The sequence below is a fragment of the Cajanus cajan genome, chromosome 8 (assembly GCF_000230855.2).
Source record: "Cajanus cajan strain Asha chromosome 8, NIPB_CcT2T_4, whole genome shotgun sequence".
Taxonomy (NCBI): Eukaryota; Viridiplantae; Streptophyta; class Magnoliopsida; order Fabales; family Fabaceae; genus Cajanus; species Cajanus cajan.
The window spans coordinates 15,224,314-15,296,402 of record NC_138524.1 but is presented as its reverse complement, the minus strand read 5'-3'; the positions used below and the strand labels follow the sequence as shown (position 1 = coordinate 15,296,402).

Below are 72,089 nucleotides of genomic sequence, written 5' to 3'. Positions count from 1 at the left end.
CTAGTGTTTTCATGGACTACATGAATAGGATCTTTCACCCTTACTTGGATAGATTTGTAGTGGTCTTCATAGATGATATCCTAGTGTATTCTAAGAATAGGGAGGAGCATGCTGAGCACCTTAGGATCGTTCTTCAAACCCTTAAGGAGAAACAGTTGTATGCTAAATTGGCAAAATGTGAATTTTGGTTGGAGAGTGTAAATTTTCTAGGGCATGTGATATCCAAGGATGGGATAGCTGTAGATCCTTCTAAGGTAGAGGCGGTTCTTGAATGGAAAGCACCTAAGTCAGTTTTTGAGATTAGGAGTTTTCTAGGACTAGCTGGGTATTATAGGAGATTTATAGAGGGTTTTTCTAAATTAGCTTTACCTTTGACCAAATTGACTAGGAAAAACCAACCTTTTGTGTGGGACTCTAAGTGTGAAGAGAGTTTTCAAGAACTTAAGAGAAGACTAACTAGTGCCCCTGTGTTAGTATTACCTGACCCTAGCAAGACTTTTGAGGTATTTTGTGATGCTTCCAAATCAGGTTTAGGTGGAGTACTTATGCAGGAGAGAAGGGTAGTAGCCTATGCGTCTAGACAACTTAAAACCCATGAGCAAAACTATCCTACCCATGATCTCGAGTTAGCTGCAATAGTATTTGTGCTTAAGTTGTGGAGACACTACTTGTTTGGATCTAGATTTGAGGTGTTTAGTGATCATAAAAGCCTTAAGTACTTGTTTGACCAAAAAGAATTAAATATGAGACAGAGAAGATGGTTAGAGTTTCTTAAGGATTATGACTTTCAGTTGAACTATCACCCAGGCAAAGCTAATGTGGTAGCTGACGCTTTGAGTAGGAAATCCTTGAGAATTTCTTCTTTAATGATGAGGGAATTGCACATGATTGAGGAATTTAGGGATATGAGTTTAGGGTGTGAACTAACCTCTAAGAGTATTAGGTTGGGAACCTTGAAGGTGACTAATAACTTGATAGATGAAATTAGAAAAGGTCAGAAGGTAGATCCTTTCTTATTGAGTCAAGTTGAGAAGTTAAATCAAGGCGTGGAAAGTGAATTTAAAATTGGAATAGATGGAGTATTGAGGTTTAGAGATAGGTTGTGTATTCCTAGTGTGCCTGAACTTAAGAAAGCAATACTTGAAGAAGGACATAGGAGTAGCCTTAGTATTCATCCAGGAGCCACTAAGATGTACCAAGACCTTAAGAAGATGTTCTGGTGGCCTAAGATGAAAAAGGAAGTGGAGGAATTTGTGTATGCCTGCCTGGTATGTCAGAAAGCTAAGGTAGAACACCAAAAACCTTCAGGTTTCCTGCAACCTTTGGATGTGCCTGTGTGGAAATGGGATAGTATCTCTATGGATTTCGTAGTGGGGTTACCTAAAGCTGCGAAAAACTTAGATGCTATATGGGTCATTGTAGATAGATTGACTAAGTCTGCCCATTTTATTCCCATTAACATTAGATACTCTTTGGAGAGACTAACCAAGTTGTACATAAGTGAAATTGTGAGATTACATGGAGTTCCTACTAGTATAGTTTCTGACAGAGATCCTAGGTTTACTTCTAGATTTTGGGACAGTTTACATGAGGCTCTAGGCACTAAGCTTAGATTGAGTTCAGCCTACCATCCCCAAACAGATGGCCAAACCGAAAGAACTATTCAATCTTTGGAAGACTTGTTGAGAGCTTGCATCTTAGAACATGGGGGTAGTTGGGATAGTTTCCTACCTTTGATAGAGTTTACCTACAACAATAGCTGCCATTCCAGTATTGGGATGGCACCTTATGAAGCTCTATATGGTAGGAGATGTAGAACACCTTTGTGTTGGGTAGAACCTGGAGAGAATGCTATCTTAGGACCTGAGATAGTTCAACAAACTACTGAACAAGTTAAGATGATCCAGGAGAGAATGAGAGCAGCTCAGAGTAGGCAGAAGAGTTACAGTGATAAGAGGAGAAGGGACCTTGAGTTTAATGAAGGTGATCATGTATTCCTTAAAGTTACTCCTTGGACAGGAGTGGGCAGAGCACTGAAGTCCCGTAAACTTACTCCACGTTTTATTGGTCCTTATCAAATCCTTAAAAGAATTGGTGAAGTAGCCTATCAAATTGCCTTACCCCCATCTCTTTCAAATCTTCATAATGTCTTTCATGTTTCCCAACTCAGAAAGTATGTCCATGATCCTTCCCATATCATTGAGTCTGACAACATTCAGTTGAAAGATAATCTTACCTATGAAACAGTTCCTTTAAGAATTGATGATACGAGGGTGAAACAACTAAGAGGAAAGGAAATTCCTTTGGTTAAGGTAGTTTGGGGAGGACATTTTGAAGAAAGTGCTACTTGGGAGTTAGAAAGCAAGATGCGTGAAGATTATCCTTTTCTATTTCAGGAAAATTTCGGGGACGAAATTTCTTAAAGGAGGGGAGAAATGTAATATCCCAAAATTTTATTCAAATGAAAAGAGTTATTTAATATGTGAATAAGTATTTTATTCCCGTATTTTACTATTTACGTATACGTATTTTACTATTTACGTATACGTATTTTACTATTTATGTATACGTATTTTTACTATTTACATATACGTATTTTACTATTCACGTATACGTATATGTGAACAGTAAATGGCTGCTAAGGAAACCACGAGGGAAGCAAGTTTCAATTTTTTTTAATTAATTTTAATATTTTAATGAATAGTGCATAGTAACTTATAATATTATTTTAATGAATAGTGCATAGTGCATAGTAACTTCAAAATTTCTATAAATAGGGGCCTAAGGTTTTGAAAATTTAGAATTCTAGAGAGAAGGAAATTCTGGAGAAATAGAGAGAGAAAGTAAGAGAGAGAAGGAGAAAGAAAAGGAGGTTCTGCTCCAGTGCCGTGTTTAAAGAGAAAGAGGAAGAGATTCTGCCCTAATTCCGATTCCTTTTTAAGGAAAGAGAAGAGGAGATTCTGCCCAAGTTTTTAGAGAGTTATTGCGCTAGTTCCAACTCCTACTTATCCAGGTAAGGGGGGGAGTGGGAAACCTTGCTTGGGGGTGTGGGAATAATTGTTAAATAGTTTGTTTGTTGGATTGGCTCCCAATCTCTTGCTTGCTATTTATTTCTTTGAATATGTATTATTGATGTGATTTGTTTTATATCCTATTTATTTACATATTAGAATCTATTAATCTATTATTTGAATGGAAGGCTAAGCCTCCTAAGTATTTATAAATTTGTAATCTGTTATTTAAATGGAAGGCTGAGCCTCCTTATTATCTTATATTACCTTTTAAGCTTCCTACTTTACTTAAAAGATCTTAATATATTATTATTAATAAATATGTAATTGATGTTAAAAAAAGAATAAGTTTTAGAATAAAAATACCTATGCGAACTTATGAAGATCTTATTATGACTTGAGTATATGAAGTATATATGAGACCTATGCGGACCTATGAGGATATGACTGTATGAAATATGTACTCATGACTTGTGACCTACGATCCATGAATGGACCGTTGAACTGTTGAACTATTGGACCGTTGGACTATTGGACCGTTGGACTATTGGACTGTTGGACTATTGGACTATTAAAGTTGGATTAATAAAATAAATCATAATTATGAAATATGAATCTTATATGTGTAATATGCTAAATGTTGAGTCTATGAATGTATGACATGCATCATATGCATATATTATTCCAGGTGTGCCGCTGAGGCCGCATACCAGTGATGCTAACAAGGTGTATGATCACCAGTGATAGGTGTGCCTTCGGGACACCAGTGATGTAACATGCTAACGAGGTGTATGAACACCAGTGATAGGTGTACCTTTGGGTCACCAGTGATAAATTCTGAAACTTCCGTATGGCGCCACATGCATACATTAGTGAGTCAAGTTAAGAAAATCATTATACATAAGCATATATGTGAGATTGATTATATATGTGAATTATATTGCGTGTGTGTGTGCTATTTAACTTTTATTTCTATACCTGCAACTAAGTGAGAAGTTTCTCACTCCTCTTGTTATTCTTGTATATGTTTATATTTATGTTGCAGGTAATCTTAATCATGAGGATGTTGGTAATGAAGTCTAGAGGCTTAAGTGGGCATGCTCTGATAGGATGTGACATCGGGCTTAGCTAGGCTTCTTTCTGGGATAATAATGTTTTATTTTCTTTCTTTTGAAATTTAAATATATTTGTATGATACAAAAAATTATAAATTGATTCCTAACTAGGAGGCACTGCCACCTTTACTGGGATTAATTTATAATCTTTGTTTTATTATGACTTCTTGAGTTTGGTATAAATGTTAATTATGAATGTGCATCTTCTACCTTATGATATTTATTATTTTATATCACTCTAATATACTTTTTAAATTAGTTAATGCTTATTAAGTAATTGTGTTGGGGTAGAGGGTGTCACATTTAGTGGTATCAGAGCAGGTCGATTCTATCGGCCGTGAGTTATGTGTCTACTATGTTTATTGATTGTAAATATATTATGTTATAGTTGTCTGTGTTTATTAAAAGTTCTACTTATCCAGATTATGGCTGGTAGAAATGATCGTGCGATTGCTGATGCTCTCCAAGCATTAGCCCAAGCAATGAACAACAACAATATGGCTGAAGTTGTTCCTAACTGGTTGGAGCAATTTCAGAAGAATAACCCGCCGACCTTTAAAGGAGGATATGACCCAGATGTTGCAATAAATTGGCTAATGGAGATCGAAAAGATCTTCAATGCTATGGATTGTCCTTTTCCTCAGAAAGTGAGGTTGGCTACCTTTATGTTTACTGCTGATGCCCATTTTTGGTGGGAAGGAGCACTTCAAAGGATAATAGATGGAGGAATGCAATTAAATTGGGAAAACTTCAAAAGAGTTTTTCTTGAGAAATATTTCCCGGATGATGTGAGAAGCCAGAAGGAAGCTGAATTTCTCGAGTTAAAGCAAGGAAATGATACGGTGGCACACTATGCTGAAAAATTTGATGCCTTGGTCCGTTATTGTACCCATTATCATGGTGAGGGTGGCGAACGGGCTAAATGTATTAAATTTGTGAATGGCCTTCGTCCTGAGATAAAAACTGCAATTAATTATCAAGAGATTTATCACTACCCAACGCTTGTCAACAAGAGTAGAATCTATGACCGTGATAATCGTGCACGTTCTGTCTTTTACAAGGGAGTTGGAGGTCCTATTCGTGCAGTGAATTCAAATACTTCTGGTAAGAGTAAGCCTTATTCTGCTTCTACCAGATCTCAGGGAAATATGGCTGCTGCCAATAGAACTAAATCGTCCACTGTGAACACTACTGGTAGTGTTGGAGGGTCTGTGTCTATTTCTTCAGGAAGATGTGGAAAGTGTGGACGGATCGGTCATATTAAATCAGAGTGTCGTGACAAGGAGGTTACTTGCTTCAACTGCAATGGTAAAGGACACATCAGTACTCAATGTCCTGAACCACCAAGAACACGTGTCATTGGATCAGGATCGCAAACCGAACGACCAAAGACTATAGGGAGAGTATTTGCTCTTAGTGGTGTTGAAGCTGCTCGGTCAGAAAATTTGATACAAGGTACTTGTTTCATAGCTGAGACTCCTTTTGTTGTACTATTCGATTCTGGTGCAACTCATTCCTTTATTTCCATCTCTTGTGTCCAAAAACTGAAATTGCCTGTGTCTTTGTTAAATTTTGATTTAGTTGTTGAAACCCCTACTAATGGTCCTGTAACTACATCCCTAGTGTGTTTAAAATGCCCTTTGACAATTTCTGAAAAACAGTTTCTAATTGACTTAATCTGTCTGCCTCTTAGTCAATTAGATGTAATCCTTGGTATGGATTGGCTATCTTCTCACCATGTTCTTTTAAATTGCTTTGATAAATCCATTTCATTTGGTGAATGTAAGAGTACGGAATTTCTTAGTGCTTCTAACATTAAAACTTGTTTAAAGGAAAATGAAAGGGTATACATGATCTTATCTTCATTAACAGTTGAGACTGAGAGTAAGCTAGATGAGATTCCCTTAGTGAGAGAATTTCCTGAAGTATTTCCTAAGGATGTGTCTAGTTTACCACCCGAGAGAGAGATTGAGTTCAGTATAGACTTAGTGCCAGGTACCGCACCCATATCTATAGCACCCTATAGGATGTCTCCTAAAGAGTTAGATGAGCTTAAGAAACAAATAGAGGAACTACAAGAGAAACAATTCATTAGGCCTAGTGTTTCACCTTGGGGAGCGCCTGTTTTATTGGTCAAAAAGAAAGATGGAAGTATGAGATTGTGTGTAGATTATAGACAATTGAATAAGGTGACCATTAAGAATAAGTATCCCTTGCCTAGAATAGATGATCTTATGGATCAACTAGTTGGAGCTTATGTGTTTAGTAAGATAGATTTGAGATCAGGTTACCATCAAATCCGAGTGAAATCCGAGGATATCCCAAAGACTGCTTTTAGGACTCGTTATGGGCACTATGAGTATTTAGTGATGCCTTTTGGTGTGACTAATGCACCTAGTGTTTTCATGGACTACATGAATAGGATCTTTCACCCTTACTTGGATAGATTTGTAGTGGTCTTCATAGATGATATCCTAGTGTATTCTAAGAATAGGGAGGAGCATGCTGAGCACCTTAGGATCGTTCTTCAAACCCTTAAGGAGAAACAGTTGTATGCTAAATTGGCAAAATGTGAATTTTGGTTGGAGAGTGTAAATTTTCTAGGGCATGTGATATCCAAGGATGGGATAGCTGTAGATCCTTCTAAGGTAGAGGCGGTTCTTGAATGGAAAGCACCTAAGTCAGTTTTTGAGATTAGGAGTTTTCTAGGACTAGCTGGGTATTATAGGAGATTTATAGAGGGTTTTTCTAAATTAGCTTTACCTTTGACCAAATTGACTAGGAAAAACCAACCTTTTGTGTGGGACTCTAAGTGTGAAGAGAGTTTTCAAGAACTTAAGAGAAGACTAACTAGTGCCCCTGTGTTAGTATTACCTGACCCTAGCAAGACTTTTGAGGTATTTTGTGATGCTTCCAAATCAGGTTTAGGTGGAGTACTTATGCAGGAGAGAAGGGTAGTAGCCTATGCGTCTAGACAACTTAAAACCCATGAGCAAAACTATCCTACCCATGATCTCGAGTTAGCTGCAATAGTATTTGTGCTTAAGTTGTGGAGACACTACTTGTTTGGATCTAGATTTGAGGTGTTTAGTGATCATAAAAGCCTTAAGTACTTGTTTGACCAAAAAGAATTAAATATGAGACAGAGAAGATGGTTAGAGTTTCTTAAGGATTATGACTTTCAGTTGAACTATCACCCAGGCAAAGCTAATGTGGTAGCTGACGCTTTGAGTAGGAAATCCTTGAGAATTTCTTCTTTAATGATGAGGGAATTGCACATGATTGAGGAATTTAGGGATATGAGTTTAGGGTGTGAACTAACCTCTAAGAGTATTAGGTTGGGAACCTTGAAGGTGACTAATAACTTGATAGATGAAATTAGAAAAGGTCAGAAGGTAGATCCTTTCTTATTGAGTCAAGTTGAGAAGTTAAATCAAGGCGTGGAAAGTGAATTTAAAATTGGAATAGATGGAGTATTGAGGTTTAGAGATAGGTTGTGTATTCCTAGTGTGCCTGAACTTAAGAAAGCAATACTTGAAGAAGGACATAGGAGTAGCCTTAGTATTCATCCAGGAGCCACTAAGATGTACCAAGACCTTAAGAAGATGTTCTGGTGGCCTAAGATGAAAAAGGAAGTGGAGGAATTTGTGTATGCCTGCCTGGTATGTCAGAAAGCTAAGGTAGAACACCAAAAACCTTCAGGTTTCCTGCAACCTTTGGATGTGCCTGTGTGGAAATGGGATAGTATCTCTATGGATTTCGTAGTGGGGTTACCTAAAGCTGCGAGAAACTTAGATGCTATATGGGTCATTGTAGATAGATTGACTAAGTCTGCCCATTTTATTCCCATTAACATTAGATACTCTTTGGAGAGACTAACCAAGTTGTACATAAGTGAAATTGTGAGATTACATGGAGTTCCTACTAGTATAGTTTCTGACAGAGATCCTAGGTTTACTTCTAGATTTTGGGACAGTTTACATGAGGCTCTAGGCACTAAGCTTAGATTGAGTTCAGCCTACCATCCCCAAACAGATGGCCAAACCGAAAGAACTATTCAATCTTTGGAAGACTTGTTGAGAGCTTGCATCTTAGAACATGGGGGTAGTTGGGATAGTTTCCTACCTTTGATAGAGTTTACCTACAACAATAGCTGCCATTCCAGTATTGGGATGGCACCTTATGAAGCTCTATATGGTAGGAGATGTAGAACACCTTTGTGTTGGGTAGAACCTGGAGAGAATGCTATCTTAGGACCTGAGATAGTTCAACAAACTACTGAACAAGTTAAGATGATCCAGGAGAGAATGAGAGCAGCTCAGAGTAGGCAGAAGAGTTACAGTGATAAGAGGAGAAGGGACCTTGAGTTTAATGAAGGTGATCATGTATTCCTTAAAGTTACTCCTTGGACAGGAGTGGGCAGAGCACTGAAGTCCCGTAAACTTACTCCACGTTTTATTGGTCCTTATCAAATCCTTAAAAGAATTGGTGAAGTAGCCTATCAAATTGCCTTACCCCCATCTCTTTCAAATCTTCATAATGTCTTTCATGTTTCCCAACTCAGAAAGTATGTCCATGATCCTTCCCATATCATTGAGTCTGACAACATTCAGTTGAAAGATAATCTTACCTATGAAACAGTTCCTTTAAGAATTGATGATACGAGGGTGAAACAACTAAGAGGAAAGGAAATTCCTTTGGTTAAGGTAGTTTGGGGAGGACATTTTGAAGAAAGTGCTACTTGGGAGTTAGAAAGCAAGATGCGTGAAGATTATCCTTTTCTATTTCAGGAAAATTTCGGGGACGAAATTTCTTAAAGGAGGGGAGAAATGTAATATCCCAAAATTTTATTCAAATGAAAAGAGTTATTTAATATGTGAATAAGTATTTTATTCCCGTATTTTACTATTTACGTATACGTATTTTACTATTTACGTATACGTATTTTACTATTTATGTATACGTATTTTTACTATTTACATATACGTATTTTACTATTCACGTATACGTATATGTGAACAGTAAATGGCTGCTAAGGAAACCACGAGGGAAGCAAGTTTCAATTTTTTTTAATTAATTTTAATATTTTAATGAATAGTGCATAGTAACTTATAATATTATTTTAATGAATAGTGCATAGTGCATAGTAACTTCAAAATTTCTATAAATAGGGGCCTAAGGTTTTGAAAATTTAGAATTCTAGAGAGAAGGAAATTCTGGAGAAATAGAGAGAGAAAGTAAGAGAGAGAAGGAGAAAGAAAAGGAGGTTCTGCTCCAGTGCCGTGTTTAAAGAGAAAGAGGAAGAGATTCTGCCCTAATTCCGATTCTTTTTTAAGGAAAGAGAAGAGGAGATTCTGCCCAAGTTTTTAGAGAGTTATTGCGCTAGTTCCAACTCCTACTTATCCAGGTAAGGGGGGGAGTGGGAAACCTTGCTTGGGGGTGTGGGAATAATTGTTAAATAGTTTGTTTGTTGGATTGGCTCCCAATCTCTTGCTTGCTATTTATTTCTTTGAATATGTATTATTGATGTGATTTGTTTTATATCCTATTTATTTACATATTAGAATCTATTAATCTATTATTTGAATGGAAGGCTAAGCCTCCTAAGTATTTATAAATTTGTAATCTGTTATTTAAATGGAAGGCTGAGCCTCCTTATTATCTTATATTACCTTTTAAGCTTCCTACTTTACTTAAAAGATCTTAATATATTATTATTAATAAATATGTAATTGATGTTAAAAAAAGAATAAGTTTTAGAATAAAAATACCTATGCGAACTTATGAAGATCTTATTATGACTTGAGTATATGAAGTATATATGAGACCTATGCGGACCTATGAGGATATGACTGTATGAAATATGTACTCATGACTTGTGACCTACGATCCATGAATGGACCGTTGAACTGTTGAACTATTGGACCGTTGGACTATTGGACCGTTGGACTATTGGACTGTTGGACTATTGGACTATTAAAGTTGGATTAATAAAATAAATCATAATTATGAAATATGAATCTTATATGTGTAATATGCTAAATGTTGAGTCTATGAATGTATGACATGCATCATATGCATATATTATTCCAGGTGTGCCGCTGAGGCCGCATACCAGTGATGCTAACAAGGTGTATGATCACCAGTGATAGGTGTGCCTTCGGGACACCAGTGATGTAACATGCTAACGAGGTGTATGAACACCAGTGATAGGTGTACCTTTGGGTCACCAGTGATAAATTCTGAAACTTCCGTATGGCGCCACATGCATACATTAGTGAGTCAAGTTAAGAAAATCATTATACATAAGCATATATGTGAGATTGATTATATATGTGAATTATATTGCGTGTGTGTGTGCTATTTAACTTTTATTTCTATACCTGCAACTAAGTGAGAAGTTTCTCACTCCTCTTGTTATTCTTGTATATGTTTATATTTATGTTGCAGGTAATCTTAATCATGAGGATGTTGGTAATGAAGTCTAGAGGCTTAAGTGGGCATGCTCTGATAGGATGTGACATCGGGCTTAGCTAGGCTTCTTTCTGGGATAATAATGTTTTATTTTCTTTCTTTTGAAATTTAAATATATTTGTATGATACAAAAAATTATAAATTGATTCCTAACTAGGAGGCACTGCCACCTTTACTGGGATTAATTTATAATCTTTGTTTTATTATGACTTCTTGAGTTTGGTATAAATGTTAATTACGAATGTGCATCTTCTACCTTATGATATTTATTATTTTATATCACTCTAATATACTTTTTAAATTAGTTAATGCTTATTAAGTAATTGTGTTGGGGTAGAGGGTGTCACAATGGTCACCAGCATAGTCAGCATCGCAATATCCTGTAACTTCACATGGTGCTCCTTTCTTGTAGAAGATTCCATAGTCAATGGTATTCTTGACATACTTTAATATTCGTCGTGCAGCTTCCAATTGTGGCTTCTTTGGGTTCTGCATGAATCGACTTACTACTCCTACCACATAAGCTATGTCAGGTCGTGTCAATGTCAAGTAGATCAAACTTCCTACTACTTGCCTGTACATTGTATCATCCTTCAAATCTTGTCCTTCTGCTGAGCAAAGCTTAGCATTAACTTCTGTTGGTGTCGAGGTTGGCTTGCAATCGAGCATACCATATCTCTTCAACAAATCTTGGGCATATTTTTGTTGACATAGAAATATTCCGTCTTTTGTCCTTTCAACTTCAAGTCCTAAAAAATGCTTTAATTCCCCAAGCTCTTTCATCTGGAAGCGTACTGATAAATTACTCTTTATTTGATGAACCTCTTTTTCATCATCTCCAGTGATAATGAGATTATCCACATACACTAGCATTATGGCCAGCTTACTCTTTTGTTCTTTCACAAATAAACTTGAATCTGCTGTTGCGACGACATATCCATTTTGTATCAAGAATTCGACAATCTTCCCATACCATGCTCTAGGGGCTTGCTTTAAACCATACAAAGCTTTCTTCAATTTGCATACATAAGTTGGATGACTTGTGCTCTCAAATCCCCTTGGTTGCTCCATGTATATCTCTCAATCTAGTTCTCCGTGCAAAAATGCATTTTTGACATCCATTTGCCAGAGGTTCCATGATTTTCTTGTTGCTATAGCTAACAATACACGTACCGTAGTTATCTTGGCAACTGGGCTGAAAGTCTCATCATAATCTAGTTCATACTTTTGTGAAAAACCTCGAGCCACCAGTCGAGCCTTGTATCTCTCTATCGTCCCATCTGGACGGGTCTTCACCTTGTATACCCACTTACATGAAATGGGTTGTACACTGGATGGTTTTGGCACTAACTCCCATGTTTCATTTTGTTTCAATGCCTTGATCTCTTCTTCCATCGCATATCTCCACTCTTTAAGTTGAGATGCTTCCTCATAGTTGTTTGGTTCCTTAATTTCATTGTCTTCTACTAATGCTGCATTCGCATATTTTGGATTTGGCTTTCGTGTCCTTGTTAATCTCCTTCGCTGAGGTTGAGGAACCTCCTCCTCTAATTCCTCTATCTGACTAGGTCTCTCGTCCTCTGTAAACCTAGTGTAAATACCTGTCTTCCAAGGGATTTTCTCTTTCTCTGGAGATCTTGCTCTAATTTGTCTAGGAAAAGATTCGACATCATCTACTATTTCTTTATCTTCGTGTTGCACCTCCTTTTGCTTTTGCACTTGCTCTTCAATTTCCTTTGTATCTGGTAGCGATATTGCTTGTGAAGACCACCACGATGATGCTTCATCAAACACCACATTCCTGGATACATAGCACCTTCCGGTCGTCGGATTGCAACACCTCCATCCCTTTCGTTGGCTGTCATATCCAATAAATATGCACCGTATTGCTTTCTTCTCGAACTTGCTACGTTCTTGTCCTGCACGAAAGCGTAGCACACACATCCAAACACTCGGAAGTAACTTACCGAAGGTTTTGTGTTCCATAACTTCTCATATGGTGAAACGAAGCCTAGCTCTTGCCTGGGGTAATCTGTTGATGACGTAAGCAGCGGTCTTCATGCACTCTGCCCAGAATCTTGGTGGTACATTTTTACTGTGTAACATGTCTCGGCCAGGTGCCTATTCTTTCTCTCCGCAATTCCGTTTTGTTGTGGGGTGTTCGGGCATGTCAACTGCCTCCTTATGCCACATTTTTGTAAGTACTGGTTGAACTCCTTTGATGTATATTCTCCCCCATTGTCCGTACGCAAGCACCGTATCATACTTCCAACCTCTTTTTCAATCTTTTCTTTGAACTCTATAAACTTCTTTAGTGCTTCAGATTTTTCCTTCATAAAGTCTACCCACACGTACCTGGAATAGTCATCGATAATTGTGATCATATATTTATTCTTGCTGATCGATAGCTGTTTCACCGGTCCAAACACATCCGAGTGCACCAATTCCAATGGTGCCTTAGCCTTATATTTTGACTCTTCATATGGAAGCTCGTGAGCTTTCCCATATTGACATCCAACGCAAACGACATTCTCTCGCATCTCCAAGTTTGGTAAGCCTCTTAGCATGGACTGTTTCATCATTGCTTTTAATCGATTATAGCTTACGTGTCCAAGTCTCGCGTGCCATAGATCTGCTGTCTCATTCTTCCTTGCCTTGTTCACGTATGCCTCTTGTGCTGACATTACATAGACAGACTCTAATCGCCTTCCTTTCATAATTGTAGGACATATAGGCTTGAACCTTCGATACACTCCTACATCTTTTGGCCCAAATACCACATAATTGCCAGAAGCTGTCAATTGTGAAACTGATAATAAATTCTTCTTTATCCCGGGTACATGGTAGACATTGTTGACCTCTATTCTTCTTCGTTCTCATCTTGCTTAAGTGTGACTGCGTTGCCTTCTTCTTTCCTGGCCCAGCAATCTCGTGCATAGTGGCCCTTTTTACCACAGTTGTAACATAGTCCGTCCTTGCGCCGATATCTCTTTTGTTCTTCGTAGTCTCTGAATCGGGATTGCGTACCTCCCCTTTGCTCTGGACCCTTCTTATGTTGACCTTTTTGCCAACCTTGTCTTCTTTGTGGGCCTTTACTTTCGCTATCTGAATTTGCAGCTGCCTGAACCTCCTTTCGGCCTCCCTTTTTACTAAAAAGAGCCTTGTCTTCCTCATTAATTGATACTTTAGACATTTGATTGTCTAAAGCTTCTTGATTTGCCAAAATACTTTCTAACTCTATCAAGGTGGGTTTTGTGGCCCAACCTCTAATGGCGGTAATAATCCCATTATATTTTGGATTTAATCCAAAAATTATTATTCTCCTCATCCTCGTCTCAGAAATTGCATTCTGAGGATCTAATTTTGCAATCTCATTGCAAATTGATTTAACCTTAGTAAAATACTGACTTACTGCCATGTCACCTTGTCTTAGTGACATCAACTCGTTTTCTAGCAGCTGCAACTTAGCATCATTCTTCTTTGTGAAGAGTGTTTCTAATGTATCCCATGCCTCCTTCGGTGTCGTTAGATCCTTGATCCGCTGCAAGAACTCATCCTCCACGGAGATCGACAACACGTACAAAGCTTTTCCACATTGAACCTTCCATTTCTTTAGATTTTCTTCATCAGTTGGTGGGGTCGTCTCCGCACCACGAACAATGCTCCAGAGATCTTGCCCAAGAAAATAATATTTCATCCGAACGCTCCACGTGTCATAATTGTTGTTGTTGAGCCTCTCTAGTGAGCTAGTTGAGGATGCGAGATCTGCCATGATGATTGGTTAGCGCCCAGCACTTAACCAATTTACTGTGATCCTGATGATCAACAACTATTACAGTCCCAGACTGTATTCCTGCAGAATCTCCTTCACACAGTCCTTAATCACAACTTCTGCCAACGTACTAGCTCGAGCAAATTGGTTCCTGGTCCCGGCCGAACCAGCTCTGATGCCAAATGTTGAAAAATAGGAGACTAATTTTTAATAATATACAAGAGCAAATACAAAAATATTGGTGCCCAACACCTCTAGTGATTTTATACTAATACAACACACTCACTTTCTTACACACTCTTCACAATACTATATTTTATTTTGGTGACACACACACACTCAATATATATTCCTCACTTCTCACAAATACACTCACTCTCACTCACTACTTATTGTGTTTCTTGTCCACTACACTCATAAGCATGATCTCCATCCTATATATAGTCTCCCAATGGAAGCTTGCTAGAAGCTCTAGATATTTCTTCACAATTAATGTCTCTAGATATTTCTAAAGCTTACTATAGCTTTTTAGTTGTTTCCATTTGTAGGTGATGATGAAGGAATAATCTAGAATAATAATTGATATTTTAACAAACTTATGGTCATAAGCAATGCTAGAACACAAAATGTTGAATGAGTGGTCATTGTGTGTACATTTGCTTCAACGATTTTTAAGTCGGTTGAATTAGGTGTGGTTGTTGCACGTTTAGAATAAAGGTGCAACCATTGATTTTCACTTCAACAAAGAATGATGACTATGGAATATGTGATGGAAGTGCGACCATTGCACATTCACAAAGATGAAGCTGACTGTCATGGTTTTCACTTCAATAGAGAAGCTGATTGAATTGGGTGCAATTGTCACAAGTATGCGACAAAGGTGCGACCATTGATTTTCTCTTCAATGGAGAATAATGGCTATGGAACAATAAAAGAGGTGGGTCATTTCAAGTGGTGGAGCTATGAAGCTCCTTGATGGGGGACCTTATTAAAAAAAGTTAATTTAAATATTTAGGACTTGTAACTATAAAGATATAAGATTTGTAATTATAAAGATATATATTAAAATAAGAGAGATACTATAAAATGAAATGTAAGCATTTTTCTTGACATGTTTAAACTCTAAACCCTAAACCCTAAAACATGTCAATATTTTAGATATATTTTAGGATGAGGTATTATCGTAATATAAAATAATTATATTATAAATAATGATTTTTTCCTCAACGGAGCATATGGCTATAATGACAAAAGGGGTGAACCAGTGTAAGTGAAGGAGCTACGAAACTCCTTGATGGAAGACTTTATTGAAAAAATTAATTTAAATATTTAGAATTTGTAATTATGAAGATATAAAATTTGTAGTTATAGAAATACATTAAAATAAGAGAGATAATATAAAATAACATATAAACATTTCTGTTGAATGACATCATTTTAAATATATTTTAGCATAATATGTTGATGTAATACATAGTAGTTCAATTTTTATATTATAAAAATAGTGATTTTCTCGTCAAATTCTAGACAGAAGGAGTGAGTCATTGCAGGTGGAAGAGTTATAAAACTCCTTAATGGGAGACCTTAATGAAAAAATTAATTTAAATATTTAAGATTTGTAGCTATAAAAATATAAAATTATAGTTATAGAAATATATTAATAAAATATGAAAGACATTATAAAATGATATACAAACATAAAGTGACATACCTAATTTTTGATACTTTTATTAACATAATTATGAACATCTTAGCCTTTTCTTGATAGTAGAATACTTATGGGAATGGAGATTACTTGTGCTAACAGTTTTTAAAGCATGAAACAAACTTGTGGGAATGGAGATTACTTGTGCTAACAGTTTTTAAAGCATGAAACAAACTTGACTCTGAACTGGTTAAAGGCTGAACTAGTTCTTAAAATAGTTTTTGAACTTCATTTTTAACTAGCTTTTGTAATGGTCACACAGGAAAACCGAAACAGTTCTGAACCAATTCAAAACCAGTTAACTGGTTCAGTAAATCGGAGAATTGGTTCGAACTTTGATTTTATAAAAGGAAAGATTTGATTGGGTTCAAAACTGCATTTCCATTATGGTCTGATTTGGCTCGACTTCTCACGTGAACCTAACTTTTCCTAGTCCTATCTAAGAAGTTGTTGCTAGTCAACACTCTTATGAATGTCTCTTAAAAAATTGGAATTGTACTTTTGCAGAAGTGGCACCCGAGCAGCTTATGACTCAAAAACCACACTCCACATTAATGAAATAGGGCATTATTTTTGAGTCTTGTAGATGAAAAAAAAATAATTAAAAAAATCTAGTCAAATTTTCTTTCGTAACTTAAAAGTTTGAAAGTGTAGTAAACGAGACGAGTACTAATATTAATTATAAAAAGAACATTGAAATTTAATTTTATGATGCATATACTATTTTCTTATTTATATGATATAAATGTACTGTTGTGAGAATAATGCTTTTATGTGAAAATGTGAACAATAAATTTAGGCTATATAACTATATATCCATGGTCAACATTTAAAATTACATGTTTACTTAAAGAATCAAGTAATCTTAACCATCCATAACAAGTTCTTATGATCGATATATATTCTTCATTGTCCTGCATATAATACAAATTCCAAACCAGTGATACAACTATATTCCCTTCTAAATTTTCCACCTCTCATTTTATTCCTTTTCTAGGAGCCCTTTCGGAAAGCATCACCAAACTTCCAATAAACATCATTTTAATAAAGCATCTACAAATCCACGAGAATACGATTCTTTCTTGATTTCTTTTCCTCAATTTATGAGCCTCAGCTACTAGAGCATCTTCAACATGGAGTGAGAATCAGGCTTTGAATCAAAATAAAAAATGAAGAAACTCAAAGTAAGAGTAGAAGTGACACCATTACTAATAAAGATATATTCTTGCTTACACACCCAAATGAACAAAACAATTAATTCCCATTTCCCAAAGTTGACATATGAAGCAATATTTGCACCCCAGAAAACCAAAGTATTTTGCTTGATCAATTGAGGAGGAAGGCGAAATCATGAGCCGCAACATGAACAATTTCACACCTTTGCCAGGGCCTTGGCAAAGAGGTTTTAGAGCCTATGATGGGCACACTTTCAATCATCGTGAATCCAATGAGGTGCCCGTGTTTTACAGATCACATTCTACTCATGCCACCGTAAGTTCATTCAATTATTGTTTTAGTACCAAGATTTTTAAGACATTACAGAAAAGAAAGCCAAATTAAATTTATGTTCGTATGGAAGCACAGAATGGAACTATCATTGTTTGAGGATCATAGCTTGTACATAATCTTGGTTCATAATGTTAGCAGGATGACAGAAGTTCAGGTGGATTAGCTCAACAAAGGTTTTGGGACTACAGAACTCCTTTAGGATTCCACAGTATACCAAAGTAAGGCCAAATTGCAAACTAATTTGCTTATGTGTTTTAGACTTCCCAACATGGTACGTAATCAATGTGAGAAGATGTATTCAAGGAATAATCAAAATGCTGAGATGATTGACATATGGATGCATGTTTCAATGGCTATAAATTTCTTAGAACTTAAAAGTATTACATTTGATGTGACCCTTGAGGAGAAAGAAATCTAGTCAAAAGTATTTCCAACAAATTCAGATTTCATAATTTGTTTTCAACCGGTAAATGAATTAACAATCATGTACTTCCTAAATTTTTGGTAGTAGTGAAATTGATTTTTCTAGCAGGGCAAACAATGAATACCGTGTATATGTTTGGATTAGAATTAGAAAGTTAAGTTGAATTTAACTTAACTTTTCAAAACAACATTAAAAGAAAAGTAACAACTTCTTTACTTTTGATTCAACTGAGACTTTCTTGTAATTTACACAACAGAATGAGAGAAAAAATTGTTAAACATGTGAGTACTGTGTTCGCGAGATCAATTAATTGAAGCTTGAAGATGCAAATATGTAACCACACATGACCATATGATTTGAATTCCATATTAAAGCAACCTTTCCCTAACCCCACCCCACCCTACCCCTTGATATGCTATTTAGTTGCATAAATTTGTAAGCTTTAGGCTAAAAGGGTGAAGAAGTCTAGCTGATGCTGATTAACCAATTTTTGAGCAATTTGCAGTTTTCCAGCACCACCATCTAGGAGACAACAAATTAATGTTCACAATGAGAATATGGGAAGGCTCAGAGAGATTCTCCTTCAGACACCTCAAAGATCCACATTCCAACCAAGCACACAAGCTCCCCCAGTGGCAGAAATTCCCAAATCAACAGCTTTGAGCAAGCTTAAGAAAGTAGTCTATGACCCTCCCCCAAAGAGGTATGCTAGGAGGGTGAGCTTATACTATAGAAACAATGGTGCAAAACCTTTGAAAGAAAAGGAGAGAGAAAAGGATGAAGATGGTAAGAGGTGTGCTATTTGCTTGGAAGATTTTGAGCCCAATGAAGAGGTGATGCTCACTCGATGCAACCACATGTTTCATGAGGATTGCATAGTACCATGGCTAACAAGCAAAGGGCAGTGCCCAGTTTGTAGGTTTGTGGTTTGTGAGAGAGAGAGGGGGAACCCTGCATCCTTCAACAACAATGACATTGCCAATTTGGAACCTAGCAACCTGATTAATGGAGAGCTTTTGTCAATTTTGAGGGCCATGGAAGAAGCTTTTCAATTGGAAAGTATGACTTACTAATGTACACATAAGAATTTGCTACAGTTGGGAAGGAAGATTTATTACTAATGTACACATATGAAATATGATAGGCAGAACGCAGAACTCGAGTTGTGAGTGATAATGGAAATGAGACAGATTGGAAACCAATTTGTTACATATCCAATAATTTTTCAGTGTAGTACAAGTTCACCACACACACCTGACCATACCAGCATGCAAACATTGATTAGAAATACAAGTTTAGTCAAGTCATGCATAAGATGCGCTCTAAACTTATAAATATGGATTATGTACATTTACCAAAAAAAAGTTTAAAACTTAATTACGTAGAAAAAGCGTAATACTATCAAAGCTGTCATAAAAACAGAGTAATACTATCAAAATGAGATGAGTGAGATAGAGTCACCCAAATAACCTAATAATATGACGTCATATTATTTACTTTTTTCTTAAGAAGTATTGAGTATCATTTTAGGCAACTTTCCTCTTTGAAATAAGCACCATCACTCGTCAAACAAAATTTTTTCTTATGAATATTAGTGAGAAAAAGATAGTTTGTGCTTATATATATTTTATTTAAATAAAAAATAATGAGAAGGAAAAGGAAAGTTAAGAAAATAAAGTTGGTTAATTAATAAAAAAGAATAAAAATGGTCCAATCCATACACAAAAAGAAGAATCCCTTTATTAATAATTAGTAAAAAAAAATTCATGTCTATATGAAATCTTCCTTTTTATTTTGGTAGAATAAGGAATTACAAAATAGTAGAAAACAAAAACATAAAGAATAACAACTAGTTCATGCCAGCGAGTCGTGCAAGAAGGCCTCCATAACAAATGGTGGTGACACAATAAATTCATGTGTCACATTGTGACTTCCAAAAGTTGCCAAATGGTTTGCATGTAATAGTGCAGCCGAATTTGCTACGTCCTAGAAAGAAGAAGGCAAATATCTATCAAGAGATCTCGCATGGAAGGGGAAGCCATGGAGGCCAAAGTAAAATGAGTGATTGCATCCACAACTTCTAGACAATTAGATTTACACACCACTTTACAATAATCTAAGTTCCAAGCTAATTCAATACCATGCTTAATGGTCGAGAGTGCTTAATGGTCGAGAGTTCAGCTATATATACATTACCTTGACTAAAAGCCTTGAAATCTTCCTTTGAATACACACGAATATTGGTGGAGGTAGTGTGCAATTAATAGTTTCAAGAATAAAAATTATACAAATTTTTTTTTATCCTTTATTAATTATTATTATGAGTTTCATGCAAGTTTTATAAAGAATTAAAATTGTCAAAATAATGCCTACACCAAGATGAAAAAATCTTCTTTATATATACATATAAATAAGTAATATAAATTAATTGTAAAAAATTTGTATTTAGAACTTAAATCCATGACCACATTTAGTTTTAAGATTTTAAGTTGATTTTTAGGTTAAATTTTATGTTTGGTAATTTATCTTATTTTTTTATATTTATTTTAATCTTTTATCTTTTAAAATGTTTATTTTGGTTCTTTATCTCTTAAATTTAAGTTAGTTTAGCTATTTTGAATTCTTTTTTGATTGATTAAACTCATTTCATTATATTTACTTTATGTGAAAATTATTGAATGCAATTAAAGTTTAATCCAAAAGTGTTATATACATGATAAAAATAAAAAATTTCTAAAAAGTTAATTTCATACTATTATTTAGTTATTCATAATATATATTTTTGCATAATTTTCAATATGTTTATAACCTTCAAATTCTAACGATAATTGTATTTCATGATTTTCAAATGAATGGATATAATATTATATGTTTTATAGCTTGAATTAGTTAAAAATTGATTTAAAATTATTTCACAAAATTAAAAATAATCATTATTTTAAAAAATATCAAATTAATTCAAATATAAAAAAATAAAGGGTCAAAATAAATTTAAAAATTAGAATAAAAAATAAAAAAATAATAATTTAACCTAATTTTTATTTGCGACGTAAGTGTTGATATTGTAAAAATTTACATCGACATATATAATTCAGCTCACACCAAAATTTTGCTAGAGCATCTTTTTTCCTTCTAGTTAAATGACTTGTCCGTCTAAACTCGTCGATTAACATTTTACTTTTTTATTTTACTATCATTATCCTTTTTTTAATCAATTTATTATATTAAGTTAAAACATTAATTTAAAAGGTAATATACCACTCTACAAAAAAAATAAATAATAATAACTCTACAAAAGAAAAGGTAATATACCACACAATATCTAATGATAGAAAACATTTTTGAGAATTTTATCGACTTATAAACATTAAATTTGAACTATGTAATAATATTAATATCACATATGCTAGCCATAAAATATTGATAATATATTTATACTGATATATAATATGCTAAAATATTATGAAGTTAATATTTTATATAAAAACTATATTTAAACCAATTACTATATATTTATATAAACCTGTGTGAGTTAAAGGTAACAAATTGGTTGGGCCATTCCAGCGGGTCCAAACTGACCCAAAACGAGCGTGTAGAACTAGAAAAAAGCGCAGGGTGAAACGTCGTCGTTTCGGTCTCCTTTATAGTCACCAGCTTCTCTAGCTTCTTTCTTTGGGGTTTTTATATCATAAAGTATTAACTCTTTCGCTTCACTTCGCCGCCGCAACGCTGCAACCTAACAGTGACACGCTCCAAATCCAATGGTAAGCGATTTTCCTCTTTCCAAATCAAATTCACTCTTGCACGAACTCGAGTAATCTTCGCATTTTGATTTATTTAATTTTGGGTTATGTTGTGAATTTGAACTTGAGGCTTCGGAGAAGAAACTGTCGAACCCAATGAGGGAGATAAAGGTGCAGAAGCTCGTCCTCAATATCTCCGTTGGTGAGAGTGGAGATCGTCTCACCAGAGCCGCCAAGGTTTCCTTCACTCCTCATTGCTTCCACTTTTTTTTTAAAAAAAAATCATTTTTTTAAAATTTTTGAATTTTTTTTTTTGCGGTTTTGCAGGTGTTGGAACAACTTAGTGGCCAAACCCCAGTCTTTTCCAAAGGTTAGTTCTCAAGTAATGCCGGGAATGGGCACGGATCTCAAATGTGTTTGTTTTTTTAATTAATTTTTTTTTTTATTTATCATTTTTGGGGTTGTATCGTGTTTTTAATATAGATTGCTATTGAAGAGGTTTTTGGAAAAAGACAAAAAAAAATCATGTGTAGGGTAGTCTATGTTTGTTAGGGTTTGTAATGGGATTTTTTTTTTTAAAAATAGGGTGATAATGGTAGTTTGAGTTTTGGAATTTTTGTTGATAATACTAGTTAAGTTTGAACCTGTTTTGTGGTTAAAACCACAGTAGTGGGCATAATGAAAGTGTTAAATTAACAATTTTTCTTCAGAAACTTGGGTAGGAGGTCTAGGGAAAACTGGAGATGATGATTGGATATCCTTTGAGTATATGGCTTTGTTCTGCTCAATTTAATTTAAACCTTGTTTTCAAGTCCAAAAGACAGAAAGAATAGCCTCTTGCTTTATTTAAGCTATTTTAAATAGTATTTGCTTTTTTATTTGTGTATAATAATGGCTATTGTGATATTTGTGGCTGTTTTTCATTGTTGATTTGTACAAAATGTTTTTTTCTCCACTTGGTTTTGACAGCAAGGTACACTGTTCGTTCCTTTGGGATTAGAAGAAATGAGAAGATTGCGTGCTATGTGACTGTCAGAGGTGACAAGGCAATGCAACTTTTGGAGAGTGGTTTGAAGGTGAAGGAATATGAACTTCTGAGAAGGAACTTCAGTGATACTGGCTGTTTTGGCTTTGGTATTCAGGAGCATATTGATTTGGGAATCAAGTAAGTTGAAGAACAACTATTGGAATTTCTTGCTGTTGTTTTTGCTTTTGCCAGATATGAACTTTGTAGGCCTGGAGGGAACACAATGCATATTAAAATTTTTGGACATTGCAGCATTTCTCTTTCCCTTTATGGTGCTTTCCACTTCTGACTTGAACCAAATGTTAACTGACTTAAAAATATGGGAGTTGCAGAAGTTTCTTTTTTTTCTGTTTTGGTGCTTATATTAAAGCTGTTTTATATGGCTTGAAACTGAGGAACCAGGACTTGCTTTAGTTGGTTTGATTTGTTATTTAGTTTTGAGAAATCATATTTGTACAACATACCAAACCACTGAATGTTTTATAAGGCTTGAAGCTTAAAGCTGTTTTGATTCAATTTCCCCTCATATATTTCATTATGATTTCAATTTCTTTCACTATGAAGATTACATTCCACAGACTTATTAATAGTCCTTGACCCTTGACTCTGTTTCAGGTATGATCCTTCAACTGGTATTTATGGAATGGATTTCTTTGTTGTTCTGGAGCGTCCTGGATACCGTGTGGGACGTCGCCGAAGATGCAAGTCCCGTGTTGGAATTCAGCACCGTGTTACAAAGGAGGATGCTATGAAGTGGTTCCAGGTGAAATATGAGGGAGTGATCCTCAACAAGTCTCAGGCAATTGTTGGTTAGACCAGTTAACTTTAGGAGTGTGTTATCAGTTTTGTCAACAGTATTTTAATCTTTGTGGGATAGTATCTTAATTTGGAGGCAGATTTTGAATCAATGTCATTTCAGTTTTGTGAAGAAGCACATGGATTAACAATAGCCCTGTTAAACGACTTTTTTATTGCAAAGAATTTGTGAACCTTCGTTATTCAATTGTGCTTGTCAACAATTTAGCTTGTTTTCTTTGCAACCAATTGAGAAGCTTGTGCAGTACATTTTACTTGCGAGGGCCCTAATTAACGAAATAGACCCTCTCAATAGCATCGTTTTCTAACGTATCAAACCAATGAAGGGAAGTCACACTATCGCATTTAATAATCAATACAGTGGTTCTGCTTCTAATGCATATCAGAGGTGCAGTGACATGTAGATAGTCAATTTCTACCTCGTAATTCTAGACACCCTCTACTACCGTAAAATATCTACTAAATTGTGACAAAACTATGTTGTTGCATTGCTTATGGCAATAAAACTATTTTTTAATATATTTTTGTTTGAAATTACCTCGTAATTCTCACGTTATTGTGCTAAATATGAGAAAACTAGGGCAAAAGTTTAATTAAAACGAAGTTTGTGAGCATTACGTGATTTTGATAGCACTTCTAAAATGCTTTGCTCACCTACGTGGCTATTAATCTATATATTTGATGTGCTGCAAATGATTAATAGTGTATAGAGTTTGAGATGTCAATTTAGTTGAAATTTTCATCCTTACTATGATGTTTTTGCATGCCTTTTCCAAAAAAAAAATTACGTGGCTAATTGATTCAATCTCGTTTTTGTTTTTTATTCATAATTTTGAGATAACTTATTAAAAATTAAATGGTTTCAATACTTACTGTCTTTAAAACTTCAACCAATTTGTTTTTGTTTTTATTTTTTTACTACAACTAGCAGATTCGGTGCAAAGAATGCCTATATATCTAGGAACTTTGTCTCTGCAGCCAACCATTATACCTGAACTTCGTCAACATAAAGTATTGGTTTGAATATATTTTGTCACTCAAATTTATAGTTATTATTTTTAGTCTTTGTAATTTTTAATAATTTTATTTTAATTACTTAAATTACTAATAACATATTTGAAAGTGACTAATTAAGAAGGTTATATAATATCAACCAGATTTAACGTGATGTTTTCACTAATAGAGACAATAATAGATAAATTTTAGACAATAGTTCTTGATAAATTTCTTAATAAAATTTGAATATAAAGAATAAAATAAGATTTTTTAAAATTACATATACTAAAAATAATAATTTTAAATTTGAGGGACAAAAAATAAATTTATCCTAAATTTAAAAATATATTTAAGCCTAAATAAAATATTTGACACGGAAAAACTGAATAAAAGTAAAATAAAGGATCATCTGTAATTTAAAATAATGCCCCTTTATATGTTTATTATGATGTTTGGTCGTTATTTTGTTTTTTAACAAAGCGGACGAAACTCTAGTCATGCTTAATGAATTTTCACCATGTAGCAAAGCAACGCATCTTAGATGGATCAGAAACTACTCTCTTCATCAAATAATAATAATAATAATAATTAATAACAACACAAAATACCCGTCTAAAAGACTACATCGGATACATTAATTTGCCGGGCCACGAATCTTCAATCAGAAAGCAACCAACCATGCAAAGATATTCAGATTAATAATTCCATAACATAAAGTCTATGTTCCCTATATAAACCACCAGAGTCTTTCCCTTCAATGCACACCAACCTACATTTCTCACTATAACACAATCTCACCAAGGCTTCTCTTCCAAAACTCAAACCATACTGCCGATACGAAATGGCTTCCTCCCAAAAACAGTATATGTTAGCTCTTTTCCTCGTCCTTGCAGTTGGGATTTCCAATGTGATGTCCCGCAAGCTGCATGAGACATCCATGCGAGAAAGACACGAGCAATGGATGGCAGAATATGGCAAAGTGTACAAGGATGCTGCAGAGAAGGAAAAACGTTTCCTGATATTCAAGGACAACGTGGAGTTCATTGAATCATTCAATGCTGTTGGTGACAAACTTTACACGGTTGGCGTTAATCACCTTGCTGACCTTACAGTTGAGGAATTCAAGGCTTCCCGTAATGGACTCAAGAGGCCCCGTGAGCTTAGCACAACAACATCATTTAAGTATGAAAATGTTACTGCTATTCCTGCAGCTATAGATTGGAGGCAAAAAGGAGCTGTTACTCCAATCAAAAACCAGGGTCAATGTGGTAAGATAAACAAGTACTTTATTATGTTCCATGATCATCATAATTTCCTTTATTGGTCTCATTGTTTTGATGAAATGAAAAACTAGGGAGTTGTTGGGCATTTTCAACAGTGGCAGCAACTGAGGGGATCCACCAAATAAGCACAGGGAAACTAGTATCCCTCTCAGAGCAAGAGCTAGTGGATTGTGACACAAAAGGAGTGGACCAAGGGTGTGAAGGGGGTTACATGGAAGATGGGTTTGAATTCATCATAAAGAATGGTGGAATCAGCAGTGAGGCTAAGTACCCTTACAAGGCAGTTGATGGGACATGCAACAAAGCAGATGCAGCCTCCCCAGTGGCTCAGATTAAGGGCTATGAGAAGGTTCCTCCCAACAGCGAGAAGGCACTCCAAAAAGCAGTGGCAAACCAACCAGTGTCCGTTTCTATTGATGCAGATGGTGCAGGCTTCATGTTTTACTCAAGTGGGATTTACAATGGAGAATGTGGAACACAGCTAGACCATGGTGTCACTGCAGTTGGTTATGGCACAGCTAATGGAACTGAGTATTGGCTTGTCAAGAATTCATGGGGCACACAGTGGGGTGAGCAAGGTTACGTGAGGATGCAACGTGGTATTGCTGCCAAGCATGGTTTATGTGGAATTGCCTTGGATTCATCTTATCCAACTGTTTAAATAGTTCACTTATATATTAATTGTGTTTCATCATTGCTTTCTTGTATCAACCTGTGACTATGTCTAAGTGTAAACTTACTTGTTCAACCGCTTTTTGTGTTATGTTATGGGAAAAAGTTTTATATCGGTTGAGTTGAGATTAACGATAAGATAGTTTATGCAATTGCTTATAATACGAAAAACGTCTATATACACTATAAGGTAATGTGTTGTATCATATTTAAAAAGTAACACAGTAAGAGCATTTGTATATTTAAGTTTATGTATACATGTTTGTAAACATTACAAATGTCTTGTACCATTTTAAATGTATGTGGCTCTAAAACTAGTTTTCAATTTTTTTTAAAAAAATTTATAAACTTAATTTATGCATTAAAAATTTTAAATCCAACGATTAGATAGTTAAAATTTGATATAGAATATAAGTCATTCAATGAAGTAAGTTTAGATAGAATATATATTGATTTTATAATTACCCGTCAATTTGAATTAATGAAATGAAGTATTAAATGATTTTCAAATTTTCTAAAAATTTGCAGACTTCTTTATATATTAAGAACTTTAAATTCAATTGTTAGATCGTTAAAATTTAATGTAGAACATGAGTTATTGAACGAAATAAGTTTAAGTAAACTTACTCCTGAAATAAACAAATTTCTCTCTCTCTCTCTAATATATATATATATATATATATATGATGAAGGTTATAATAACACTTGTATAACTTTTACTAAGTATTACACTGCTCAATAACTTTATATTAATTGTAAATTTTGTAAATCCAACTGTTAGATTAAAAGTTCATACCTTTTTATATGTCTATATCAAATTTTGTTAAAATTGAATAACAAATTTAAGGTAATCAAAGTGTTCATATTTTAGTATATTTTTTTAAATAAATATATTACGTCAAATTTATTTTATAAGAATGAAGTATCAAATTATCTTAGATTAATATAAAATGTTGTATATATGATATAAGAGTAAAGAACTTTTAATCTAACGGTTAGATTTACAAAATTCACATTTAATATAAAATTATTGAGCGATTTAATTCTTAATAAAAGTTACACCAGTGTTATTATAACATTCCTTTATATATATATATATATATATATATATATATATATATATATATATATATATATATATATATGTATATATAGGAGGGATCTTTTCACTCTCGGAGTAAGTCTACCTAAACTTACAGACTTACTCCGTTCAATAACTCATGTTCTACATCAAATTTCAACGATCTAATCATTCAATTTCAAGTTCTTAGTCCATAGATCAAATCTACAAATTTTTAAAAAATTTGAAAATCATTTGATACTTCATTTCATTAATTTAAATTAACGAATAATCATAAAATCATTTTATACATTGATTCAAATTAATGAAACGAAATAAATGATTTTCAAATTTTTAAAAATTTACAGATTTAATCTATGCATTAAGAACTTTAAATTGAACGGTTGAATCTTTTAAATTCGATGTAGAACATAATTTATTGAACAGAGTAAATCTATGTAAACTTAGTCTTAGAATAAAAGGATCTCTCCTCATATATATATATATATATATATATATATATATATATATATATATATATATATATATATATATATATATATATATATATATATATATATATATATATATATATATATACATATATATATATATATTAATGGGACAAAAACTCAACAAAATGGCCAACAAAATGCTACAATTATGTGTTTAACAAGAAACAACTAAAATTAATCGAAAGCCATAAAGAAAGCTCCTAAAGGAAAGTTGTAAAATCGAAAGCGATAAAAGATAAATGTAAATGACTGGAAAATAATTAAAGTTCATTGGTTTTGGTCGTGGACTTGATTCTCAACTTTTTTTTCCTTCTTACAATTTATATCAGTTTAAATTCTTAGCTATTGGTTTTTATCAATAATTGTCCACTATCCAATTTTTAAGGGAAGTGGCTTTCATATCCCAAACTGCCATCTCTTGGACTTAAACTTTTTTGGCCTCTCAGAATTAATTATCTCGTTCCTCTAAGGAATTCATGAAAAATTTTGGACATGAAATCTTCCTTTTGTTTTGTTTCCTTCTTTTCTTCCTTCTTTTTCTTTCCCTCCCTTTCTTTCTCTCTTCTCATAAACTAACCAACCTCTAACCACTAAAAAATGTGTAAATAACATTCTTTTATTGTAAATAAAGACCGTAAGAATTGTCATTAACTTAAACATATTATTAATTGTTTCTTATTGATTAGCATACATCTTCCTTTTTCTTCTAATGTATGATGTACAAAATGAATTAAATAACTTCTATGTTTTTAAGCATTTGATGCAACTGGATTAAATCAAAGTAGTAAGTCACCCCACTGAAGAGGGCGTTAACATAAATCACTAGTCGCAAGATATTGTCATGTCCAAAAAGTGCATTTGAACTTTACTATTTCTACACTATATGATTTAGGATCATGAAAATTAGTTGATGGAAGAGATTTAAGACACAATAAAAATTGCAAGATAAAAGGAGGAAGGTATTGATAATGAAAAGGAGGAGAATGAAATAGAAAAGGATAGAAGAGATCTAGAGGAGAGGAAGAAGAAAAAATGAAGGTATTTATAAAAAGTAAAACATAAAAAATTTACTCATATATAGAGGACTAAAAGACGTGAATGTCATATTAGTGTCCCATTATTTTATGGTTTCTTTCTTATTTATAAAAATAATTTACATAATATTTTAAAGTTGACAACTAAGAATTAATCTGTTTGTAAAATATAATTTTTGTTGACTAAATATTATTTTAATACATCATTTTATGGTTGACAACACTAAATGATATTTGATTATATGAATTAAAATGTAAAGATTTTGTTCGTATTGAGATGAAAATAAGTAATTAATTCTAAGTATAAAATCATATGAGTAATTAAATCTTTATTATATTTATCAGTTTAATTTGTTTCTCTATTTTTTTCACCTTAATTTCTTTCTAATGCATTTTATAATGAAGATTTATCAAATAAGTTTAGCCTCGGCTCTTAATTCTAATGCTTCTTTTCCGAGGAGCTAGAAAGAAATGATTGATGGAATAAAAAAAATTAATAGGCAATCCTAAATCATATAACCATATTAATTAAATCTCGACATGTATTAAGAGCTATTATTAATTTTATTTTGTTAAATGCTTATTGAGAGCTTGGAGGAGATATTTTTTTTTTAATAATTACATAACCTCTAATTAAATTTTATGAGTCATTAAATTCAATTTTATTAATTTTATTTTCATAAATTAAAAAAGTTAAATAAATACCATCTAGAAATTAAATTGATCACAAACATGAACATTTATTATGCTTGAATTACTTAATAACATATATATATATAAGAAAAGGTGAAGGAGTGACTGTATTGAGTTGTAGCTTTAGGCAAGGTGGACACACATAGACAATTATGTGATTAATTTTTGCTGTATAAAAATTTCCAACAACAACACGAACCTTTCCTCATTTCAAAGACATGAGTTACCATGTTATGTGATCTAAATACTAATGGATTCCATTTTTTTTAATCTTAAATTCAACTCTTGTGTTTAAAGAAATAATTGAGACAAAATATTTCACTAAAAATAATTAATTAAATTTTTCAATGAAAATTGTTGATACATATTTAATATTTCATACCAGTAACATAATTAAGAAAAAAATAAGAATTCATTAGTCAAAAATTCTATTTCCAAATAATGCACTCCCCATTTCCACAGAAAAAGCTACTTTAACTATTCTTTGACTGGCCTATCCAGATGTAGTACGTCCCACGTTGAATTATTCAAAACATATTGATGTTTTACCGAAGAGCTAACATTTTTTCTATGCCAAACTCCACTATGAAGAGTATAAAATTATAGCTAAGGTTTTTTAAGTATCACTTTAATAATCTATGCCAAACTCTATTATATATGAAGGTATAATATATATTATAGCTATAGGTTTGTTTAAAGCATCACTTATTTAATTATACGTTTCATGTTTGGCAAGTTTGTCCTCACAATATGTCGAAGAATTTAATTAAATAATTCAGGTCTGCAAGTTATCGTGTGAGTTTAAATATATAAAAGTAGAAAGTCATTTTAAAAATACGAAAAATACATAGAATTACGCTTTAAGATTAATTTAAAATATAATAAATAGAAATTGGATATTCAAATAGTGAAATATAAAAATATTCTATTTATATTATGTAGAAACCCTATTTATATTATTTAAACGTAGCAGGGAAGGGCAGTACATGTCTATATTAATTTAGAAATAAAAAATAATTAAATTGATAATTAGTTGGAGATCTACATGAAATGGAAAAAAGAAAATAGAATTTAAGTAAAAAATGATAGTAGGAGAAAAGAATAGAAAAAGACAGTGATTTGAAAAATTATAAGACAAAATAATAAATAAAAAATTGTGTACGCACAAAAATAAATTATCATCTTTGTATTGTTATAGATAACATTAACTCTATTTTTATATAAAAATAATTAAAACAAAAAGTTATATGCTTCTTGTTTTTTTCTCATTTCAATTGTGTAAAAGTTGAATTTGAATTCTTATTATTTTCTTTTATGTTTGTTTCTTCTATTTCTTTAACTTTAAATATATATATAATGAAGATAGTACAAATTTTAAGAAAAATGTATTTATGTTCTTAAAACTTTAGAATCGAAAGTAATGGAGAGAATAAAAAATGGCTTCATAAAACAATTTTTGAAAATAAAGAAACAAAACTACAATCAAACACCCCATTTTCTTGTACCATTAATTTTTATGTATTGATGATGAACTTTAACCGATCGTTTAGCAATTATATGGATCGATATATTATAATAATGAGCTAAGTTATTAACAATTATATATGTAGATTGTTTAACATCATTAGGGCTGAAGGCAGAGAAACATGTGCCCCAATTTGTTTTCTTAATGAGGGTATCAGTTAAAAATGTCTGAATACAGCACACAAACACAATTCTAGATGTCCAAAAAGGGAGCATGAGGCCATCAATTTCCAATAAATAGGACTACAAACGAGTATTTCATAAAAAGAACAATAGCAAACTGATCACCTAGTTGACCTAAGTCATTACGCACATGGAATAGAAAATAATTCAAAGTAATAGTTAATGTACGACAATTATTTTATTTATTTGAAAAAGGTGTGTGAACTTACAGAAAACATGGTCTGCTTCTGTAAAGAGAGGTTTCCTTTTGTTGTTATTCTTCTTGTTTTTTTTTTTTTTTTTTTTTTAAATTTTGTTATATAAGCTAAAAGGTTAGAGTATTAATTTTTCAACTAAATTATAATCTTTGAGAAAATTAGTTAATTTAATTAAGAGTATTAAATTTTTCAATAATTTAAATCACTTTCAAATTTATCCTTAACATTTCCTAAATTAATATTTTTTTTACTTAAACATTTCTCACCTAATTATTAATTAATTGTAGTAACCCAATTTCGTCCGGAAAATGTCAATTTTTGTTTTAAAAAAATATATATATATATAGCAAAAAAGGTATATTTTTAAAAAAATAAAAATAAAAATAAAATAAAAATAAAAAAAAATAATAAAAATAAAAAAAATGTGAACAGTAATTTCGGTGTGAATAGTATTTCCGTGAGTGAATAGTATTTTGTACTGTTCATGAATAGTATTTTCGTGAGTGAATAGTATTTTTTACTGTTCATGAATAGTATTTTCGTGAGTGAATAGTACCTGAATAGTAACTTTGTAATTCCTATAAATAGAGGGAGGGAGTGAAAGAAAAAAAAGGGAGGGAGAGAGAGAGAAAAAAAAAAGAAAAAGGAGAGGGAGAGAGAGAGAAAAAAAAAAAAGAGAAAGAGAAGGAGAGAGAGAAAGAGAGAGGAGGTTCTGCCCTAGTTCTGATCCCTAAGAGAGGAGGAGGTTCTGCCCGAAGTTTCTGTTTATCCAGAGGCTAGTAGCTGAAAGAGGAAATAGAGAGAAAGGGAGGGAGATCCGTGGTGGAAGTCACGTTCATCATCTCTTGTGTACAGTTCTATTTGTCATACTCTCCATTTAAATATCTAAGACATTTTTAATAATCAATTTCAAGTTTATTATTCCAAAATATTCATTGAATGGAAGGCTGAGCCTCCTATTAATTTATGAATTGTAATCATGTTTAGATGGAAGGCCGAGCCTCCTTATTTTCTCTTATCCTCTGTTATTTCCTTTTAAGCTTTCTACTTTACTCTATTTATCTTTAATTTCGTCTAAAACCTCATAACAATCTCTAGCAATAATTATAATTAAAATTTCATTGAATTGACTTTGGTGTACACCTTAGTTAATTTTATATTTTTAAGATGAATGAGCTGCGACAGTTCAAGAATCCTATATTTAACAAAAATAAATTTAAATAAAAAAATATCAACACACAAACATTTTCTACAAAGAACTACGTGACTCTGATTCTTCATTATACATGAAGATACGTAGGAGCAAGAACTAAATCTTGTCGAGCCAAAAAAATAAAAAATATATTATCCTCCTTTTTATATAACAATAATAATTTTAACCTTTTTTCAATGCATAATTTAAATTAATTAAATAAAATATATTTGATAATTTTAGTGAGATAAATATTTTATAAATTATGAATAATTAGTTTAATTAATTAAAGGTAATCGTCTTAGGACGAACGTTGTGAGGTGCTAATACCTTCCTCATACGTAATCGACTCCCGAACTCAAAAATTTGGTTTTCGCAGACTATTTTCTATTTTATGGTTTTTCCAATGTTTTTTCCGTAAAAAATAACATTGGTGGCGACTCCTCTTTTTCCATTTATTTTTCGCCGTCCCGTCGCGACCGAGGTTGCTACAGATGGCGACTCCACTGGGGATATTTTTGAGAGTCAAGCCTATAATAATTAGTTAAACTAATTAATAATGTTTGAAAATGTTTATCTCACTTTTATTTTTTTTTATATTCCTTATTTGTTGTTTGTCTTATATGCATGAATTATATAAATAGGTGTTGTGTAATTTGAACTTTAGGATATAAGGATTTTATTTTTTCTATATCATATGTGCTGTGTTTTGTAGATTGGATAGTGTAGGATTGCTCCCTTCACACACTTCACTTGCACAATTTCACACACGTTTATGAGTGGGGTCCTATGCCCGGACTTGAGTGCAACTTATGATAAGTAAGAGGTTGAGTAGTAGTAACCTTCTTGATGAACATCTTGTTTGGTTATTATGAAGGCCTCACCTAGAGTTTGATCCTTTCTAGGGTATTATCATCTCTAATAGTTTACCTATTATTGTTACTAATATCCTAAGAAGGGTTATTGGCTCTAGGAACCTGTTTTAGAAATATAGTCCCACCCTTTTGAGAGGAACACGTGTTAGTAGTCCATAGAGTTTTCAACTTAAGGATGTCTTTATTAAGTATCACAGGAGCAATATTCTACCTTTACGTTCGAATGACGCAAAAAAAAAAGAGAATTTTATTCATTTCATAATACACATCATACATTTTTTTGACTTTTATCATATCTCACGCATCTTCAATATAACATTCATCACCACAAAACTATTCATGCATGCATGCATTCATCTACATTTCATAATTCATTCATGACATACATTTTACATCTTTGCATAAATTTTTTTTATGAAATCATGCATACAACTTTAAAAGATTGCAATTGTGATCATCATTGACACTTGTTTCTAAAAAATGAATACAGTTCTCTCTTGCATAATTCAAAGTAAGATCATTATTCCATTTGAGCATTTAGTCTAAAATGTATCTCATAACATTCAATATTTTCATAATCTCCCATGACATTCACGCATAAGCATTATTTATATTAAGTAATCATGTTAGGTATATTCATCAACATATCCATCGTCTTTTCTTATCATTCTCCATAATTGCATTCATTCTCATTTCATCATCCCGAATCAAATGCATTTGTTTCTCTAAAAAACAAAAAAAAACAAAAACAAAAACAAAAAAACATTTTTTTCATTTCAAATTCTTCACTCCAACATTTTTCTTTTATACATGCATTTCATAGTAAAATAAAGGTCTAATTGATTGCTCATTCATGTCATTTTTTTAAAAAAAAAATAACAACTATCTAATTTGATTATTTTCTTTTAAAGAGGATGTCAAGCAACAAATTTATGCAATGTCTCAAAAGAAAAAGAAAAAAGCAGGAAACAAAGAAAATAGGGAATAACATGAAATTATTGTTCTCACTTACATTTAATTCTCAATCAAGAAGATGAGCTCTTTGACAAATTAACTTGTCAATTGACATGGTTTTAAAATCATTGTTAACCTTTTGAAGTACTTATTTCATTAACTTGCATAACAAGTTGTGTTGTTATCTTCATTGTCATAAATTTTCTTTGTCCCATTACATCTCATAGTTTTCTCATTATTCTTCCAAAAATGAAGAGCTTGTCCTCATAAAAAGTCAAATCTGTTGGATGATTCTCAATTAGAAAGTTTGGCAATAGAAATTTGAAGATTTCTTATCGGGGCAAATTTATCATTTTATGAGTATTTGTCCGACCATCTACCACATTTAATGGTGATAAGTCTTATGAGCAAAAAAATAAAAAATAAAAAGAGTGAAAAAATGTAAAGTCCGTTAGACTGAAAACCCGAAAGGGCGATCTAAGCAAAAGTTAGGACAATAAAAAAGAAAAAAGAAAAAAAGAAAAGGAGCAACATGGAGTTCATTAAGTTTTGTCTTAGGATTAACCTTTAAAAATAAGCAATTGAGATTTGAAATGATGTATGACTATGTTTCTCTATCTCCAAAAATATACCACTTGCTACCCAAATTTGAGCCTAAAAGTGAAAATTTTCTTCAATTACCTCAAAAATTACCTCAAACAAGGCTCACCCTCAAAACAGGAACAACACAATGGTCCCATTTAATTTAGCTTGTTTATGATACCATCAAAACAATGAAAATGAAAAAGAAGAGAAATGAACCAAAAGCATCAAAAGGCCATTGTTTTATCCGTGTGACAAGCAATGTGGTGGTTAAGTTCATCAAAATTCAACATCACAATCATTCACCATATTATCCTAAGATGAATGGGGCAGTAGAAGCGGGAAATAAGAATATAAAGAAGATTATTCAGAAGATGGTGGTTGCCTGCAGGGATTAGCATGAAATGCTCTCTTTTGCTCTACATGGATATCGCATTTTTGTTTGCACTTCTACTGGGGCAATTTCGTATTCTCCAGTTTATGGTATGGAAGCAGTCATTCCCATTGACGTTGAGGTACCTTCTCTGAGAGTATTGGCCGAAAGCAAACTTGAGGAAGCATAATGAGTTTAGGCTCGCTATGATCAGTTGAACCTAATTGAAGAGAAGAGATTGAATGTCTTGTATCATGGTCAATGATATCAAAAAAGGATCAAGAGAGCTTTTGCCAAAAAGGTTTGCCTGCAAGAGTTTCAAGAAAGATATTTGGTATTGAAGAATATCTTGCCACCTCAAAAAGATCATAGAGGGAAGTGGACGGGAAGATCTATTGAACCCAATAAACTCTAATGCAGCCAAGAAATTCTATGCAAAATAATAACAAAAATAAAAAGCTCGCTATGCTGAAAACCTGAAAAGGCAGCTTAGGCAAAATTTAGAGCGACTTGCTAGGCTAAAAACTCGAAAAGAGCAGTCTAGGCAAAAGTTAAGGTCTAAAAAAAAATGAAAATAAATAAAAGAAACAAGAGCTCGCTAGGCTGAAAACCTCAAAAAGGCGGCCTAGGCAAAAGTTAGAGCAACCTGGTAGGCTGCAAACTCCAAAAGAAAAACCTAGGCAAAAGCTGGGGTAAAAAAAAAGAGGGGCGAAGAAAAGAAACCGAAAAAGCATTGAAGCCAACACTATAGCAAAGATCCTTGTTTCGAATAACCTCCAAACACACATTTGGGCCTTTGTATCTTTTCTTTCATATCCATCTCACCGACCAGTGTTACAATCTGATAAAGTCCATACAGATCAAAAATTGGTTGCTTCTTTTTTTTAAGTTTAGTCTTAAGACAAAACACTTGAACTCATCTATCGATGTTAACAAGATTGCTCCAAAAAAAAAAAAAAAATACAAATGTTCGTAAGACTTGTACATCCATTACATCATGGAGAGAAACAAACATCCAGTGCAAAATCTTCTATTCATCGATGTTCATTCATTACTACACTCAATAATTATGAGAATCATTCAAAATGATAGATTGGGAACAAATCACAAGTCATGCCCTCCTTTAACTCCCCCTTACCCAATTAAATGAGACATTTGTTTTATGTCTTATTTCTCCATCAATTCATACATCAATATTATTTCCTTGAGTCAGAAAAGAAGGCAATCACATTCATCATTGTCTCCTACTCTACCCCTTCCTTTCAAAACTAAATTGGGACAACCACTTCACACTGGGGCGAAGGATCTCATTGTCATTTCATCACCTTAACTTTCAATTGGAATAATTGTCTAGTCCAACTTTGTTCCCTATTTCTTCATAAATTGGGGCAACTCAAAGTACTCCTTTTATACCGGGACAAGTTGTCAACTATCATCACATTTTCATTCCAACCATATGATCCATGTGTCTCAAGTTTAATCAAGTCAATGCATGTATCATCCATATTCCACCATTCTAAATACGGGTGATCCTTCCCATATGTGTTGTAACATCCCAAATTTTATTTAATGAAAAGAAATATTTTTTATGTATTTATTATGTGAATAAGTATTTTATTTATGTATTTTACTATTTACGTATACGTATTTTACTATTTACGAATACGTATGTATGAATAGTATTTTACTATGCAATTGCACAGTGAAGGGGCGGCTGAAACGTGGGCTGCGGATTCTTTCCGTTTCAAAATTTTAATTAATTTGAATATAATAATGAATAGTGCATAGTGCATAGTAATTTATAATATTATTTTAATGAATAGTGCATAGTGCATAGTAACTTCAAAAATTCTATAAATAGGGGCCTAAGGTTTTGAAAATTTAGAATTCTAGAGAGAAGGAAATTCTGGAGAAATAGAGAGAGAAAGTAAGAGAGAGAGAAGGAGAAAGAAAAGGAGGTTCTGCTCTAGTGCCTTGTTTAAGGAGAAAGAGGAAGAGATTCTGCCCTAATTCCGATTCCTTTTAAAGAAAGAAGAGAGGAGATTCTGCCCAAATTTCTGTAAACCCAGGTAAGGGGGGGAGTGGGAAACCTCGCTTGGGGGTGTGGGAATAATTGTTAAATAGTTTGTTTGTTGGATTGGCTCCCGATCCCTTACCTGTTGTTTATTTCTTTGAATATGTATTATTGATGTGTTTTGTTTTATATCTTATTTATTTACATATTAGAACCTGTTATTTGAATGGAAGGCTAAGCCTCCTAAGTATTTATAAATTTGTAATCTATTATTTAAATGGAAGGCTGAGCCTCCTTATTATCTTATATTACCTTTTAAGCTTCCTACTTTACTTAAAAGATCTTAATATATTATTATTGAAAAATATGATACCTAAGCAACCTCTGGACTGTTGGATTGTTGGACTGTTGGACTGTTGGACTGTTTGGACTGTTGGACTGTTTGGACTGTTGGACTATTGGACTATTAAATTGGATTATTGAAATAATTCTTAATTATGAAATATGAATATGATATGTGTAACATGCTAAAGGTTGAGTCTGTGAATGTATGACATGCATCATATGCACATATTACTCCAGGTGTGCCGCTGAGGCCGCATACCCACGACTAACAAGGTGTACCTTTGAGTCACCCACGATATGCTAACGAGGTGTATGAACACCAGTGATAGGTGTGCCTTCGGGACACCAGTGATGTAACATGCTAACGAGGTGTATGAACACCAGTGATAGGTGTACCTTTGGGTCACCAGTGATAAATTCTGCAACTTCCGTATGGCGCCACATGCATACATTAGTGAGTCAAGTCAAGAAAATCATTATACATAAGCATATATGTGAGATTGATTATATATGTGAATTATATTGCGTGTGTGTGCTATTTAACTTTTATTTCTATATCTGCAACTGAGTGAGAAGTTTCTCACTCCCTTGTCATTTTTGTGTATATTTAAATTATGATGCAGATAATTAGCATGAGGCTGAGGATGTTGGTGGTGAAGCTTAGGCTTCTGTTTGGGTTTCGCTCTGATAGGATGTGACATCGGGATTAGCTAGACTAATTGTTAAATTATTATTATTTTTCTTTTGTAATTTTTATGTTATTTATGTTGAAAGTGTGTATTTTTGTCATATTATAATTTTACTAAAAGATTATAAGTTAATTCCTAACTAGGAGGCCCTGCCACCTTTACTGGGATTAATCTATAATCTTTATTTTATTATTTCTTGACAATTTGATACTTACAGTTGAAAATTATGAATGTGCATCTTTTACCCAATGATACTTGAGATAATTATTTTATATTAGACTAAGAAAGAATTTATATATAGATGGTTTATATCTATTGTAATTATGTTGGGGTAGAGGGTGTCACATGTGTCACTGTTTGATTCTATCCACTAAAGTCTAAAGTGATGTAAATCATTTGTCTCACTTGTTCAAAGTCCAAGTTAGTCCAAATTCTTCCAATTTTCACTCCATTAATTTGACATCAAACTGGGACAATTGCTCAATCTCTTGTTTCCATCAAGTTCTCAATTTTTGTCATATCTTGGGGTCGTTTGCTCTATTTTCTCTACATCAAAACAAATTCACGTTCAAATATCCTTTTTGAATAGCATTCCAAAAAAAATCAGCTGTCATTGTTATGCATGTTGGTTAAATGATGTTTCAAAAGGAATGACAAGGTGGTGATAATCACTTGATTGACAAGTTAGGCCAAATGAGTCTCACTTGATTCTAGGTGGGATAAGCTTGAAAAGATAAATTGTGAGATCATTTTTCAAAGAAGAAAAGAACATGATTTCATGGATTTGAAAAAATGAAAAAAAAAAGGGTGAATAATTGAGGCACAAAAAGGGCTTTGCATGGATTTGCTTTCTCTAAAGAAAATATTCATTTTTATGATTTTCTAAAATAAAAAAAAAACAAAAACAAAAAAAAAACAAAAACAAAAACAAACAAAAAAACAAACAAAAAAAAAACAAACAAAAAAGAAGAAGAAAAAAAAACAAAAATTGAAATGTGTCTATGACACCTCATAAGAATCCAAACACCGAATCAAGCATTACATCATTTGCATTAATATGTTTAAAGTGTTCGTTCATGTCCAATCATCACTTGGCATCCACTTTGTTTGCATCAAAGTTTGGTATTTTCCTAATACATGCATTCAAATTCATCACTTGCATATAAAGTCTCGCACTTGTCCGACATCTATATCATCTACGTTTGAGTTTGGCACATGTTTGACATTCATTACATCATAGTTTGATACATCCATTCAAATCCAATACTTGTCCAACATCCACATTGTTCACATTAATGTCTAATACTTTGTTTAACACATTCATTCAAGCCCAATGCATACTTGTCATTTGCATCACCAAAAGTTTGGTCCATCCCTAACTCATGCATTCAAGTTCAATACATGCTTAGCATCCACAACATTTGTACCAAAGTTCGGTACTTATCATCCACATGTAATCAAGTAATGTACTTGCATAACACATGCATTGAAGTTTATTTTACTTGGCATCAACATTGTTTCTATCAAAATTCTCACTCTTTTAAATTTTCAAGCCTCTATGCTCACATATCAATCTTTCGAGCCCCCGTGCTCACTCTTTTAATTTTCAAGCCTCTATAAATCTTTCGGGTCCCCGTGCCCATGCTTTTAATTTTCAAGCCTCTATAAATCTTTCGGGTCCCCGTGCCCATGCTTTTAATTTTCAAGCCTCTATAAATCTTTCGGGTCCCCGTGCCCATGCTTTTAATTTTCAAGCCTCTATCAATCCTTTGGGTCCCCGTACTCACTCTTTTAATCTTTCGAGCCGCTGTGCTCACTCTTTTAAATTTTCAAGCCTCTATGCTCACATATCAATCTTTCGAGCCGCTGTGCTCACTCTTTTAATTTTCAAGCCTCTATAAATCTTTCGGGTCCCCGTGCCCATGCTTTTAATTTTCAAAGCCTCTATCAATCCTTTGGGTCCCCGTACTCACTCTTTTAATCTTTCGAGCCGCTGTGCTCACTCTTTACTTTTCAAGCCTCTATGTCCACGCTTTTAATGTTTCAAGCTTCTATCAATCGTCTGAGTCCCCGTGCTCACTCTTTTACTTTTTAAGCCTCTATGTTCACTCTTTTAAAGTTCCAAGCCTCTATCAATATTTCGAGTCCCTGCACTCACTCTCAATCTTTCGAGCTCCTGTGCTCATTTTATCAATGCTTGGGTCCCCGTACTCACTCTTTTAATCTTTCGAGCCGCTGTGTTCATGCTTTTAATTTGCAAGCCTCTATCAATCCTTTGGGTCCCCGTACTCACTCTTTTAATCTTTCGAGCCGCTGTGCTCACTCTTTTAAATTTTCAAGCCTCTATGCTCACATATCAATCTTTCGAGCCGCTGTGCTCACTCTTTTAAATTTTCAAGCCTCTATGCTCACATATCAATCTTTCGAGCCCCCGTGCTCACTCTTTTAATTTTCAAACCTCTATGCTCACTCTATCAATCTTTTGAGTCCCGTGCTCATTCTTTTAATTTTCGAGCCTTCATGCTCACTCTTTTAATGTTTTGAGTCCCCGCGCTCATGTCTTTTAATGTTTTGAGCTCTCGCGCTCATGTTTTTTTAATGTTTCGTGTTTCTCGCGCTCATGTTTCTTAATATTTCAAGCTCAGGGACGAAATTGGTGTTTTCTTTACTTATATTTTACTACGATAATATGGAAACAAGATTTGTTTATATTATCTAGTAAAATTAAGTAAAGAGGGGCAACTGTAGTAACCCAATTTCGTCCGGAAAATGTCAATTTTTGTTTTAAAAAAATATATATATATATAGCAAAAAAGGTATATTTTTAAAAAAATAAAAATAAAAATAAAAAAAAATAAAAAAAATAAAAAAAATGTGAACAGTAATTTCGGTGTGAATAGTATTTCCGTGAGTGAATAGTATTTTGTACTGTTCATGAATAGTATTTTCGTGAGTGAATAGTATTTTTTACTGTTCATGAATAGTATTTTCGTGAGTGAATAGTACCTGAATAGTAACTTTGTAATTCCTATAAATAGAGGGAGGGAGTGAAAGAAAAAAAAGGGAGGGAGAGAGAGAGAAAAAAAAAAGAAAAAGGAGAGGGAGAGAGAGAGAAAAAAAAAAGAGAAAGAGAAGGAGAGAGAGAAAGAGAGAGGAGGTTCTGCCCTAGTTCTGATCCCTAAGAGAGGAGGAGGTTCTGCCCGAAGTTTCTGTTTATCCAGAGGCTAGTAGCTGAAAGAGGAAATAGAGAGAAAGGGAGGGAGATCCGTGGTGGAAGTCACGTTCATCATCTCTTGTGTACAGTTCTATTTGTCATACTCTCCATTTAAATATCTAAGACATTTTTAATAATCAATTTCAAGTTTATTATTCCAAAATATTCATTGAATGGAAGGCTGAGCCTCCTATTAATTTATGAATTGTAATCATGTTTAGATGGAAGGCCGAGCCTCCTTATTTTCTCTTATCCTCTGTTATTTCCTTTTAAGCTTTCTACTTTACTCTATTTATCTTTAATTTCGTCTAAAACCTCATAACAATCTCTAGCAATAATTATAATTAAAATTTCATTGAATTGACTTTGGTGTACACCTTAGTTAATTTTATATTTTTAAGATGAATGAGCTGCGACAGTTCAAGAATCCTATATTTAACAAAAATAAATTTAAATAAAAAAATATCAACACACAAACATTTTCTACAAAGAACTACGTGACTCTGATTCTTCATTATACATGAAGATACGTAGGAGCAAGAACTAAATCTTGTCGAGCCAAAAAAATAAAAAATATATTATCCTCCTTTTTATATAACAATAATAATTTTAACCTTTTTTCAATGCATAATTTAAATTAATTAAATAAAATATATTTGATAATTTTAGTGAGATAAATATTTTATAAATTATGAATAATTAGTTTAATTAATTAAAGGTAATCGTCTTAGGACGAACGTTGTGAGGTGCTAATACCTTCCTCATACGTAATCGACTCCCGAACTCAAAAATTTGGTTTTCGCAGACTATTTTCTATTTTATGGTTTTTCCAATGTTTTTTCCGTAAAAAATAACATTGGTGGCGACTCCTCTTTTTCCATTTATTTTTCGCCGTCCCGTCGCGACCGAGGTTGCTACATTAATGTTTAGAATAATCGTAATAAGAGAGTTTTTATCCTGTTAATATTTAAACATTTTTTTTTGTCTAAAAGAATTATTAATAAAATAATAATATTTTAGAAAAAATATAATTAATGTATCTAACAATTAGAATACGATGTGATAAACAAAAATGTGAAAATAATCTTATATATAGAAATAGAAGTAGTATTTATTTAGTTTATATAATTATTCTCAATTTTAAATAACTTTTAGTTTACTAGAAAATTTCAAGTTTTAATTCTTATGTTCTAGTGAAAAAATGCTCTTCTATTTCAATTATTAATTTTGGAATTTTTATATCAAAATGTATAGAAATGGAATTTTCATGTCCATTTATAAACAATTTAAAAAGTTATACTTCTATGTTGATTAATACAACAACTAACATAGAATGTGACCACTTCTATGTTGATTAATGTCATAATCAATGTAAAAATGGTCATATTTTATGCCGGTTAAGGTTATAACTAATGCAAAATATAATTTTTTAATATTATGTGTAGTTTAAACTCAATCTAGAAATGTGTTTTACATTTAAAATTCCTAGCAAATTCTTTGATGTATAATCCACAAAATTAATAGTCCAAATTAAATATTTTATCATAAATAATAAAAATGAAATCAAGAACAACTATAAAATGCTAATACCCCTCTAAATTACTTCAAAAATACCTCTAAATCATCCACTAAACAATATATTTGCTTATATGTTTCATGGATAAATTAAACTACTATATAACTTAAGCTAAAATAACCTAAAAGAATACAATTCTAAAAAGAAATACATAAAATTTTACATGTTCCTAATGTGAAGGAAATATCTTCTCATTTCAAAAATGTTCTCATAAGTAATGATTGATCATCCTAAAACAACTAGAACATATATTAACATATGTATTACATATATTAAATTACAATTATTTTAAATTGTCAAAGTAAAAATTAATTATACTTAATTCTAAGAATCAATAATATGCATGTTAGTGATGATTTTTATCCAACATATAATACTCACACTCATATGTAACATTTTGCATATAATTATACTAAAATGAGAATTAAATAATTATATAATAAATTTTATAAAAAAAATCAATTAATTAATGTTATTTTCTCTTACATTGAACCTACCACTTAAAACATTGGAAGTGGGCAAAAGAGAGTAACATGTTAAAAGATGATAATGTATATTATTAATAATTATGCTTCGTAAGAAATTTAAACTTACCTTATAATAAAGCTCTCATCTCATTGGTGGGTTTTGCATGTAAGGAACATAACCACATCAAAACATATTCCTTTGGGATATTACTATGACATGTCAATAAAATCTATAATTAAAAAATCAATTAGTAACAATATGGATATTAATTAATTGAAGTAATTAACTTGTAGTAACATGTTGATGTAAGAGGATAAAAAAAATTGTTTTCTTGAGTCATTCATTGATCTCTACCATACTGATTGCAGATTATATCCATCTTAATTGAGCCTTAACGAGTCTTCACTTCAACAATTTTCTCAATAACCTTCTTTTAGTTCTTGCCAAACATAATATTAATGTCCTTCACTTGCTTATACATTTGCTACCATTTAAGGGCATCGATGAAAGTTCATTTTCTTGTCATCTATTAAATTTGTTCCATGTTTCAGTTGTGTTTTCTGCTTAAGTTAACAAGTCCAATCCTCAAGTTTCTTACCCCAATCCCAAAATTTAAAAACATACCATCGATTTTCATTCATTGTAGTGAATCAATTGGACGACAAAGTTGTCCATCATATCTTCTCCCATTTCAATGTCATAAAAGGTTCAAAATGCATCATTCACATTAGCGGATAATTTTTTTAACCTGAAAATAATTGATAAATACCATAACACCTTTGTAAGAGAATCCTCTTTTGCGTTATCATTATTTTCATCATGTTTCCTTTTAAATTATGATACCCTGCATTATATTTCATTAACAACGAAACCCTCTTTTATGCTATCATCAACTAAATACTGTTGCAAACTCATTTCTACATAATATGCATTCATTGAAGCAAGCGTGGATTTTCTGGTACACCATATATCCATCAAATATATATAGTATTTTCTTTGGCTCTTAGTGACGGTTAGACAATGTATTATTTTCTAGAAGCATTCCCTTCCATAATTCCAACAATTCAATGAATCTTTTTTCTTTTAGTAGTACTTTTAAAATCGATTCTTAAATAACCGATTTTAAAAGTAGCACTTTTCAAATCGATCATAAAATAATCAATTTTAAAAGTACTTTTAAGATCGGTTATCTTATGACCGATCTTAAAAGTTGTCTGATACAACTTTTAAGATCAATTCTTTTGTAACCGATCTTAAAAGTTGTATCAGACATACCTTTTAAGATCGGTCATAAAATAAGTACTTTTAAGATCAATTAAAATTTAACCAATCTTAAATGTGTTCATATTATTTACAAAATTATCACCACATCATTTTTAAAATCAGTTACCTTTTAACCGATCTTAAAATTTTGATTTTAAATCCAATTTTTACACTATTAATATCTATTTTTTACCTTCACGTTGAACAATCATAACATCATTGACCCAATACTAATAATTTTAACTACCATCACATAACATCCTGAGGGAGTGATTGTATTCGCTTGTAGCTTTAGGCATGGTGGACACAGACAAATATATGATTAATTTTCTCTGTGTAAAAATTTCAATCAGCTACTCGAACCTTCCCGCATTTCAAAGACATACATAACCATTACTAAAAAAATTACAAAATAACGTTTCTAAATTAATAATGCACTCTCCATTTCCACAGAAAAAGCTACTTTAACTATTCGTTGACTGACCTACAATCGTATGTATTCCAACGTTGAATTATTTAAAACACCTGACTTTTACCGAAGAGCTATACCTTTATCTATGCCACTGAATAAAAATAATAATAACTCTGTCTATGCCAAACTCCATTATGAAGGTATAACATTATAGTTATAGGTTTGTTTAAGTCATCACTTTAATTAAATAATGTTTCATGTTTGGCCTGTTTGTCACAACATATTGAAGAATTTAATCAAACGTTTCATGTTTAATTTGGGCTGTTTATCCCGGAAGTTAGCAGGTAAGTTTAAATATAGAAAATTCCAAAATTCTTTTAAAAAATGAAAAAATACATAAAAAAAATAATTTAAATTTATTAAATTTGTAATATCTAGAATTTTTTTTTATTCCATAAAATATAAAAAAAATATTAATTTATATTATGAAAAAAACTCTATTTACATTATTTAAATAACATTAAATCCATTTAAAATAAACAATAAAACAAAAATTTATATGTTTCTTTTTCTCACTTCTACTATATATGTCAAAGTCAATCAAACACCATGTTTTTTTTTACACCATTTTGATGTACTGATAATTAACATGAAGCGATCGTTTAACAATTATTTAAATAGGAATGTTATAATGAGATAATTAACCTTTTCACATTTTAAGATCATTAGGGCTGAAGCCAGAGAAAATAGTCATGTGCCAAATTTGTTTTCTTAAAGACGACATCAATTAAAGATGTCTGAGTACAGCACACAAACACATTTTAAATGTCGAAAAAGGGAACATGAGGATCATGAGGCCATCTATATCCAATAAATTGGAGTGGAAACGAATCTTCCAAAAGATCAATATTAAACTGACTACACGTGGAATAGAAAATCCGAAGTAATAGTTAATGTAGGGCACCTATTTGATTTATTTGATGCACATTAATTTAAAAGGTGTGTGAAACTACAGAAAACAAGGTGTGATGGTATAAAGAGGGTTCTTTTGTTTAATGTTGATGTTATTGTTGTTTTTCTTTATATGCATATTGTTTTTTACAAAAAAAAAATTATATTATAATAAATGTATAACTCTATGTAATATCATAATTAATTACTAACTTCCTCTCATATTTTTTTGATTCGTCCCTGGAGTATCCACCGCCAACAACAGTGACTAATCTCATTGCTAGGTTGGAGGCACCTCAAAGGGTGGGATAGCTGGCCCCAAGATTTAACGCGGCTGCATACACAAAGCAGGATTCGAACCCCTGACCTTGCTTAAGCATGGATCAACCCCTACCGCTGAACCACACGCTTGGGGTTAACTTCCTCTCATATAAGTTCATACAGATGAATATAAAATATAATAAGAATTGGATTCAAATCCAAATATTAGTTAATACGAACAACTTAACTAACTAATCACGTGATTCTTGCAAAAATATTTTGTCATGTAAGCTAAAAGGAGGTTAATTAAGATATTGATAAAAGGGGAGGTAAATGATTTTTTTTTTTTAACGTTAAAGTATTCATTCGGTTTCTATATTTGTTCTTAGTTTAAGTTTTAGTTCTTATAATAGAAAATTCTAAGTTTTAATCTTTGTATATGCATCGAAGCTAAGTTGTGATTTCTATTTTTAAAAAATCAGAAATTAATGATATAAAGTTGTTGAAAAAAATCTGGGCAATGACAATGTCACAAAATATTGTTATTAGAAACTAAAATTTACAGTTTTTTCATATAAAACTAAAACTTGAAATTAGAAATATAACTAGAAAGACCAAATAAATTATTTTTTTAAAAAAATATTTTTTAAATTACAAGAAAACAAAAAATAGAGTAATCGAAGAAAAAAAATTTATCGCATAAAATATCATGTTAACAATTTAATAAAGAGTTAACCGTGTTAATTTCAAAGTATTTATTAATATTTGTTTTAAATTATACGATATATGTAGTAAGCTTTAAAGTTATATGCACTTAATTAAAAAGTATAGATACCTACAAGTTAAATAAAGTTGTAATTATAAAATAATAACATGAGTTACAACCTGTGACAGATCCAGAAAATTTGTTAAGTGGAGACAATAAAATATTTTATATCATTTTTACTAAAAATAATTAATAATTTAAAAAAATATATATTTTTATGATAAAAAACTTAAAATACCTTATTTAATAAATTAAATTATCTTATAAATAAAGTGATAATTTTTGTTTTTTTCTTTTTATCTGAGATTATATTTAAGTATTACTTTATAATTTTTTTGTGACTTATTTAATATTAGAGGAATAAAATGATAAAAATTAATAGGATAAAAATAATAAAATTATCAATTTGTTTTCTTTAAGTATTTTCTAAATTTCTACGCTCATTTAAAACAGAAATACTTTGTGAGTGTAATGTCTACTTTTTTTATATAAGAGTAAATGTCTTTATTTAAAAATGTTTAAGTTAAAAAAAATTGTGTGACAATTACTTTTATTTCTCTTGATGTAAATCATCTCCTACCAACACAATATACATATACATGATCACAGGGCTAAAAAATAAAATAAAAATTGGAAAATAAATTACATTACTCCACTAAATAATTTATATTATACATCAAGTATTCATCCGATCAATTAAAAGTCTTTAATGTATAGATTAAATTCATAAAATTTAAATAAAAATAAAAATTATTTCATAGTCCATTTTATTAATTTAAATTGATAGATAATTATAAAAAGAAAAAGAAAGCATTTTATATGTTATGTTGAATCTATCTAATGAAGTATCATATGATTTTCAATTTTTTTAAAAATTTGTAAACTTAATCTATACATTAAAAACTTTTAATTTAACAATTGAATTTTTAAAAATTTGATATAGAACATTAAGTATTGAATAGAGTAGATCTATAAAGACTTACTTTTAGAATAAGTAAATTTTTTCCTCATAAAAAATTAAGACAATTTTATCATAAAGTGAAAGTAATTCAACAATAAAATAAAATATTAAAATAGTTTATTATATTAGATATAATAGGGTAATTAAAATATATTTAATAATATATGTTTTATAAAAATAATTAATATTTTATATAAAAAAATGAACAAAATTTTAGTGGGAGCAACTGTCCCCACTACTGTAAACGTGGATTCGTCGTTGGTTGCCACATAAGAGTAACTCTTTTTTTTTTTCACTATCATTTAAATCATGATTTCATGCCAAAATTTTATTTTGACATATCACACAACTCAAGTGAAAAAGCTCTATTTTGACATATCACATATCACACATACTTGGACATCTCTATTGGGGAAAACCCAATAAAAAAGGTAACTTGGAAACCCATCATAAACAAACTCAAGAGAAAGCTCTCTTTATTGAAACACAAAATTTTGTCTATGACTAGTAGGGTATGCTTGATTAATTCTATATTAACATCTCTGCCCCTCTTCTTTTTATCTTTCTTTAAAGTATCGAATAAGGTTGCAAAGTAGATTGTGGCAATCTAAAGAAGGTTTCTCTAGGCTTGTTATGAGGAGGTACAAAAGTTTCCATGGGTTAGTTGGAATAAGATAACCAGATTAAAAACAAAAAGGGGACTCGAAATAAAGAATGTTGTGGTATTCAATATAGTTATTCTAGCGAAGTGGAGATAAAACCTTTATCATCAAACAGATACATTATGGCAAAGATACTAATATGAAAATATATGGGTGGTTTGTCTTGTGTTCTAGAACAACAAATAATAAAGCTTCTATATGGTTGCATGATCTGTTAAAGTTTGTGGAAGGGGTGATGAAGAAAGATGGTTTGATAGGTTGGTGGGGTGGAGTGTAAAATAAGTATCTAATGATCTAAACATGACAAACAATTGAAACAAACACGTTTAGATCATTTTTTTAAAATTGCGGAAGCTAAAGAACCAAACTCCAACCATTGTCGTTGTTTGCTTGTTTGTTTCTAGTTTTCAAACCCTTGCTCTCAATACACGATGGTGTTGTATGTTGAAGAAGAGAGTAGGCTTAGTGACCCAAAATAAAGATATGCGTCCAATTTATAGAACTCTAACCCATCATAGTCTCTTTTGAACGTGTTGGAGAAACATGAGGGAATCATGGTACCATATCCGCAAGTTATTTTGATAATAGGTTGAATCAACCATCAATAATGGAAGACATTCATAATATGTTAATTAACTAGTTAATATAGGAGAAAACAATTAAATGAGTTTTCTCAAAGTAAATAGGTATGTGCACAAGATAAATGAGAAAACATCAAACTAAATAAGAGTTTTATCAAAATAATTACAATGATTGTCACATCATGGAACCAAGTCCCATTCGAGTTACATGATCCTTAAAATTCATTGGTGGCATGTCTTTAGTTAGAAGATCTACAATCATTAACTCAGTGCTAAAGTACTCAATGACCACTTTCTTTTCCTTAACACATTCTCTTATGGCTAGATATTTAATGTCGATATGCTTACTTCGACTTCCACTTTTATTATTCTTAGCCATAAAAACAGCAACAAAGTTATTACAATACAACTTCAATGGCCTAGCAATTAAGTCCACAACTCTAACCCTAGATATAAAAGTACTCTTCAACCATACACTATGTGAGGTAGCCTCAAAACAAGAAACAAACTTAGCCTCCATAGTAAAAGTAGCAGTCAAGGTCTACTTTCTGCTACTCCAAGATACAACTCAACAAGCTAGCATAAAAACATAGCCAGATGTAGATTTTCTGCTATCAATGCAACCAATGAAGTCTGAATCAGAGTAGCCTATCACCTCCAAACTATCAGTCCGTCTATATATGAGCATGAAATCTTTTGTTCGTTGAAGGTATCTCATTACCTTCTTTGCAGCTTTCCAATGGTCAACACCAATATTACTTTAATATCTTCCTAAAACTCCAACTACAAATGCAATGTTAGGTCTAGTGCAAACTTGAGCATACATAAAACTTCCAATAGTTGGCATCTCAAAGAGTGGGATAGCTGGCCCCAAGATTTAACGTGGCTGCATACACAAGGCAAGATTCGAACCCCTGACCTTGCTTAAGCGTGGATCAACCCCTACCGCTGAACCACACGCTTGGGGTTAAACTTCCAATAGTTGAAGCATATGGAATATTTTTCATGTGTTCTCGCTCAAGATTATTTTTCGGGCACTAACTCGATTCAAGTTTGTCACCCTTCACAATGAGAGCTAAACTTATCTTAAAACTTTCTACAACCTTGTTGATACAGGTAACTTGAGACAAATCCAAAATACCTCGAGATCTTTCTCTATGGATCTTAATGCCTATAACATAAGACTCCTCGCCCATATCCTTCATATCAAAGTTCTTTGAGAGAAATTGTTTCACCTCGTACAACATACCCTTGTCATTAGTTGCAAGTAAAATGTCATCCACATATAAAACAAGAAAGAAAATCTTGCTCCCACTAACCTTTTGGTATACACATTGATCCATGATGTTTTCTTCAAAACCAAATGAAAAGATAACTTCATGAAATTTTAAATACCATTGGTGTGAAGCTTGTTTTAATCCATAGATGGATTTGTTAAGGTTACATACTAAGTGTTCACCATCACTAGAGAAAAATCCTTCAGGTTGTTTCATGTAAACCTCTTCCTCTAGATTTCCATTAAGAAATGTTTTTTTCACATCCATTTGATGTAGTTCAAAATCAAAATGAGCTACTAATGCCATGATTATTCATAGAGAATCCTTCTTAGATACAGGAGAAAATGTATCCTTATAATCAATTCCTTCTCTTTGAGTGAATCCTTTGGCAACAAATCTTGCTTTATGTCTCTCAATGTTACCTTGTGAGTCCTTCTTAGTTTTAAAGGCTCATCTACATCTAATGGATTTTACACCATGAGGCAACTCAACAAGATCCTAGACTTGATTAGACGTCATAGAATTCATCTCTTCTTTCATAGCATTATACCACAAATTTGATTACTTAGAGCTTAGCTTGTGAAAACGTTTCAGGGTCATTTTCGACTCCAATGTTATAATCTAATTCTTGTAAATACACTACATAATCACTAGAAATTGTTGATCTTTTGGTTCTAGTATATTTTCTTAATGCTGCCTCGTCACCTTGGTGAGAAACTTGTTGTTCAACAGATTGCTCAATAGGAGAGCATGGGGGAGAGAGTTTCGTGAAAGAGAAAACTCAAAGTAAGAGGGTGAAGCACAAAGAGCATCATTTTAATTGTCTTTCTAAATCGGTTATATAATAATTGATTTAGAAAAAAGGCTCTCACATGAGATTTTAAAATTATTATAGGATAATCAATTTTAAATTTTTTTAATTTTTTTTAAAAATTGATTATCCTCTAATCAAATTTAAAAAGGATTTTCAAAATCGGTTGTATAACAATTTATTTTAAAAATATTTCATTTAATTTCAATTATGTCACTATGTGAGATTTAAAATTGGTTACATATAATAATTGATTTTAAATCCTTCATGTTAAAACTATTTTTTGCAAAAGCAACAATTAGGGAACTTTTCTTTTGAAAAGAAAGGAATAACCTTTACGGACAATCCACGGAGGTTTTAGCTTTAGAATGCAAAAATCACTATATGGAGATCGCAACTTCCTCAAAAAAGAGAAGTTATTGTAATGCACAACGAACCCATTAAAATGAGCTTTAAGGGTAAACACCACAACCAACAAAGGAATAAGTTCAAAGATTACCAGAAAAGAGGAAGAACAAACAAGATTATGATTGGATGGACAAGATAAACACCCACAAACAAAGAGAACGCACGTGAAGGAGAATGAGACGTTGCATGTGAAAGTGTTTTCGAAAACGTAATTGCTAAGAATGAAGAAGAGGCAAAGTAAAGGTATATGTAAAAAAACAAAACTTAGGTAATTGTTGTCAATTTAATTTAATATACATTAAACTTCCGTAAAACCATTTTTGAGAAAAGAAAGATGATTAAGGTGACATTAGAGACTAAAGAATAGGAAGACACGTGGCATTAGGAAAAAGCATAGCAATTTATAGAGCATGTGGAACGTCGGTCAAAAATATCGACATGCATAAATCATAACAAAGCTTTAACTTTACACCTAGTATTATTGATAAATATCATGAGAATAAATTAACTTGACTGTAGTCAGAAAGTTCTTCATCAATCTAATCATATCGCATTCATACTTAATCGTCTAGCTGGATAAACGACATCTCATATTCATTGCTTAAACAAGTTTTAATCTCAGCGATCTTTTTTTTTTTTTAATCTTGTTTCGAGGATTATTGTATATTCGTATAGTTGATCGTTTAACATTATGTATTCGTGTATTAAAAAAACTGGTTTTTCCATGTTCGACCAAACGCGGTTTTTGTTCTTTATGTCGTTTGTTTTGCTTAGTTTGTAAAACATATCCATTAATTAGTAAAAGACATACATACAAGATTCCGTTTAGGAATAATGCACTTGCGATTCGCCCAGAAAAGCTAGCATAACTATTATTCGTTGACTCGTATATTACTATCGATATGTAGGCCCTTATGGAATTATTTGAAACATGAATTTTGCAGAAAAGCAATCTTTTCATCTATAGAATACTCCATTAACATCAGAGTATAACATTATAGCCACATACTGTCTGATATATGATGTGTTTCTTATCCGGATGAAATGAGTTTTTTTTTTTTCTTATAAGCTAAAATTAATTTACAAATATAAATATTTTAAAAAATATATAAATTAATTTATGTACAATGTAAATTTGAATTTTTCCCTAAAAAAAAAGTCTAACTAATGACCATCTACTGTGTCTCTTTTCCTATCTTATATATTAGAGAAATTCTAAATTTAAAAAGTTTTGAAACAATTGATTATATATATATATATATATATATATATATATATATATATATATATATATATATATATATATATATATATAGAGGAGGGTTCAAACGACACCGGTGTAACTTTTAATAACTTTATATTAAATGTGAATTTTGAAAATCCAGCCGTTAGATTGAAAGTTCATATCTCTTAGATCATATATCTCAAATTTTATATTAATCTAAGATGATTTGATACTTCATTCTCATAAAACAAAATTGACGTAATATATACATTTTAAAATATACTAAAATATGAACACTTTGATTACCTTCAAGTTGTTGTTGAATTTTAACAAAATTTGACATATATGATCTAAGAGATATGAACTTTCAATCCAACGGTTGGATTTTCAAAATTCACATTTAATATAAAGTTATTGAGCGGTGTAACACTTAGTTAAAGTTACACCGGTGTCGTTTGAACCCTCCTCATATATATATATAATACGTGAATTTTTTATTTTTAAAAAGTTAATCTTTTTCTTTTGAATATATTTTTAAAAATTCTTAATATATATACAAAATCTTTGGTTCGATAAAGATATTTTTTTGATAATCTTATAAATTATGACAAAATAAGATTCTTCACATTTGTATATAAGTTATCTATGTTTTAGAAGGATATATTATTTGTATCCATAAATTTCATACTAAATCTAAGAGGCTTTATGAGAAGCAAGGTGAATGAAAATCCACAAAATTTCTCTCTATTTCAACAAACATAATTTTATTGTATTTTGTTCACTTTTATTTTAATTCTTATGAAAAGATTTGAAAAATTTAGACCAATATTTTTTTAGACAAAAAAAAGTAAGTTAACTTATTAGATTATCTATTTGTCAAGAACACTACACTTAAGATAAGGGAAAAAAAGTAAAGATAAAAAGAAATATAATTTACACATTATTTTATTTTATTAATTTAAAAAATTGGTTGTATAAAAACAGTCAAGTAAAATGTGAAGTTTTAATTAGTCTATCCATTGACCGTCTATTGTGTCTCTTTTCCTATCTTATATATTATATAATCCATATTAACTATACTTTTCTTTTTTCATTTTTTCCCTCTTTACTCTTTAGGTGTTAACTAGAAATCCATACCCACCCATTTTTTTCCTATTTGCTTTAGTGAGTATACCTGATATATCATTTGATCTTATATGCGGTCACCCGTGTTGTGCTAGGCTCTAGGGATATGGCATGATTACTAGCACTACATATCCAAACATAACTGCCTTCATTCGGAGCTGGCGTAAGCAAAATCACAAACTCTTTTTTCAACATATATATGAATGATGGTATGATTTTATTTCATTTCTTTTGTTAGATAACGCTGCGACATGTTCTGGCTAGAGGAATTAGCACGTGTGGTCGTTCTATATCAATTAATTAGACTAGAAAAGGATCTTTGGTCGAAAGCAATATGTTGAACAAATGACTCATCAACAAATTAACATAACACACGTTGTTCAGTGCGGTCGAGAATCCGAGTAGAAAGTCAAACACGAGTGGTGCCAACTACTGTTTCATGCACTATGAAGCAACTTTTGAAGCGTCCCTCACCGCTATAAATTAGTTGCACTTGCCTTGCCTTCGCTGCAAACTAAACCAATTTTCTTTGTCTGTGTAACAAAGAATTAACACATCAACAAATCTACTCATCAGAACCCAATAGCTAGCTCTGGCTACAAGATGAGTCCATTTAGCCAAAACCACCAAATTTTTGTTTTGTTTCTCGTTCTCACTGTGTTGACATGCCACGTCATGTCTCGCAGGTTGTCTGAGACCTGCACATCGGAGAGACATGAGAAGTGGATGGCACAGTATGGTAAGGTTTACAAGGATGCTGCTGAGAAGGATAAACGTTTTCAAATATTCAAAAACAATGTGCACTTCATTGAGTCCTTCAATGAAGCTGGTGACAAACCTTTTAACCTTAGCATTAACAAATTTGCGGATCTTCACAATGAAGAATTTAAGGCTTTACTAACTAATGGTCAGAAGAAGACACATAAGGTGGAGATTGCGACAGAAGCATTGTTTAGGTATGACAGTGTGAGTGTCACTGATATTCCTGCTACCATGGACTGGAGGAAAAGAGGTGCTGTTACCCCTATCAAGGACCAAGGCACATGTCGTAAGATTCTGCTTTCCTCGTTCCACCACTTCAATTATAATTCATTGGTGCTTAATAAAAAGGAACATGTTAACTCGTGTCTTTAGTGCACTGGTTAAAGAATTAAAAGTAGAAATTTTTTATTGAAAAATATATGTGTAAATTCTCTGGCAGAATTTTATTTTAGTTTTTAATGAAAATTTTCTACATAATTTCCTAACAAGTGTCTTAAGGGCACTGGTTAGAAAGACCGAATAAAAACTGTGCTAATATACATTAACTTTGTCTTGTTGTGAAAACAGGAAGTTGTTGGGCATTTTCAACTGTGGCTACAATTGAGGGTCTTCATCAAATAGCTACAGGTGAATTAGTGTCCCTATCAGAACAAGAACTAGTGGATTGTGTTAAAGGTGATAGCGAAGGATGCTATGGTGGTTATGTAGAAGATTCCTTTGAATTTATTACCAAAAAAGGTGGAATATCAAGTGAAACATACTACCCCTACAAAGGAGTTAACAAGACTTGTAAGGTTAAAAAGGAAACGCATGGCGTAGCTCGGATTAAAGGGTACGAGAATGTTCCTGCCAACAGTGAGAACGCACTACTGAAAGCTGTGGCAAATCAACCTGTGTCAGCTTATATTGAAGCTGGAGGATATGCTTTCCAATTTTATTCGGGTGGAATTTTTACAGGAAAGTGTGGAACTCATATTGATCATTCTGTTACCATAGTTGGTTATGGGAAAGCTCGTGGTGGTACTAAGTATTGGCTAGTAAAGAATTCATGGGGCACTGAATGGGGTGAGAAAGGGTATATAAGGATGAAACGAGATATACGTGCCAAGGAAGGTTTATGTGGAATTGCTACAAATGCTTTATATCCAACTGCTTGAGTGCTGCTATCAATCCATAAATAAGTCTTATAGAGTTTTGGTATAAGCACGTCATATCTCTAAACATAATTTTCTTTTCTAGCAGTATATGCAACTGCTAGTATTCCTAATGAATTCTGTGTAAACGTTTGATTTCTACTAAATAATGAAATATAAGTTATATAACTATATTCTGTGTTCTTTTACCTGTTGTATTTGTATATAGTATATTTATAGAAGTAATTGTTTATAACTATAACTGTAAGTTAATTGATTCATGTTTTTTCTAGATTTCAGGTTTGAGTATATATAAAACTATTGTCAAAAGAATTTGTTTCATCATATTATGTTGGGTACAGCTTTCACCCAGCTGCCACCACCTTTCGGTGGATCTTTTAATTTAAAATTAAAAGCGGGTCCCACATGATAATAAAATAATATTAAAAGTTTAGGAGAAATTACGAAAATGCCATTGGGACTTTCCTATAAATAGGGAAGCTGAAAACCATAATTTTCATCCCAAATCTTCTTCTCTTCTCTCTTCCTCTCTTATACACCTTGAGATCTGTTCTCGGTAGTAGTAGTCTCCTAATTCAAAGGAGTAAGTTATAGAGAGAGAAGTGTTGTAATTTTCTCCCTTTCAGTAAATAATATTTTTACTGTGGTTATTTTCTCCCTTGTCTCTTTTTTTTACTCATCTCTTATTTTAGCTGTGAGTAACTATTAAGCCTACTCTGGACCTAACAGTGGTATCAGAGCCACTAGGTTGTTTATTATTCCGCTGTGGTGTACATTGGTATAGTATCGGAGAAAATTCTTAGTATGCTCTGTGGCTGCAGTATTGTCTGATCAGTCACATCAGAAAAGAATTATTCTTGTTACTGGATTTTATCATTGTTCCAGTAGGCGGTACTATTCTAGTGGAAGTTACTTAAGTCGGTTTAATAGAAGAAATTATGGCAGCAAAGTTTGAGATAGAGAAGTTCAACGGGAATAATTTTTCCCTGTGGAAATTGAAGATAAGAGCAATTTTGAGAAAAGACAACTGTCTTAAAGCAATTGAAGGCAGGCCATCAGATATTACTGATGAAAAGTGGAGAGAAATGGATGACAATGCTGTTGCCAATTTGCACTTAGCAATGGCTGATTCAGTTTTGTCGAGCATAGCAGAGAAGACAACTGCAAAGGAGATTTGGGACACGCTCGTAAAATTATACGAGGTCAAGTCACTTCACACCAGAATATTCTTAAAGAGGAAACTCTACACTCTTCGAATGAGTGAGTCCACAGCAGTGACGGACCACATCAACAATCTGAATACGCTATTTGCTCAGCTTTCAACAGCTGATTTCAACATAGTGGAAAATGAACGTGCGGAGCTTCTACTTCAGAGTTTACCAGATTCATATGATCAACTCATCATCAACATAACAAACAATAATGTTGTTGGTCGTCTATCCTTTGAGGATGTTGCCGGAGCTATTCTTGAAGAAGAGTCCAGGCGAAAGAATAAGGAAGACAGACTGGAAAGTTCAAAGCAAGCAGAAGCTTTGACGATGATGAGAGGAAGATCAATGGAACGTGGCTCCAGTGGGAGTCAAAATCATGGTAGATCAAAATCTCGAGGAAGGAAGAACCTCAAATGCTATAATTGTGGCATGAGAGGGCACATGAAGAAAGATTGTTGGCACAAGAAGAGTGGAGGAGGGAAGAATTCTGAAGCGTCAACCTCTCAAGGTTGTGTTGCTAGTACCCAAGAAGATGGAGAAATATTGTACAGTGAAGCAATAAGTTCTAGAGGCGAAAAACAACTCCATGAATGTTGGATATTGGATTCAGGTGCAACCTGGCACATGACTCCAAATAGAGATTGGTTTTGTACTTATGAACCAATTTCAGGAGGATCCGTATTTATGGGAAATGATCATGCTTTGGAAATTGCTGGAGTTGGTACTATCAAATTAAAAATGTATGATGGTACTATTCGTACAATTCAAGGGGTACGACATGTGAAGGGCTTGAAAAAGAATCTATTGTCCATTGGGCAACTAGATGATCTGAAGTGCAAGATCCACGTTGAAGGTGGAATCTTGAAGGTAGTTAAAGGCAATTTGGTGGTGATGAAAGCTGAGAAGATCACATCAAATCTATACTTGCTCTTGGGAGAAACGTTGCAAGAAGCAGATGCATCAGTTGCAGCAATAAGTCAAGAAGAGGCAACGATGATGTGGCATCGTAGACTAGGACATATGTCAGAGCGAGGCCTGAGAATTCTTGCAGAACGTAATCTCTTGTCGGGGCTTAAAATGGTAACCTTACCATTTTGTGAGCACTGTGTGACAAGCAAGCAACATAGATTACAATTTGCCAAAGTAACTACAAGGAGCAAACACATACTTGACTTGATCCATTCTGATGTCTGGGAATCACCAGAAATTTCCATGGGAGGAGCAAAATATTTTGTATCATTTATTGATGATTATTCCCGGAGATTGTGGGTGTACCCAATCAAAAAGAAGTCAGATGTGTTCCCAGTATTCAAGGAATTTAAAGCACAGGTGGAACTTGATACTGGAAAAAGGATTAAGTGCTTGAGGACAGATAATGGAGGAGAATATATAGATGGTGATTTTCTGGCATTCTGCAAGCAAGAGGGTATCAAGAGGCAATTTACAGTTGCTCATACACCTCAGCAGAATGGGGTAGCAGAGCGGATGAATCGAACTCTCCTAGAAAGGACAAGAGCTATGTTGAGAACTGCAGGATTAGCCAAGTCTTTCTGGGCAGAAGCAGTAAGAACTGCTTGTTATTTGATCAATCGCTCACCATCAACAGCAATTGGTTTAAAGACACCAATGGAGATGTGGAGTGGAAAACCATCTAATTATTCTTCATTACATGTGTTTGGATGTCCTGTGTACGTGATGTACAACTCCCAAGAAAGAACAAAGCTGGACCCAAAATCCAGGAAATGTATATTCTTGGGTTATGCTGACAATGTTAAGGGGTATCGCTTGTGGGATCCCACTGCCCGCAAGGTTGTTGTTAGCAGGGATGTAGTGTTTGCAGAAACTGAACTGCAAAAGGAGCAGGAAAATGACAGCACTATCAAAGACACCAGTATAGTGGAGATAGGAGGAAAATCTAAAGAAGATGACACCTCTGAAGCAGAACAAGAGCACGATGAACAAGAACCAAATGAGGACAATGATGGAGATGTTCGACGAACAACACGTCAGACGAAGAAACCATCTTGGCATTCAGACTATGTTATGGCAAGTCATGATGCGTACTGTCTCTTAACTGAAGAAGGAGAACCATCAACCTTTCAAGAGGCGTTGAGGAGTTCTGATGTTTCTCAGTGGATGGCAGCAATGCATGAAGAAATAGAGGCCTTACATAGAAATAAAACATGGGAACTTGTTGATCTTCCAAAAGGTCGAAAAGCCATTGGTTGCAAATGGGTCTATAAGATCAAACGTGATGGCAATGATCAAGTGGAGAGATATCGTGCAAGATTGGTGGTTAAGGGATATGCTCAGAAAGAGGGCATTGATTTTAACGAGATATTCTCGCCAGTTGTCCGATTAACCACAATCAGAGTTGTTCTGGCTATGTGTGCTGCATTTAATTTACATCTTGAGCAACTTGATGTAAAGACTGCTTTTCTTCATGGGGAACTCCAAGAAGAAATATATATGCTCCAACCAGAAGGCTTTAAAGAACAAGGAAAAGAAAACTTGGTTTGTAGGTTGACCAAATCTCTGTACGGTTTAAAGCAGGCGCCAAGGTGTTGGTATAAGAGATTTGATTCCTTCATTATTAGCCTTGGTTACAACAGACTGAGTTCAGACCATTGTACGTACTACAATAGGTTTGATGACAATGATTTCATCATCTTGCTGTTGTATGTGGATGACATGTTGGTGGTAGGCCCCAACAAAGATCAGATCCAAGAATTAAAGGCACAATTGGCTAGGGAGTTTGATATGAAGGACTTGGGACCAGCAAACAAGATTTTAGGGATGCAAATTCACCGAGACAGAAAAAACAGGAGGATTTGGCTTTCTCAGAAGAATTATTTATTGAAAGTCTTGCGGCGCTTCAACATGCAAGACTGTAAGCCAATTTCTACCCCACTTCCTGTCAATTACAAATTATCCTCAAGTATGAGTCCTAGCAATGAAGCAGAGAGGATGGAAATGTCTCGAGTGCCGTATGCATCAGCGGTGGGAAGCCTTATGTATGCCATGATTTGTACGAGACCAGACATTGCACAAGCAGTGGGAGCGGTCAGTAGGTTTATGGCAGATCCTGGTAGAGAGCATTGGAGTATTGTAAAGAGGATCCTTAGATATATCAAAGGAACCTCAGATGTTGCATTATGTTTTGAAGGATCAGAGTTTTTTGTCAGAGGCTATGTTGATTCAGATTTTGCAGGAGATCTGGATAAAAGAAAATCTACTACTGGTTATGTGTTTACACTTGCTGGAGGAGCAGTGAGCTGGTTGTCTAAGTTACAGACTGTTGTAGCTCTATCTACTACAGAAGCTGAATACATGGCAGCTACGCAAGCATGCAAGGAAGCAATTTGGATTCAAAGGTTACTGGAAGAACTCGGGCACAAGCAGGAGAAAATTACTGTGTATTGTGACAGTCAGAGTGCCTTGCACATTGCAAGGAATCCAGCCTTTCATTCCAGGACAAAGCACATAGGAATTCAATATCACTTTGTTCGTGAAGTAGTAGAAGAAGGAAAAGTGGATATGCAGAAGATCCATACACAAGACAACATAGCAGACGTAATGACAAAGCCTGTCAACACTGACAAGTTTATATGGTGTCGATCCTTATTTGGCCTATTGAAGACATAAGCAACATGAAATATCAATGGTGTGAAGATATGATTAACTTAATCATAATCTTCAAGTGGGAGAAATGTTGGGTACAGCTTTCACCCAGCTGCCACCACCTTTCGGTGGATCTTTTAATTTAAAATTAAAAGCGGGTCCCACATGATAATAAAATAATATTAAAAGTTTAGGAGAAATTACGAAAATGCCATTGGGACTTTCCTATAAATAGGGAAGCTGAAAACCATAATTTTCATCCCAAATCTTCTTCTCTTCTCTCTTCCTCTCTTATACACCTTGAGATCTGTTCTCGGTAGTAGTAGTCTCCTAATTCAAAGGAGTAAGTTATAGAGAGAGAAGTGTTGTAATTTTCTCCCTTTCAGTAAATAATATTTTTACTGTGGTTATTTTCTCCCTTGTCTCTTTTTTTACTCATCTCTTATTTTAGCTGTGAGTAACTATTAAGCCTACTCTGGACCTAACATATTAATCACAGAAAACTACACCTGGTTCGAATAAATTAAAAATAAAAGTTATCATGTTCTCTATATATATTTAATGACTTTAGAGAAAGTGTGGTATATATGCTTATTATATGTACGAACCTACTCAACACTTTCACTTTTCCAATATGCATAAATACCGAAAAGTAAAAAACAAAAAAAAACACTAACTAAAAATTAAAGTTGGTGTGGGGATGTAAAGACAAAATAGGTCCATCGTAGTCTTCTTTAACAGGCACCGTCGGATATAATATTAAACAATGTGTAACGTCGAAGACTATTCGACTTGACTAATAGAACAGTGGTACGTGTAGTACAGGTACAAAAGAGGTCTACTACGTCCAATATTTTAAACTTTTTTAGTCAGAATAAAAGTGGGAGACGTAAATTTTACCCAGAACATGCTGATATAAATTTACGTCGGAAATTATAAAATCCAACATAAAAAAATAATTAAAAAAAATTATAAAAAAAATATAAGCTTCGACGTAAAATGTCAAATTTACGTCGGATATAACATATCTCTGACGTAGATTTGAGTTTTTATGTCAGACTCTATCAAGTTCGACATAAAAAAGTTTACAAAAATTATAAAAATTGATTTTTTTTAATCGAATTTTCGTATTTTCGACTAAAAAAGGTGACGTTATAATATGTTGATTTTTCACTAGTGGCGGTGCAAATTATCAGAAGCATATATCAGAGTAAATCAAGATTCTTAACTAGCTAGCTCCCACTAAATTGCCACATCATACATCATCTAGTTGATTAATTAGCTGATTTGAAATATAATTCCATGAAATGATTAAACATATACGGGCATTGTGATTCTTATTTGAGTAATATTATTTCCATGTATAGCACAATTAAGTTTTTACACGAAGGAGAGAATAAAAGAGAAGGATAGACATGACGTAAGATGGAAGGAAGACCTGATTATAGACTCTAACTCACTTAAATCATGGACTAAATAGCAATTCATAAAATTTTTAGAGCTGGTTAAAATATTTTTTTAATAATAATGTTTTTTTTAGTTCCTATAATTTTACTTATATTTTTAATTATTATAGTTTAAAATATATATTTTTAGTTAGTTTTTTATCTTTATTAATTTTTTGTCATATAATTTAAGATAATTTTTTTGTATTCATATATTTACTTTTTTTTTTTAATTATTTTAGCCATTGTTGTTAAGTTTTGAGTAAGGTCACCTCTTTTGTTTTGATGTGATAGAGATATATATTCAATTTTACAAGAGTAAAAAAAAGGAAAAAAGAATGTCTCAATAATGAGTGTCACAAATAAAAGGATAAAAATTAATTAGACATGAAATATCGAAAGACTTAATTTAAGACAATTCTAACAAAAGAAATTCGACATTAAAAGCACAAGTTGAATACTTTTATCATGTCAACAAAAAGAAAAATCACTTAAGCTAGACATCATTATAAAGAACTTAACAACAAAGACTATAAGGATTAGAAAGCTAAAAATATAAAAATTAAAAACAAATATCTTAAATTATAAGGACTAAAATTGATTAAAAAAGATAAGTATGGAAACTAAAAATATTTAGTTTTTAAACTATACAAACTAAAAGGAAAAGTAAATGAAACTATAAGGACTAAAAAAATATTTTAACCATACTTTTTTATTTTCTAGAGTTTAACTTACTTTATCTTTTAATTATTATAGTTTAAAATAGATATTTTTAGTCTTTATATTTATCTTTATTAATAATTTTTAGTTCTTATAATTTAAGATATATTTTTTTAGTCCTTATACTTATTATTTTTAATTTTTTTGGTTCTTGTCATTAATTTTTTTAATGTTGACTCTTTTTATTGCTTTGATAGAAATTTTTAATTTTGTGTGATAAAAAATAACGTCTCAAGAATGAATATTATAAATAAGGATAAAAAAGAGGTATATACAACATCAAGAAACCAAATTTAGGATTCAACAAAACAAAATTAATTCAACATTAAAAATACAAAATTGAATATCTTTATCATGTCAATAAAAAATAAAACATGACAAAAACAAAGTAGTAATGGCAAAGGCTAAAAGATTTTTAAAAAATTTTGCAAATATAAGAACTAAAAAGATTTATCTTAAATTATAGAAACTAAAAAGGATTAAAAAATACGAGTATATAAATTAAAAATATTTATTTTAAATTATAGTGACAAAATAAAATCAGTGAAATTATAGGGATTAAAAAAATATTTTAACATTATTAATATATGTGAAGTACTACAAAATATTATATCTAATCCTAATTATAAGTAATAAATTAAAAAAAATTACTTAAATATAAACAACAATCATTAAATATAACAACTATTCAAGTATATTTAGAATAAAATTTAAATTTAATGTAAAATTAATAAAAATAATTATATTAATTATTTTTATATGTTCTATGTAAGACAGAAAGCAGGAATATTTTTTTAAAAAATAACTTATTGACAAGACCTGCTGCTATTTACCAGAACCAAGTCATATGTGCCAAGTCCCTTGTAAAATACGCACTAAGAATAATACAACTTATGGCATCCTAATAAGAAGTTAATCGATTGTTCAACACCTTCCAGCTTTTTTTCTTTTCTTTTTATTTCAAAATTTTATATATGGCTTATTTTATTATTGTAGAGATTTTGCAATGTCTCTCATCTTTCTTCTGTAGTTTTATATTTCCTTTTTTGTTGTTTATATATACTTTTTATTCTACTATTTGGATTTTGGAACTTAACTCGCCTGCGTTGGATTTGCCCCTCTTGTTTTCTAATGCACAAGCGATCTAGTTTCTAAAAGAAAGCATTTTACCATCATAGGATTCATCCTTCAAAATACAATTTCATCGTTCTGATAAAGATTAATATAATTCCATTCTAAGAAACAATACTGTTGGAATACAAAAAAGTCCCACATCGATAAAATAACACAACAAATAACAACTTATAATACAAACATACTTTAATGATTGAGAGGCCTTTTGGGTGATGACCAAAAGCAAAATCGTGAGGGCTAAAGCCCAAAGGGAACAATATCTCATCATTGTGGAGTATGTTTGTGTAATAACCCCCATAAAAATAACCCTCATAAAATATCGTCTCAGATAAAAATACTTCTATATATACCATTTGAAACTTTGCCTTCAGATCATATCATCAGTTTACCTATTTCCAAACAAAACTCAAAAGGGTTTCTCTTCCAACAATATAGTCATTGTTAACAAAGACATGGCTTCATTAGGCAAAAAGCAGCACGTTTTAGCCATACTTCTTCTCTCAATTTACACTTGCCATGTAATGTCCCGTAGCCTCCAAGAAGCATCCATGTCCCAAAGACACGAGAAGTGGATGCAAAAATATGGTAAGGTATATAAGGATGCTGCAGAGAAGCATAAACGTTTCCTCATATTCAAGGACAACGTTGAATTCATTGAATCCTTCAATGCTGTTGGGAACAAACCATACAAGCTTAGCATCAATCACTTTGCTGACCAAACCAACGAAGAATTTGTGGCCTTCCATAATGGGTTCAAGAGGCCACATGGACTAAGAATAGCAACACAAACACCTTTCAAGTATGAAAACGTCACTGATGTTCCTACTTCAGTGGATTGGAGGAAAAAAGGAGCTGTTACTCCAATCAAGGACCAAGGCCAATGTGGTAAGTAACACAAAGAAAAAATCATATAATACAACATATAAGGAATATTATTTATTTACAAAGAAAAATCTACTTACTTTAAGAGAAAATTTTGGTAAATTTATTTCACTTAATAGTTTATATTCTATATCAAATTTTAACAATTCCACTGTTGAGGGTGAGCCTTGGCGCAACGGTAAGGTTGCTGCTTAGTGACCAAGAGGTCACGGGTTCAAGTCCTGGAAACAGCCTCTCCGCTTGCGGGGGTAAGGCTGCGTACATCTACCCTCCCCAGACCCCACTAGGTGAGAGCCTCGTGCACTGGGACGCCCTTTTTCACTGTTGAATTAAGAATTTTTAATATATAAATCAAGTCTAAAAATTTATATATAGATGAAGTCTATAACTTTTTAAAAATTTAAAAATTATATGATATTTTGTTATATAAATTCGTATCAACGTATAAAATACATTTAAAATTTTTAATTCAATGACCAATTCCTTAAAATTTATATATTTAAGAAAGAAGAGAATCCCTCTTCTTTATTTATATATTTTCTTTTTTAACACTTCCATGCATTAAGTAAATTTTGGTTTCAAAACAGGTAGCTGTTGGGCATTTTCAACTGTTGCTGCAACAGAAGGTATTCACCAAATAACTACAGGTAAACTGGTGTCCTTATCGGAGCAAGAGTTAGTGGATTGTGATCATGTGGATTATGGATGTGATGGAGGTTTCATGGAAGATGGCTTTGAATTCATTATAAGAAATGGTGGAATCACCACTGAGGCAAACTACCCCTACACTGGAGTTAATGAGACTTGTGCCACAAACAAAGAGGCTTCTCCTGCAGCTCAAATAAAGGGGTATGAGACAGTTCCTGCAAATAGTGAAGAGGCACTGCTGAAAGCTGTTGCAAACCAACCGGTGTCAGTTACCATTGATGCTGCAGGATCTGCTTTTCAATTTTACTCAAATGGGGTTTTCACAGGAGCATGTGGGACTCAACTAGACCATGGTGTTACTGCAGTTGGTTATGGTAGCACTGATAATGGCACTGAGTATTGGATAGTGAAGAATTCATGGGGCACAGAATGGGGTGAAGAAGGATACATAAGGATGGAAAGAGGCATAGAGGCCAAAGAAGGCCTATGTGGAATTGCCATGGATGCTTCTTACCCCACTGCTTAGAAAGCTAGCGTTGCTATCTTATTTGTGTTTCAAATTTGCTTTATTTTGAGTTGTGAGTGCATGATGTGTAAGATTTTTAATTATTCAACCATTTATTTACGTCTTACTTGAGTAAAAGTTAACAAATGTGTGAATATTTGAGACTATGGATCACAGAACCAAAACTCGATCAGTATTCAAAATTGAACTGAGAAATCTTGTAGAGATTCTTGTTTTATAGATGAATAATAATGCTGAAATTTAACTTTAAAAAAATAAAGCTGAAATTAAGGAAACTAACTCCTAAATCAGTGGCTGAATTTAAATGACTGAGAATTCTAAATTCTCTTAATATGTTGCAATAATAACTTATTGTCTTATTCTACCTCTGCACTTGAAAGACCAACAATAGCTTTATTTTTTTTGTTGCACCAAGTAATAACTTCAAAACTAAACAAGAAGTAGTAGCCCGTGTTGAAAATATTTTGTGAAATATTTTTGAAATATTGGACCTTGCAAAGAATTTAAAATTAAAATTAAAGATAGAAAAATTGTCATCATTATAATCCGTTTTTATGTATAAGTTTACAACCATCAATTTAAAATTCCAAATAAATTTTACCTATTAATAATATTGTTTGTTGAGATTACATTAATTAATTGAAAACAAAATATAAAAAATAAAATTATAATAATAACACATTTTATCTAAAATTTATTCAAAATTAAGATAAAGAAAAATCTCATAAAAATACCTTGATTTGCATCACCTGTCTAGCTTGCATATGTGAAGCCAATCAACTTCAGTTCTCTGTTTCTTTCATATTTCATCCCAAATTCTTTTGTCTTCTTCACATATCTTATAATTCGTTTTGCAGCTATATATCCGATGAGGCCCTTGGGTTCAAGCACAAATAGAGAAATAACAGCGACAGAATATGCCGGATCAAGTATAGTAATATTCAAGTATAATAAACTTCCAGACAATTTTCTGTACAAATTTGGATTCTCCAATAATTTTCCTTCTTCCTTCAATATATAACTTTAGGTGAATTTCAAATTGGAGTTGCAACCTCCTTTACTTCATTCGTTTGGCACTGATTCAATTTTTCTTTAGCATAGCTAAACCGAGAAATAAAGTATATCTATCCACAAGATTTTCAATCACCAAACAAGAAACATTTGGCTTCCCTAAATTCTCAAGTTTATGGGGCCATCAAATTTCCTTTTCAAACTATACACCCTTTACATCTAACAAGTTCCCAAGTTTTGTTCTTTAAAAGTGCATCAATCTCTTCCCTCATAGGTTGCTTCCAATTGTCATTGTATCTTTCGCTTTTTCATAGCTACTTGGTTCCTCCTCTTCTTCAGGGCCAACAAAGAAAGTATGAGTGATAGAATAAGAACACTAATTTGTTCCTGTTTCATTGTCTTTTTTAAGTATGTTGGAGGGTATTTTCTTTTATTAGACCTTCTTACTTTTTCATTTGTTCCAGCTAGCTCAGTTGGCAACACTTATCCTTTGAACTCATCCGCCAAGACATCAGCATTCTAAGAAGAAATCTCATCAAATACCACATTTTGAGATGTGACAAATTCTTTTAAAGATCTTGTGATGGCAGAGTCAACTTTGTGAAGAAAATATTGTTTAAGCTAACACTAAGGCTTGCTTCAGAGATAGTAGAGGGGAAACTTTTGGACCATTAAGCCTCAATTCAGCTAAACAATAGATGCTTAAGTTAGTAAAGAGATACAGTTTTGCATCAACAAGTCTCACTTAAGCACAAAGCAATCACGCTTAAGTGACAGGACTTCTCTTAAGTGAGGTCAACGTCCAAGTGTCTTCACTTAAGTGAGGAATCAAACTCACTAAAGTGAGTCAAACTCTATTGATTCAAAATTTGATAAGTCTCCTTAGTAAAAGAATGTGTGCACTTTAAGTGAATGGTTAATATGAATTATTTTTACTAATGATATTTAAAGACCATTTTGAGAAGTTTTGAACTATTATTGATTCTCATAGTGATTTTCTTTAGAAAAAAGTAACAGTTGCAAAGCTCTTTCATGACTTCTACACCTATCTTCTTCATCTTTTCATCAAATTATTTTTCTCACATATCCATGAATAGCTAAATTCACATGTATTAAGGATTTATGTAGTTAAACCAAATTTCATGTACTCTTTTTTATTAGTTATTCATATTTCTTACTACATGTTAGTCCCCTTTTTTTATGTTCTTAATGTATATCGTGGATTCATTACTGTTGAGATTTCCGTTGAAGTACTTTTATTTATAATTATAGATTAGGTTACTTCCCTCAACGGACTCAAACACGGCAAGTGTACCGGCCGTACAAGTAGTAAAAATATCGTATCCACAGGGATTAGAAGGTAAACTAAGCATTCATTGGCTACTTGTGACTTGAGAACAATCCCAATAAATATGAATATGAATTTAAGAACAAAACTACTGGAATTGTTAAAACACAAATAAATGGATTAGAAATGAAATGGGGTGAGAAATGGTAAAATGGACACTTGAAGTTGTGGGGGTTTGATTTCACCAAACAAACACTAGTGAATCCTATGTCTCTTGTTACATCCATTGTTCAGTCAACCATAAATTTACTCAGACCTAATTCCTTAGAGAAAGAGCCTAGGTGCAAAATATTGAATATCAATCCCTTGAGTACTCAATACCTCCACCCGCATTACCGGTTAGGGTTTTAAGACTACTAATGGGTCAAGCCCTATCCCTAGGTACAATTCCCACTAGGCATATGTTCATAACTAGTTTCAAGGATATTTCCCAATACTCAATGAAACCTTAAATCATGCAAAGGGTGATCAAGCCAAAGCAAGCATTAAGCATAGAATCATACACAACAAGGAATGAAACAAAACATATATATCATTAAACACAAAGGGATTACAATAGAGTTTGTTGGTTACATCAAAACCCCAATACAATGGATAGAACCTCTCAAAACAAAGAGGGGAAAACTAAAATAGAGATGGAAGAGGAAAGGAAGAACCGAAGGAATGATCCACCGTGGGAGGCTTCCGAAGCCTGAGAATCCCTCCTGCAGAGCTCCTGGAGGCGCTCCTAGGCGAATGAGGGAGAAAACCCTCGAAATTTTCCTTTTATGCAGCCTGAGGAGACAAATTAGGGTTATTGCGCCCGGCGCATTACACTTCGCGCCCGGCGCGGGCTTCCCCTGATGCTCAATGTGCTCTCGGCCTTGAATTGAGCCCGGCGCAATTATAAATTGCGCCCGGCGCGAGGTTCCCAAAGGCTGAGAGTACTCTATTTTATGCCCGCCCGGCGAGATTAATACGGCGCCTGGCGCGGTTGCCTGCTCTGCTCCTTAATTCTTTTGTTTTCCACTCCTTTAACCCTTTTTTTCCTCAATTCTCTACTTGAATACCTGCATATACAAAAGAAACCAAAATGAGAACAATTATATGCAATGATACAAAGAATGGAAGAATTTGATCATTAAATCTTGTATAAGTCTCATCCAAAAAGAGGTAAAATTGATACTTAACAACTCCCCCAAACTTAGAACCTTGCTTGTCCTCAAGCAAAAGGTAATTAATCAAGCAGATAACAAGCAATGCATGTGTGTCAAATTCCTTATTCTTGGTTCACTTACAATTTCATTTCACAAGCATGAACCTTAAACGAATTTTCAGCCACAACTATTGCAATGGAACATGACAATGTGCAAACAAAAGTTTCAAAAGAGATCAAAGAACTGAGAAAAGCTAATGACTATCTATGAATGCATCCTCACTAGGAAAGTGTTTCTCTCATATGCACACTAGTGTATAGGGGTGAGTGTTTCTCTCATATCTACTACTCACGCCACAGGATTCAACTTTGCTCTTCGTTTCCAAATGAAACCAATGGTAATACACATGCAGGCACTTATCACAAGGGCTTTATTAGGGCAATTTAAGGTAATTAGGGTCAAGCATAGCGGTTTCATGGTTTTTCAAGGAATAAGGGTGCTATAGCTTAAGAGAGTACTTGAAATTTCTTCAATAATTTCTTTCTCCATACCCCAATGTATCATTTTAGCACAGGCCCTTAACCAATTCCAGCCATTAGCCTTTATATGATGCATCTGTACACTTTTGCATCTTATTTCAAATAATTTTTTTTTTTTTTTTTTTTTTTTTTACTGACCACATACTTCTTCTTTCTCAAATTTCTTCATTCTTCAACTCCCCCAAACTTATTTGATGTCATCAATATACTCTCTTAACCAAAACAAGGATTTAAGGTTAATTTTTCAAAGTTGAGATAAGTGGAAGGTTGAGTGTTTAAGCTTAGGAAGATATGGGTCAAAAGAAAAATAAATATGGCTTTTTGGCTTAGATGGTTATCAAAATATAGAAATGCCTTGATCATGTAAATACACTACACTAGCAAACCACCCGGGAAACTCAAGCAAAGTCTATCATGCAACATAAGTGTAGTTTCTCTCATCAGTATTTAGGCTCAGACCTCACTCGGTTGGCATCCACAGATTATCACACTCAGCTCAGTCTATGATCAACATTGAAACCCGTATGCAACTAATCATGAACTAAAGCTCTAATATGACTTGAAAATGTCTAAAGTACACACACCATAAACATCAAGCAAACCTCAATCCAAAATTGATCACATACAAAACAAGTATTCAACACGATTAAAAACCATGCTCTAGCAGGATATTCAAAAAGATGTACCAACCAGAGTAATCCAAAAACAATTAAAATACTGAAAATAACAACAGAAAAATAAATTGCAAACAGAGGTGAACTAAGGTGAGCTTCATCTATTTCCATCAAATTTGGTCATCTTCCTCAGTAAGTGCTCAACCGCATCTGCATCAGCAGCTCCACTCCCCCACATTTAGAAGCCTGGTCCCCAGGCCAACCAGTATATGCCTGCAAGTCCTAGTAACCAGAAGTTGTGAAAGAGTATAATCATGAAGAACATGGTGAGCATAGTATACAATGATGACCATACAATTATATCAAAAATGAAGAACAACCTTAGACCAAAATTAACCACAAAGAAACATGCTTGAAAACAGAGAAATATAGGTTCAGGAGAGTGCTCGCGCCGGGCGCAGCACAAACTCGCGCCGGGCGCCATATCAGTAAAAGGCCAACGAGGTTCAAATTCTGATACCGCGCCTGGCGCAGCACAAACTCGCGCCGGGCGTGGTACTCTGAAATGGTCACATTTTGCCTAAATTTGCTTTGAAAGGA

General features: G+C 32.6%; 6 protein-coding genes and 1 long non-coding RNA gene across 7 annotated transcripts; 6 read left to right on the top strand and 1 right to left on the bottom strand.

Annotated features, from left to right (window-relative positions):
* Positions 1-12,657: 12,657 nt before the first annotated feature.
* On the bottom strand, positions 12,658-14,372 carry LOC145950263 (uncharacterized). The gene is made up of 2 exons (XM_083061331.1): positions 13,505-14,372; positions 12,658-13,394 (listed from the first exon to the last, which is right to left on the bottom strand). Exons 1-2 carry the CDS (start codon positions 14,370-14,372, stop codon positions 12,658-12,660), a joined length of 1,605 nt encoding a protein of 534 aa, XP_082917457.1.
* A 2,865-nt stretch (positions 14,373-17,237) lies between these two features.
* LOC109799698 (uncharacterized) lies at positions 17,238-19,257 on the top strand. Its single transcript, XM_020360308.3, has 3 exons — positions 17,238-17,568; positions 17,725-17,804; positions 18,516-19,257. The coding sequence occupies exons 1-3, from the start codon at positions 17,428-17,430 to the stop codon at positions 19,081-19,083; spliced, it is 789 nt and encodes a 262-aa protein (XP_020215897.1). The 5' UTR covers positions 17,238-17,427; the 3' UTR covers positions 19,084-19,257.
* A 2,360-nt stretch (positions 19,258-21,617) lies between these two features.
* Positions 21,618-23,783, top strand: LOC109799458 (large ribosomal subunit protein uL5). Its single transcript, XM_020360029.3, has 5 exons — positions 21,618-21,774; positions 21,883-21,990; positions 22,081-22,123; positions 22,723-22,918; positions 23,396-23,783. The coding sequence occupies exons 1-5, from the start codon at positions 21,772-21,774 to the stop codon at positions 23,592-23,594; spliced, it is 549 nt and encodes a 182-aa protein (XP_020215618.1). The 5' UTR covers positions 21,618-21,771; the 3' UTR covers positions 23,595-23,783.
* A 1,032-nt stretch (positions 23,784-24,815) lies between these two features.
* Positions 24,816-26,866, top strand: LOC145950596 (senescence-specific cysteine protease SAG39-like). The gene is made up of 2 exons (XM_083061782.1): positions 24,816-25,860; positions 25,947-26,866. Exons 1-2 carry the CDS (start codon positions 25,434-25,436, stop codon positions 26,534-26,536), a joined length of 1,017 nt encoding a protein of 338 aa, XP_082917908.1. The 5' UTR covers positions 24,816-25,433; the 3' UTR covers positions 26,537-26,866.
* A 4,847-nt stretch (positions 26,867-31,713) lies between these two features.
* On the top strand, positions 31,714-39,029 carry LOC145950597 (uncharacterized). Its single transcript, XR_014428388.1, has 2 exons — positions 31,714-37,798; positions 38,712-39,029. It is a non-coding gene; the product is annotated as an uncharacterized LOC145950597 (long non-coding RNA).
* A 16,211-nt stretch (positions 39,030-55,240) lies between these two features.
* On the top strand, positions 55,241-56,825 carry LOC109799598 (senescence-specific cysteine protease SAG39). Its single transcript, XM_020360183.3, has 2 exons — positions 55,241-55,786; positions 56,068-56,825. Exons 1-2 carry the CDS (start codon positions 55,342-55,344, stop codon positions 56,655-56,657), a joined length of 1,035 nt encoding a protein of 344 aa, XP_020215772.1. The 5' UTR covers positions 55,241-55,341; the 3' UTR covers positions 56,658-56,825.
* A 7,979-nt stretch (positions 56,826-64,804) lies between these two features.
* On the top strand, positions 64,805-66,977 carry LOC109799691 (senescence-specific cysteine protease SAG39). The gene is made up of 2 exons (XM_020360301.3): positions 64,805-65,670; positions 66,255-66,977. The coding sequence occupies exons 1-2, from the start codon at positions 65,238-65,240 to the stop codon at positions 66,839-66,841; spliced, it is 1,020 nt and encodes a 339-aa protein (XP_020215890.1). The 5' UTR covers positions 64,805-65,237; the 3' UTR covers positions 66,842-66,977.
* The last annotated feature ends 5,112 nt before the right edge of the window (positions 66,978-72,089 follow it).

What these genes read in the sequence shown, in the direction of transcription:
- LOC145950596 (XM_083061782.1), top strand. Translation starts at nt 25,434, where the DNA reads ATGGCTTCCTCCCAAAAACAGTATATGTTAGCTCTTTTCCTCGTCCTT. An exon ending in CAAAAACCAGGGTCAATGTG is followed by an intron (nt 25,861 to 25,946) that starts GTAAGATAAACA and finishes ATGAAAAACTAG; the next exon opens with GGAGTTGTTGGGCATTTTCA.
- LOC109799598 (XM_020360183.3), top strand. Translation starts at nt 55,342, where the DNA reads ATGAGTCCATTTAGCCAAAACCACCAAATTTTTGTTTTGTTTCTCGTT. An exon ending in CAAGGACCAAGGCACATGTC is followed by an intron (nt 55,787 to 56,067) that starts GTAAGATTCTGC and finishes TTGTGAAAACAG; the next exon opens with GAAGTTGTTGGGCATTTTCA.
- LOC109799458 (XM_020360029.3), top strand. An exon ending in GTCTCACCAGAGCCGCCAAG is followed by an intron (nt 21,991 to 22,080) that starts GTTTCCTTCACT and finishes GCGGTTTTGCAG; the next exon opens with GTGTTGGAACAACTTAGTGG. An exon ending in CATATTGATTTGGGAATCAA is followed by an intron (nt 22,919 to 23,395) that starts GTAAGTTGAAGA and finishes ACTCTGTTTCAG; the next exon opens with GTATGATCCTTCAACTGGTA.
- LOC145950263 (XM_083061331.1), bottom strand. Translation starts at nt 14,372, where the DNA reads ATGGCAGATCTCGCATCCTCAACTAGCTCACTAGAGAGGCTCAACAAC. An exon ending in CTGGGCCAGGAAAGAAGAAG is followed by an intron (nt 13,395 to 13,504) that starts GCAACGCAGTCA and finishes CACAATTGACAG; the next exon opens with CTTCTGGCAATTATGTGGTA.
- LOC109799698 (XM_020360308.3), top strand. Translation starts at nt 17,428, where the DNA reads ATGAGCCGCAACATGAACAATTTCACACCTTTGCCAGGGCCTTGGCAA. An exon ending in CACATTCTACTCATGCCACC is followed by an intron (nt 17,569 to 17,724) that starts GTAAGTTCATTC and finishes TAATGTTAGCAG; the next exon opens with GATGACAGAAGTTCAGGTGG. An exon ending in GGATTCCACAGTATACCAAA is followed by an intron (nt 17,805 to 18,515) that starts GTAAGGCCAAAT and finishes AGCAATTTGCAG; the next exon opens with TTTTCCAGCACCACCATCTA.
- LOC109799691 (XM_020360301.3), top strand. Translation starts at nt 65,238, where the DNA reads ATGGCTTCATTAGGCAAAAAGCAGCACGTTTTAGCCATACTTCTTCTC. An exon ending in CAAGGACCAAGGCCAATGTG is followed by an intron (nt 65,671 to 66,254) that starts GTAAGTAACACA and finishes GTTTCAAAACAG; the next exon opens with GTAGCTGTTGGGCATTTTCA.